This window comes from Taudactylus pleione, unplaced genomic scaffold (genome assembly GCF_031769625.1).
Source record: "Taudactylus pleione unplaced genomic scaffold, aTauple2 ptg000711l, whole genome shotgun sequence".
NCBI classification, from domain to species: Eukaryota; Metazoa; Chordata; class Amphibia; order Anura; family Myobatrachidae; genus Taudactylus; species Taudactylus pleione.
In genome coordinates this window covers 7,199,739-7,271,827 of record NW_028285113.1, presented here as the reverse complement: position 1 = coordinate 7,271,827, position 72,089 = coordinate 7,199,739, and the positions used below count along the sequence as shown (strand labels likewise).

The window sequence follows — 72,089 nt, the reverse complement described above, 5'->3', positions numbered from 1 at the left end:
ACAGCACAGCAGGATGACCTAGAGCTCAGCAATGAAGAAATGGCATTGGTAAGCATGGGCATCTACAGATAACAGATACAGTAACATTATAATGGGGTGTTTTGTTTTATGCTATTCTACTTCAACTATATTTAATGTATTTATAAGTGAGCTATTATTACCATGTATTCAGTTTCAATGTATTTTACTATGGTGGCAACAGATGCTGTATAATAAATAGACATATGCTGTGTTGTATGGGAAACAGAGTAGGAGAATGTGTAGCTGAAAGAAGACATGTTGCTTTTTTTTAAAATGTATTCCGTAAATGATTACAAGACGATCTGCAAAAATGTAAATCACTTTCTGCTGCTGTGTGGTTGGAAACGAGCATCTCTGCCCATCAGCAGTGAGGGTAACTGTATTGCAGCAGTTGCAACATCTGTGCAGCAAATGTAACAGTTTGTAGTTCTGGCAGCTGTGAAACCTATAGATCACATAAATACAACTATAATATGTGCTTATTCTTTCTACCAGACGGTAGCAGAGGGTTGGGGAGTGGCTCTAGACTGCACACCCTAATAGTAAGGAAAGTTGCTATCATGCTGAGGTTTTGAAGTACTATACACAGGAAAAGAAAATGCAGATGCACTATGCGATCATTACTGTTCAGATTTAAATGTATATTGTATTTAAATATTATATCAGAGGTAGTTCGCATATCGTGGGCCAATGATACGGGCCTACCCGCCAATGTCCAGGTCACCTCGTCGAGCAGGTCCCTAACTCTTGACGAGGTGACCTGGACGTTGCTGGGCGGGCAGCTATCTTTGGTCAACGATATGCTAACTACCTCTGATATACTATTTAATTACAATATACATTTAAATCTGAACAGTAATGATCGCATAGAGTGTCTGCAATTTATTTTCCTGTGGATAGCAGAGGGTTAACAGCAATAATTTGCATTTTTTTTTAATTATTATAAATGGGCTGATATGACTAAATGGGGGCAGTGCCTTTACATTTTATTATCACTATGTTTTCTTCTTTGAGTGCATGGTGCAGTTATAGGGGGTAAATTTACTAAAATTAGAGTTTTTAGAAGGGAGTTTTAGAAGAGATGTTCCCCATAGCAACCAATCAAATTCTACTTAACATTTAACTAGCATCTTCTAGCTAGAATATGATTGGTTGCTATGGGCAACATCTCTTCTAAAACTCACATCTAAAAACTCTCACTTTTGTAAATTTACCCCATAAAATCCCCATGTGTGGATGCACCAAAGGTAACTTACAGCATTTTTCAGACACATGACAGTCACAGCCATTATTTATACTGGCCAATTCTCCCAAAATGTCCAGGAGACTCACAGACTCCCAAACAAATGTCATGCTCAATGTTTCCTTTCAGTATCTGTAAAAGGTTACTGTATACATGGTTTGTTTTTGGCTTCTCAGAACTACCTAAAGAAGTTTTACAATCTGAAAACCGGGGGACCGGTTGGCAGAAAAAAGACCAGCAATCCTTATGAGGAAAAGCTTCAACAAATGCAGAAGTTTTTTGGCTTGAAGGTAACAGGGAAACTGGACCACAAGACTGTGGAAATGATGCAGAAACCCCGCTGTGGTGTGAATGACATTGGCGAGTACAATACAGTGCCAAAAAGTGGGGCTTGGCCAAAAACAGATCTGACCTACAGGTAAATATTTCACCGATTCACACAATGAGCTGGTTAATTATTATTATTATTATTATTATTATTATTATTATTACTACTAATATTAAAAGGATACAACATATGCTCGGTAGCCCTCTCACTGTTCCATCCTCCCCCCTCTGTCCCACCCCACTCTCTCTGTCTGCTGTTCTGCTCCATCCCACACCCCACTCTGTAAAGCTCCGCCCCCTCTCTGCCTGCTCCTCCACCACATCCCGCTGTGCTGTCCAGTTCTGCTCCTCTCCCTCAACACCAACTTGTCCCCTCACTCCCGTAGCTGCACACTTACCTCACAGCGGGTCATCCTCCTCTCCTGCTAGGGTCTGTCCTAACTCTTTAGCGTGCATCCTGGCTCACACTGCGCATGCATGTTGGAGGCAGGATAGCCTTTGAGAATAATTATAGAGAGTATTCAGTATTTAGATAGTGCCAACAGTTACATTAACATTAACAAAAACAATCTACTTTAGGAACAATGAACCTGATTCAGACCCGCTCGCTAGGATGCATCCCCTCGTAGATGGCCGATTGTTTGCATTCTGCGCATGCGTACGCATTGCAGCAATGCATGTGCGTGAACCAGTGAGAGCGATCAGGAAGCATAAGCTCGCTGCGCATAGACTGCCCAGCAGAGTGAGTGACCGGAGAAGCCGTTTGTGGGTGGTGACATGGGCTGGCCGCTAGAAATGGGGGAGTGGAGGTGCGAACGCAGGCATTTCAACACCATTTTAGAGGCGTGCATAATTAAGAGGCAGCGTCATAGTACACGTCACTTGGCTGAAATTTACACTGAGGTGCTCGCAGTGCTTGCGGCAGGGTATGGTCAACCACAAGTGCTGCGATCGCATCAGATGTTACCAGATGTACCGATGGTTGCATACACTTCCAGGAGATGACGTGCGCAAGAGGGCGTCTTTAGACAGGCTGGTGGGTGTCTGCATACACAATGCAATTGCACGCTAAGACATAGTGGGCGTGCTAATGCCTTGCCGTGCGATCACCTGCCTTACCAAATTTGCATACGCATTAGCGAGCGAACGCATCTAGCGAGCGGGCCTGAATCAGGTCCTTTGTTCCTTATTTTCAGGCGCTCATAAATAAAACAAAAAACAAATAGTAGCAGTCACTTATGCAGGGTGTGTAGATTTGCTAATTAGAGAACTAACACCTCCAAAAAACAAATTGGTACTGCACTTTAATGAAAAAGACCTACTATAGCAGAAATAGTAGACTCCAAGACACAATGGTGTATATATAAAAAAGGGAACAGTTTTATTCCATCAATCCAAATATATCTAGTGTAAATGCATATGAAACAGTAATTGTACATATATGGTTCTCTAGTAGTCAATTACTATAATTATAAAAACAGCACAATACACATTTTAATATTAATGAAAAAATGATTTCAAGGATATAATTGTCCAGGAGAAAAAGTTTGATATAAAAAATCCTTTTTGTATAAAAATTGAATAAGCTGTGATATTGTAATAACAGCTGAGCCTTCTATAAGCTGGGACTGATCCTTTTCATGTTCACATCACTCTGGCTCCGTTTATCGTGGACTGTGGAAATAATACTATTTGTCCCAGGAGCACCTTTTACATTATCTTAAGGAGAGAATTTGGATGTTGAAACCTATTATAATATCACAGCTTATTGAATTTTGATACAAAAAGAATTTTTTATATCACGCTTTCTTCTGGACAATTATTATCCTTTAAATAATATTTTCATTAATTCCCCGGTGGAATATTAAAATGTGTATTGTGCTGTTTTTATAATTATAGTAATTGACTACTAGAGAACCATATATGTACAATTGCTTTTTATATGCATTTAATACATATGATATATTTGGATTGATGGAATAAAACTGATCCCTTTTTTATATATACACCATTGTGTCTTGGAGTCTACTATTAACAAAAACAAACCATAACAAAACATTGAGGAGGACCCTGCTCGTTACATTTTACAATCTAATGTAAGAAACGGAAGCTAGAGAAACAAAGGTGAAGCTTTATCAAACATTCTAAAGAGGACAAGTAGAGGTTTTGCCCATAGCAACAAATCTTGTTATTTTATAGAATTTACTAGATAAATAAAAGCAGGAAGCTCATTGGTTGCTATAGGCAACACCTACACTTGTACTCTTTAGAAGGTTTGGTAAATTTCCCCGAAAAAGGAACAGGTAGAGAAAACAGTGAAAAATGATTTTCAAATAAGTTGTTAACAAATACAATCATAAAGAAATGATGCATATTTAGAGGAGGAGTATTAGCCTTTTTTATATGACTTTATCAATTAATAAATATATATATATAATATATACACATTTTAGTTCTGAGCACTCACATCACCACATTGTTAATTAGGAAAATGTATGCACAATAAGGAATAATACATTCCCTACTAGAACTATGGATGTCAGATGTTCCTTTGTATTTCAATGACCCATATACAGTATGATCAATGACCTTCGAAGGTGACTTCTATTATCTCTTTACCATTTAAAATATGGTATGTACTATCTCACATAGGAATAAGCATGACAAATGATTCTTGTGTGCAATTATTTTAGTTTAGAAAATATTAGATAAATTCAATAAAATGTACCCGTAAACCCATTCGACAGGCTCCTGAATACAATACAACACATTGAAATGGTTTACAAAAATAATAACATTTTATTATTATCCAATGTATGTCATCTCATTGAAATCAAATCCACAGATTTATATAACTAAAATTCTTTTTATTTCCTCCTAGAATCGTGAACTTCACCCCTGACATGGCTGAGGCTGACGTGGTATATTCCATCCAGAGAGCTTTCAAAGTCTGGAGTGATGTGAGCCCACTGACCTTCTCCAGGGTCTACCAAGGAGATTGTGATATTGAAATCAAATTTGTAACTGGAGGTAACAACTTATACTTATCTGGGTGATTACCAATAAATCACTATCTAGTGGTGTCTCCGATATTAGCGTTTCTCTTGTTATTCTATAGATCACAAAGATAATTCTCCATTTGATGGACCTAATGGACTTTTAGCCCATGCCTTCCAGCCTGGTAATGGGATTGGTGGGGATGCTCATTTTGATGACGATGAGACGTTCACAAAAAACAGCCAACGTAAGATCTAATGATACCGCTATTTGTAATGGCGTCAACATAATTTCAAGCACTACCAATGGTTATTTCCTTATTAGACTGTGTCTCATTGGACTTATTCCAGGTTTTCCAAGATGGTTAGATTAGAACAGAGAGTCTTCCTAGCTGGCGGGAGTTGCTGTAGTACAGGTTGAGTCTCCCATATCCAAATATTCCGAAATACGAATATTCTGAAATACAGATTTTTTTTACTTGACTGAGATAATGAAACCTTTGATTTTTGATGGTTCAATGTACACAAATTTTGTCTAAGGCACACATTATTAAAAATATTGTATGAAATTACCTTCAGGCTGTGTGTATAGGGTGTGTATGAAACATAACTGAATGTTATGCATGTACACAAACTTAGCTTGAGCCACAAAATTAAAGAAAATATTATATAAAATTACCTGCAGGCTGTTTATATAACACATAAATGCATTCCGTGTGTATATTTGGGTCCCATTCCCAAGATATTTCTAATGATATGCAAATATTCCAAAATACGGAATATTCCATTATCCAAAATACCCCTGGTCCCAAGCATTTTGGATATCGGAGACTCAACCTGTACTCTGATTAGACATAAATCTATTTTGTTACCCTTAGTTCAGTTTTTATTTTCTTATGTAATTCCTTCACATAAATGTATTTATTTACTTTTGGCTATATGTTTTTTTTTTTAATCTTGCACGTTTGAAAATATCACAGTTAAATAATTCAGCAAAATATATTCCAATTTAAAATGCTGTTTCTAATCAGTTTATTATTAGACTGTACTCACAGGCTAGGGACTCACTTAATTACAATATAGTTTCTGCCTTGTGTCTTTTTGTAACCTTCTATAATATTATAGCATAAATCCGTGCTTTACTTATGTGACTGTTTGTTTGTAGAATACAATTTGTTTCTGGTGGCTGCACATGAATTTGGACATTCCCTCGGTCTTTTCCATTCAAGTGATCCTGGTGCCTTAATGTATCCCAACTACCCAAACACCGACCCCAACCAATTCCGACTTCCTCAGGATGATATAAATGCCATACAGTCTCTTTATGGTAAGAATGACGATAATTATGTTGCATGCTGATACAGTCGCAGGGAGGGACACATTGGTTACTTCTTCTCTGCTTCTAGATATAGGACACTGAGGACCAATACGCTTGCAGTTTGGATTAATATTCCATATATACCTTTCTTTGTAGGAAAGTCAACAGATGCCGTTCAACCAACAGGACCAAGCACCCCTACTAAGTGTGACCCCAACATCGTCTTTGATGCTGTAACCACCCTTCGTGGAGAATTGTTTTTCTTTGTAAACAGGTAAATGATAAAAGAGAAATTATATATAATGCCAGTACTACTCCCTTAGCGCAAAAAAAAGCAGCCCTAGGTGGAACACACGTGGGATACCTTACAAACCCTTTAAACAGATGAACAAGTAGCAAACATATGTGTGTCCTCCAGATGTCACAGGAAGTCAGTTCTGTGTCTGCCAACCGGACGTAGACGCGACCGGAAGTCCCGCGGTCCGTCACTTCCGGTTCACGATATTTACTGTGGTCTATTAGCAGTGAATCCCTCTATAATATATTTCATTCTGAAGGTGTCCTCCTATATAATCCAGGATGGGAAGCATCTCCTTAGTCCCCACTCATCTGGCCAGATTAAGTTTCAATGACGAAAACCGGAAGTGGTCACGATATAAACATTTGGCTTGGTGCTCTAACAGGAAGTGGATGTGGAAATGCCAAGGAGATCACGTTTTTTCCTCAAATAGGTTCCACAAACAAATATAAATCTATAAATAAAAATAATGATACAAATAAATTCCAGTCCTTTACTTATATCATTATTTTTATTTTTATATTTATATATGTTTGTGGATCCTATTTGAAGAAAATCTGTTTCCTGTGACTGGGGAAGAAAAAAACGTGATCTCCTTGGCATTTCCACATCCACTTCCTGTTAGAGCACCAAGCCGAATGTTTATATCGTGACCACTTCCGGTTTTCGTCATTGAAACTTAATGGTGCCATAATATGGATTACAACAGTAGTCAAATAGTGGTGTCCACTGTGTACTAACCCTACCCCTGCACAACACAACTGATGGTCTCAAACACATTAAGAAGGCAAGTAATTCCACAGATTGACTCTTGACAAGGCACACCTGTTAATTCAAAAAAATTCCAGGAGACTACCTCATAAAGCTGATTGAGAGAATGCCAAGAGTGTGCAAAGCTGTCACCAAAGCAAAAGGGGGCTACTTTGAGGAATAAAAATATATAAAACATATTTTATTTGTTTAACACTTTTTTATTTACAACATAATTCCATATGTGTTCTTTCATTGTTTTGATGTCTTCAGTATTCTTAATCTACTATGTTGAAAATAATTTAAATAAACAAAAAACATTGAATGAGAAGGTGTGTCCAAACTTTTCACTGGTACTGTATATATATGTATTTATATATATATATATATATATATATGTATATATAAACAATGGTAGATGATCGGCACTCCATATAAACCATACCTAAAACCTGGGTGCCCTCCCGGGAATCAATCAGACTACAATAGTACAATACTGTACTTCCAACATAGGGCAGCCCTCCCCGGATTGATGATACAGTTGATGTATATCTGAACTTTCCAAACCCGGGGAGTGCCGCCCTATGTTGGAACTTGGAAGTATTGTGTATATATATAATATATATATATATATATATATATATATACTCTTTTATCCTTACAGAAAATCTGCTATGTTAGTTAGCAGTAGACCCCTGAGTCTAAACACAATAAATAGCCACAAGCAAAGGTGATTCTCAATTAGGAGCAACATAATAAACAGTTTAGAAAGAATAAATTGAAGTCTGACTTTTATTTTTAAATGTCTCTAATGGCTAATCCTACTATTATTTATATAGGTTTATATGGCGCAAGCATCCTGTAGAAGGCGAAGCTGATCTGCTGTTCATACAGGTATTGTGGGAATCTTTACCAAACGACATCAGTGCTGCCTATGAAAACCCACTGACCGGGGAGATTCTGGTCTTTAAAGGTACATGAAATATTTTCATCTATCACCAATGACTGAAACAATATAAATGGTTCAGGTGTATTTACATGTTTGCAAACCTGTACTATATTAGCATGATGTTTTTGTTTTAATGTGGGTGTTCAAGGAAAAATGGAGCCTGTGTACTATAACTACTTTTCTGTCACACTCATAATGTTTTACTTTGGGTTCAGGACCCAGATATTGGACACTTGATGGCTTTGAGGTTACACGAGGAAGCCGAAGCATCGCCAGACTGGGATTTCCCAAAAATGTGAAACAAATTGATGCAGCTGTCCACATCGAGCACCTGGGGAAAACTTTCTTCTTTGTGAAAAACAAGTATTGGAGGTAAGTGTGACACCCACATTCTATCAACATGCACCGGAATGATGAGGAGGTCCGCTTCATTTTCATAATCATACTACGTCTTCAGCCAATACACCAAGCTGGTTTTCTGCCTTCAGGCAACATTACTTTACAGGCCTTTACAAACTATTCAACTGTATAATGTAAAGGCCTTGGTGAAACACACAGCAAGAAGCCAGAACAATAAACCAATCATCAGTAAAAGTTGAAAGCAGGGCATTTCAAAATGAAGGTTATCCTTATTGTGGAAAAACATCTAATTTGTGTCTTCAAGTTATTTAAACTACAGCTATTAGGTATATTTCTTATTGTAACTGAGAAGTATCAACCTATAATCTTGTTTGATACAATTCTTTGCCTAACAATGTTTTTTTGGAACTTGTAGTTCCACAGAAGCTGGGCAGCCGTAGAATTCACAGATCATTTACAGTTCTTAAGGAGCAAACAATTCCTTGCAGAAACTCCCTTGCATGTTACATAAGTATTATGAATGATAACACGTGCATATAATTAGACAGACTGTCATGTACAGTACACCTACAATTAACCACAACGTCTTGTAGGCTTATTTTTGCATGTTATTGTAGGCTGTAGTGCAGAGTGTAATATTGATATAATTTTCCTTCTCAGCTATGATGAAGACAAACAAGCAATGGATGAAGGATTTCCAAAGTTTATTGCCAAAGGGTTTCCGGGAATGAGTCCAAACATTGATGCAGCTGTTTTTTACAGAGGTAAATATATCCACCAGCAGAACTGATGACAGACTGTGCCTGGGCAAACACAATTTCTCAAAAAGTAACTGCCATTCACATGATACTGTGCAAACACACAGTAAGTTTATATTCATATTGACCTAAAACAGTTTACAACTCAGTACAAATGTCTTGAAATGTGTAATTAATTAACAATGTAAACATTTTGGCTGTTCGCTGCCACAGGATGGCCACAAGTGGTTCTGCAGATGCAGATTTTTTTTTGTATTCCTTGCATAATAGGACCTTTTGACAAGCATCATGTAATATTTGTTCTGTTATTACTATCGCCGAGGTAACGGAGTATAGCTCCACTTCAACATTGTTTTTGGTAATTTGAAGCAATAAGTATTTTTTTTTCATTTCCATGATAAACATTGTGGCACGATTAATTTGGTCTGCACTTACTCACAATTAGTAGGACAGTGTGAATACCTAAATATGGCCTTGAATAACTTTTTCGGTCCCCAGTGAATTGTGTGTTGAGCAATCCAAATCATTAAGCAATAGTATTAATCACAATATCTTTTTTATTTCCCAGGTCTACTTTACTTCTTTCAAGGAACAGCACAGTATGAATACAGCATTGAGTCAAAGAGAATCCTGAGAATTCTTAGAACAAACAGCTGGCTGGGATGTTAAAGGTCCCAAAATTGTAAATGAGCCATAAATGAAATCTACGTATTTATTTTGTGAATAATAAACCAGAATAAATGTTTTTTGATACATGGATATATGTAATATTGTTATGTTTTGTATTAACTTAATTATTAATAAAGTTTTTTTTTATTCTCACTGTACTGTGCGTGTGCTCCTACTGTACTGCGCTTGTGTATTCCTACTGTACTACACCAGTGTACCATTCTCACTTCATAATATTTTTCTAAGCTCACTGCATATGAAAATACAAAACAATGTATCATAAAGCAAGTACAGTATACTGTAATTACTGGTGAGGAGAGGGAGAGGGAGAGGGAGAGAGAACATTCAATTCAGCTCTGCTCAAAGATAGAGATAGGGAATGATTTTAGTGCATGGTAGAGGGGCAGGACATCCAGCAAGCATTTGATAAATAATAACATTATGTATATGAATTTCAGTTATAATTAAAATGCAGAGAGACTGGAGGGTGCATAATATGTAATATTCTCAGGGGTCGCAAGCGGTGTGTGGGAGAAGCAGTCGGGAAGGCGACGGACGCAATCCTGACTGCCGACTTCCCAACTGTCTAATCCCTGCAAGGTACAAATGACAGGCGTCGAAATCCCGACGCCTGTCATTTTACCTACACTGGGAGTCCGACACCCGGCTTACTGATCGAAGGTAAGCCGGGCGCAGGGAGCGGACAGCCGCGGGGTGGAGGGTTAGGTTTAGGGCTCCCGGGGGGGGGACTTATGGTTAGGCACCCCCCGGGAGGGATAGGTTTAGACTAGAGAAAGGGGGGGTTAGGGTTAGGCACCCCCGGGGGGAGGTTAGAGTTAGGCACCCTCCCGGGAGACTTAGGTTTAGGCAGCGGGGAAGGGGGGGTTAGGTTTAGGCACTTAGAGGGGGATTAGGGTTAGGCACTGGGAGGGGAGGTTAGGGTTAGGCAGGGTTGGGGGAGGGAAAGATTAGGGTTACTTACCTTTAGCAGCAGTCGGGATTTGGTAATACATACCGATCCCGTGTGGGGGGAGGTGGGTTCTAACTGTCGCCACCCCACGGCCCCTGTTCCTGACTCCAGGGTGTCTGTAACGGCGCCTTGCAGCCTGCATTGTTGCCTGTAGCATACCACAGACGCTACAGAGAGGCACCCTGCCATAATTTCAGCTGCCCGGAGGATCTTGAAGACGATTCGGGCACTGCTTGAGCTTCAGATGCCGGCGCGCCCCACCCTTATGTGCGACATCATGACGTCACGCAAAAGGGGCAGAGCTAGCACAGGGCGCTCAGAGCGCTAGCTACATGGAGCCCATACATCAGATTTCAGTAAAAAAACTGTTCAACGATTTTGCATTTTTCTCCTGATTTTATGATTCTCCAATCCACCAATCTACACCCATGCATTACAGATAGTGTTCAGTCATTTGCAGATCATTTTCAGCAAATAACAGATCTGCCAAATTGTGAAAGGCTCATCACTTTAGTAGTAACGGTCGGCAAATCAGCTGATCGTTATCATGCACTAGTTATCTATAGCCCGATTGGTCAGTGAAATCCAACATATTGGACACCCTAATTTACTGAATTTTAGCACTTTTTGGTCTGAATCGGCGGTTGGTGTGCCCCATACATTGGCAATTTTTTTCACAATCATCTGCAAAATGGGGGAATTGCCCCAATGTATTGTAGCTGCATGGGGCCCCTTAATGGAGACAGGACTGCCAATGAGGCATAGCCACACCCCCAAAACTGAGTAACCATAATCCTTCAAAGATAAACTAAAATCAGGTAACATGTGCCTTCTGACCGCTGCTCAGTCCAAAGCGCTTAGGAGCACCGAACCTTCATCAATATCTAAATATAAATGAGCGGTCCACAAGCGCAGTCTTTAAATGGAATGTATGATCACAATTGGTCATAGGCAAGTAATTTCTGATTTGACTCTCAGATGAAGAGTAGAACAACAGGATGGTAATCAGAAAACATAAGATCCTTTTCATACACCAATTGTGTTTCCACTCACCTAATATAGGTGAAATTTGTGCCCATGAAGGTTTCTTCAATCTTCTGATTAGGATATACAGTACCATTCATCAGTGGCTTAACCTCTTCTCTATAATCCCTCTTAGAGAATGAAACTCCTCTGGGTACCGGTGTAGATGTTCACCAAAAGGTTTATTGTAAGCGGGATCCTCCACACGAGTCTCTGGTTAGGAAAAAGATCTCCCTCTGTCTCCACCAATGCAACTTCAAATGATGGATCTTCCTCAGGGTGTGTGGGAGGGAACTGACCTAATCAGGTTTTTATACCTAGTACACCGGTCACATGAAAACCCTCTAAAAATAATAAAGTGCTTGGAATAACAATTACAATAATCTGAAATTATAAGACACATTCCATATACAAAAAGTCACATATGTCACCATTAAAATCCATCAAAAAACATATATTTCCTGTTAATAAGTATCAGCTGTTAAAAATAAAATTTAAATCCTGGAAATGGGAATTTCTAAGAGAATGACCATAAGTATATACAGAATCTGGCCTAAAGTTCCAATCCATGGTATATCCTTTGGCGTAATTTAGCCTGTAATTTCACATAATGTGCTCAGTGGTGGTAAACATCATTGCGGTCATTTATATCTTGACTTACGGTGTGTGGAACACAATCCTGGAAGTTGCTGGTAACGATTAGCTGCAGAGCCAGAAAGGCTGCCTTGTCATTATCTGGCAGCAGTGAGCTTCATACTAGCTGATGATGACGTCTTCCGGTCTATGGAATACAACCCCGGAAGACACTCTTAATGATGAACAGCACCCCGGAAGTGCCGTCTTGTAGTACAGGACATAAAAACTGGCACCATATAGAAATATCGTAAACAACTGGGATTAATATTATACAGAATACATATTGCAACCTTCTAGCAAATAATGGGGTAGATGTATTATAGCGGCACTTACCGTGCCGCTATAACGCTTCCCGCTTCGCCTCTTTGCCGAGGCGAAGCAGGAAGCACTACCAATGAGATGTATAAACATCTCATCGGCCGGAGAGGGGGAGCGTTAACTCCCCCCTCCGGCGCTACACGCTAGAGCCAGCAGCGCATCAGCCTAGTACTGATGCGCTGTGTCTCTTCCCGGCTGGCTCCACTGAGCATGCGCGGGATCTCGCAAGTATCGCGAGATCCCCGCATGCAGCCTGGAGCCGACAGCAGGGACAGCGCTGTCCCTGCTGTGGAGATAGGGCAGCGCCAGGTTGTAGCTGTCGATAACGTTATGACCGTTCATACATAGCCCTGCCGTCGGCGCTGCTATCTTTTAGATAGCAGCGCCGTTAATGACAGGGGCGCATAGCGCCCCTGTCATTTACTGCCCAGACCCCCAATCATACATCGGGGAGAAGCGGTATCAGTGCACATAACGTGCGCTGATACCGCTTCTGGGCTTCGTACATCTCCACCATTAATCCCAAATTAAAAAAATCTACAAATACATAAAAACATGGATTGAGACAAAACTTTGTCACGCTAACAAACACTAGCATGGGAATCATTAATGTATTCTCTAGTTATCAAATTATCAAAGGAACCTACTGGTTTCAAAGTTTACATTAAGACTCTTAGCTACCAATGTTTTAAGATAATAAATACTCTTCATCTCTGATTGTGCCAATTTTTCTTCTCTATTATTTGTTCTCCAATGGGAATTCATCATCTGTATCCCACCAAATTGCCAATATCACAGTTGTGGACCTGTTAAAAATGTAAAGAGACATAGTGGGTATCTAGACCCTTTTTAATGTTGCAAACATGTTCAGATATTCTTTATTTGAGTGTCCATGTGGTTCTACTGACATACTGTCTCCCACAGGAGCACTCCAATAAGTATATACAATATTTACTGTGGCACATGATAAAATCCTTAATTTCATATGTTATATTAGTTTGAGTCGATCTATAGTGTTTTTGATTTCTTTACTCCCACACGCCGGCCTGACACATAGCACTTGATCCACAATGATAGAATCCTTTTGATATATTCACAAATATGGAAGAAGGAGCTGAAACTACACTTTTAACAAAAAGATATTTGATGTTATGAGCCTTACGATATACAAAAACTGGATTTCTATCTCATTATAGTCTTTTAAAAGAGGGTCACTAGTAAGGACTCCCCAAAGTTTCTTTATAATCCATTCCACCTGGTTATGCTGGTTGTGGTAACATGTAATAAAAGGTAGACCATATTTGTTTGGCTTGATTTCTTTAGCAGAATAAGTAGTTTCAATGGCTCACACCCTATCTAGGTTATGGGATCTAAGCATAGCCTGTTCTACAATTTCCTTATATTAAGCCATTGGAAATTGTCCCTTCATTACAGAGACTTAGCTGTTAGATACATTTAAATCTGTACAGTTTTACCAGATCCTCTGAAATTGGCTAATGGGTATACTCATAAGCCAATTGTAGTGATGATTGCCATAATAGTTAATTACTTAATTACAATAGGTGGGTTTGGTGAAATTTCTCATTTTAATCTGATTGTTCTCAATATATTTGCTTAACTCTAAAAACTCCACAGTGGTTTCAATTATTTGAAAGTCATTCTGATATTAGAGCTGTTGTTATTCAGATATGAACAAAATTATTCCAAGGACCCCTGGTCACCCCTACAGATAAAAAATGCTGTCTATATATCGCGACCATGACACCAGACTGTTGCTAAATGTATGATCTTTCCATACTGAGTGTTCCTCCCAGTAGGACATAAATACATTAGCATAATATAGGGCCAGCCTGGTGCCCTGTTAATTGTAGATGAAATGAGTAATTGAACAAAAAAAATATTATGTAAAGTTAAGGAGATTCCTTTCACAATTAATTTCTTGAGGATTTCTGACATTTCCTCTTTGTCTAAGAAATTTGGTAGTTGTTAGGCCCAGTTGATGATTCACAATTGCATAAACATCTGCAGTTACTAGAAAAAAATCATGGTTTCCAATTCATCATTGTCTTTTAAATATGCCATTTTTTTTTTTTACCAAAGGTTGCAATAAATTATCTAAAAAATTAGACACATTGGACAATTCTGAATTGGTCCCTGCTACAATGTGGCATTCGTCGTTTATATTTATCCTTATGTATTTTTGGTAACATTTATATAACTTGTATTGAAGGTACCTAATTTTTCATATACAGGTGCTCCCTCTCAGATATTTTTATTGTTATATAAAGCCAAAAAGGTGTCCAATTTCTTTGAGATATTTTCCTTTGGTTTGCCTCTTAGGGATACATTTACTAAGAATTGTGTTGGTCTGAATGTGGCTGTATGAGAGTGTTGAGTCATTTTTTCAAACATGGGAATTTACTATTGCAAAAATAGGAGTATTTCCTGTATCTTTAGACTAGTTAACCAAGGGCGAAACCACAGTTAAAATGCAGCCGAAAATACAAATTGAAATTAATACGCCTTCGTCTCAACACGGCAGTACTTTTCCTAGAGAGGAATACAACGCAGGAATTTACCAAAAATCGTGATTATAATCACAGTTGTAATACTAGCAAACTCTGTGTCCAAATAGAAGGGTTGATTATGCTTTTGGGGGGGAACCCCACATAATTTAAAAAAAAATATTTAAGCATTTCAGTCACAATAACAAAGCAGAAACATACACAGATCACACTGATAATAATCTTCTCTTTGTAATCGTCAATATCGAGAATAACCACAGTTTTACTGTTATCAGTTGGTTTTATTACTATTTGCTTATTGTCCTTCGATGTTTTAACAGCCTCCCTCTCCTTTTTCGTTAGATTTACATTGTTTATGTATTTGAATTAGGGGCCTGATTCAGAGCCGGACGCTATTTGCGCTCGCTCGTTCAGAAAAAGGGGCCGGCTCTTTGTGGTCTGTTGACGCCTCTATGTCTGAGCGAGCGAGCGAACGAAACATGCGCTCGCTATTTTGTAAAGACGCCCCCTGGCCGCTCGCATCATACGTCATCTCCACTATTTATTAGATTAATCGAGTACATCGAAAGGCGTCTGAACTGCTCGCAGTGCTTGTGGTTGGATCTTACTACCGCAATCATGCGAACAGTTCAGGCTAAGAAACAACCAAGTGACGTGGCCGATGACGCTGCTTTGTTAATTATGCACACCCTTAAAACACCCGTTTTGACCATTTGGCACGCCTGCGTTCGGATCTCCACTCCCCGTTTTCAAGCATCTTCCCCTGTTACCACCCACAAACGCCTCATCTTGTCACTCAAATTAGCAGGCACTCGCAATTTTGCGAGCACACGTTTTCCGACCGCACTGACTGGTTGGCGCAGGCGCATTGAGACCCATACGCATGCGCAGATGTGCGAACATCGCTCGGAGTGAACGAGCGGCCGCTTACGAGGGGCTCTGAATCAGGCCCTAGGTCCTTTCTAGATCTTCTTTAGCCAGTCATTGAAATGTCTCCACAAAGCAACATTTCTTATGAGCAGGGAAAAAGGTAGATTTTCTTTTAAATATTGATACTGTAGTTTATTCCTGTCTTTGGGGTCTTTTTGCCTTTAGATTCTAAAAACAAACCTCTTTAAAGACAATTTACAGTATAATGAATTTTTGTAAGTCTACAAACATTTCAAATTAATTTATATGACTGGAATATGCACATTTTAAGCCTTTTTCTAATACATCATTTTCATGTTTAGTAAGTGTATATTTACATAAATTATAGATTGTAGTCTTTTGTAATTTTTTTCGCATTTTTTTGTGTGCACTCTCCGAGCAGGTGAAAAGGTAGGAAAAATCTTTATTTTAAGGTAAAAATGTTGGGACACAGTGCAGAACCTATGATGCACCCATCCTAATGCAATAAATAATCGTGCACTTGGAGGAGTTTAACTAGCATAATTTGGCAAATAAAGACATGTCAGTTGTCAGGAGAATTTCTCTAAGAAGCCCAATAAAGGGTTAAATGATGTGGAGGAGTAAATGATGTGGGACAGGTATGTGGAGATGTAAATTATGTGGAACTGGTATGTGGAGGTGTAAATTATATGGGACAGGTATGTGGAGGTGTAAATTATATGGGACGGGTTTGTGAAGGTATAAATGATGTGAGAGAGGTATGTGGAGGATGTAAATTATATGGGCAGGTATGTGGAGGTGTAACTGATGTGGGACAGGTATGTAGAGGTGTAAATGATGTGGGACTTGTATGTTGAGGCTTATATGATGTGGGACAGGTATGTGGAGGTATATATGATGTGGGTCAGGTATGTGGAAGTGTAAATGATGCGGGACAGGTATGTGGAGGCTTATTTGGATGTGGGACAGGTATTTGGAGATATATATAATGTGGGACATGTATGTGGAGGTGTAAATGATGTAGGACATGTATGTGGAGGTGTAAATGATGTAGGACAGGTATGTGGAGGTGTAAATGATGTAGGACAGGTATGTGGAGTTGTAAATTATGTGGGACAGATATGTGGAGGTGTAAATTATGTGGGACAGGTATGTGGAGGTGTAAATGATGTGGGAGAGGTATGTGGAGGATGTAAATAATGTGGGACAGGTATGTGGAGGTGTAAATTATATGGGCAGGTATGTGGAGGTGTAACTGATGTGGGACAGGTATGTGGAGGTGTAAATGATGTGTGACAGGTATGTGGAGGTGTAAATGATGTGGGACAGGTATGTGGAGGTATATATGATGTGGGTCAGGTATGTGGAAGTGTAAATGATGCGGGACAGGTATATGGAGGTGTAAATGATGTGGGACTGGAATGTGGAGGCTTATTTGGATGTGGGACAGGTATTTGGAGATATATATAATGTGGGACATGTATGTGGAGGTGTAAATGATGTAGGACAGGTATGTGGACATGTAAATGATGTAGGACAGGTATGTGGAGATATAAATGATGTAGGACAGGTATGTGGAGGTGTAAATGATGTGGGACAGGTATGTGGAGTTGTAAATGATGTGGGACAGATATGTGGAGGTGTAAATGATGTGGGACAGATATGTTGAGGTGCAAATGATGTTGGACAGGTATGTGGAGGTGTAAATGATGTGGAACAGGTACTGTACAGGAATCGGAGGTTTGATTCCCGGCAGCGCTTGGCCGACCACAGCAGAGTTCCAGGCAGCGGAAACCCGATGGCGCTGGAAATCCCGATCGTCGATAGGTAAGTATTGACTAACCTAACCTAACCCCCTAACCCTAAGCCTCCTTAGGGGTGCCTAACCCTAACCTCCCCCCCAAGTGCCTAACCCTAATGCCAACTCTAGTTGCCTAACCCTAACCCCCCCCTTCCCTGATGCGTAAACCTAAGTCCCCCGGGGGGGTGCCTAACCCTAAGTCCCCCCCGGGTGCCCTAAACCTAACCCTCCCCCCCACGCGACTGTCCACTCGTGGTGCCCGGCATTCAGGCATTCAGCTTCCTCCCGGAAGGAGGGAGCTGAATGTTGGCAAGTATGGACTGATCCCCTCCTTCTCCTAGTCTTCCCACAGTGCACAGACATGTGCCCGCCAGACACTACCCAGACGCACGCAACAGTACTCCTGGGGGCAACAAAAAAAACATTCGCTTACCTAAAAAATTGGGCTTGGGCCGGCCCTGAGTGTATTCCTGTGACAATTAAGCAGAAACTCATCCATTTCTGTCGGTCCTGAGTGAGCTCAGCATTTTTTAACCACCCTCTGCTCACTATGTAAACATCCCTAATCCACAAGCGGTCAAGAGGAGCTAGCCAGTCAAGAGCAAAGAGGTTCTGCAGCAGCATAGCCACACCCAAGAAGATGCAGTGCCAGGTATTGGTGTATGAGCCATGTGCTGGCAGCAACTGGACCTCTTAGGAGTCAGTAGTGCAATACTTACATTTCTACTGCAAATAGGTAATTGAAGTGACCATTGTTTTTCTTTTAAAGGCTTAAGGGCCTGATTCAGACCTGCTCGCAAGTGCATTGCACTCGCAAGCGGGGCGATGGTGGCTCGCGCGTGCGTGAGCCCCGTAGCGAGTGAAACCTTCACTCGCTCCGGAGCTCGCAGCAAAACGGGGCGGCTGTCGATGTTGCCCTGTTTTGTAGGTGGGTAGGGGGGGTGGCTGAACAAATGGAGGCGTTCCTGAAGGACCTGTTCATCACAAACAGATGCAGACCTACACAGAGATGTACATTATATATATATATATATCTGTCAAAGTCTTACCAAATTCTTGTGTCTGAAGGTAGGAAAAAATACACCACATTGTAAAAAACATGCAAGAGACAACAAAGAAGGACTTACAGATAAATAAAGCAGGAGGTGACAATATGGCCGTAATGAGGAAGGAGGTCCTGAGAAAACATTTCTATATTATTTAAGGGACTTGACTTTCCAGATAATTTTATTAAAATATATGCAGTATGGCACATACTCATGTATTAATAATGTTTTGCAGGTGGACTTCACCAGAAAAATCGCCATATTTCATCATACATGAAAGACAGTATGATGTAATGTGAAAATGATTACAATAAAACAACGTGCATGAAATAAATAATAAAAGAAACCTTGCTAAGCTACACTTTCCTCTCAATCTTGAGCAATTGTGTCTATAAGTAATTGCTGTGGTTATACAACACCTGTAGGTTACTCATGCACTAACAAAGCTTTATCTCTGAATGTCAATTACTGTAGTACACATCCCCCATTGTGGAAAATAGTGGTTGATGCTTTACCTGATTATACCCCACAATGGTCACATTTACTGTGCACCCCATGTTCATTCATATGCATGCTAAAGGATTATTCCTCTATGTTTTGGGTTTATTTACTAAGCCTCCTCTTCCATGAATGTTTAAGCCCAAAATGTAGAAGGGCAATACTTTTATTAGCAATGCACACCATGTTTTCCTGTAAAAAGTACTGCCCTTTTAAATGTTGGTCTTAAACACACTGGGTAGCAGTGGCTTAGTAACTAAACCCTTGTGACACCAACTGTAAAACATGTAAGGGGAAGTGTGATGGTCTGGAGCTCTTTTGTTGTATCCAGAGTCCGCAACTTGCACAGAGTGATTGGCAGCTTGAACCAAAATGGCTTCTACACTATTTTGCAGCGCCAATCAATACCCTTTAGTCTACTCCTAGTTGGTCAATGATTCTAACTTCAGCAAGATAATGACACAAACTATACATTAAGGCTATATCCGGACTACTGCTGGGGTAAAGAATGGGACCGTAGGCTACAAGTCATGGAATGGCCAGTAGTGTCTCCAGACTTATACCCCATCGGGCTAGTTTGGGATGAATTGGACAAGAGTGTTAAAGCAAAGCAACCTACAAGTGTAACATGCAGTGTTGGAAATAACTTCCCAAATTATATTTGAAAAGTGTTTTTCAGTGTCTGCAAATATGGCTACTTTGATGAGTCAAAAATGTAGATAAAAGTTTATTAAACAAAATTATTTTATCATTTCTTTTTACCTACAATTGCTTATTTGTTTTATGCTTTAATTTCAGAGAACATGGAGACTATAAACTGCTTAAATTATAGAGATGTGCGCCGACCACCATGTTGGTTTTGGATCTGTATCTCCTTGTGTTTTGGATCTGGATTTGGTTTTTCCGAAACTGCCCCATGCGTGTTTTGGTTTTGGTTTTGGATCTGTATTTTGTTTAAAAAATTGATAAAATCTGCTAAAATCACATAATTAGAGTTTTTTTGTTCCTACGGTACTATTAACCTCAATAAAATTAATTTCCACTCATTTCCAGTAAATTTTGAACACCTCACAATATTGTTTTAATATGGTTTAGGCCCAAAATTAGCACCAAGCTAGGTGGCTGACTAAGCTAAGTGGCAGCAATGGGCGGCACAAACACGTGGCAGTTCAACTTCCAACATGGCACATCAGGAAACAAATGTTTTTATTATTCAAGAGGCCTGAGGGAGTTTGAGTATGTATGTAGTTGAAGGCAAGAACAGGAAGGGTTTATTGGTAGTAAATGTAATTCAATCTTTTGATTTCAAAGTAAATTTATGAGGGAGGAGGGGAGGCATTTGCAAAAAATATTTTACTCATTCACATCAGTCCTTGCCCCAGAAGAATCCTTGAGCACTATGCCTGCTGCTGGGAGTGTATTTTCATCCTATAGTGCTTTCAAAAACAATTAACTGTTATACAATCCTTTGCAAGATTCCACTTCACTAGAAAAGCATTTCCCAACCTATACAGGGACATTAAAAAAACTTAATTAGTGGCCTCCAAAATGCCGTTGTACCCACCGTCCACTTAACCACAGATATGTGGACAAGCCAAACAGAGCAAATGCAAGATTTAAAGTTTAAGTCTTACGTTGTGTCTTTCTGGAGAATCCTTGAGCGCTGTGCCTGCTGCTGCTGCTGGGAGTGGATTTTCATCCCAGAAGGGGACCAGGAAGACTACTAGAATTTCTTTCCAAAACAACTGACTGTTAAATAATCCTTTGCAAAGATTCCATTTCACTAGAAAAGCATTTCCCAACCTGTACAGGGACATTAAAAAAAGCATAATTAGTGGCCTCCAAAATGCCGTTGTATCCACTGTCCACTTATCCACAGACATGTGGACAAGTCAAACAGAGCAAATGCAAGGTATAAGTCTTATGTTGTGTATTTATTGAGAATTATTATTATTATTATTATTATTATTATTATCCTTTATTTATATGGCGCCACAAGGGTTCCGCAGCGCCTTACAATGTACATAAACAAATGAGCACACAAGAAAACAGTTATTAACAGTACAAACAATGCAGGACAGATACAGGATTAATACATTGCTGCATAACACTTAGATAAGCAGCATGGTGTCAGCAACCAAGGGTGTGGTACGGTTGTATATTAAAGTATAATCAAGTGAAGGAGAAGCACATGAGGGAAGAGGGCCCTGCTCATGAGAGCTTACATTCTAAGGGGAGGTGGCAGACAGACTGGGGTGACACAGATGGGCTGGATACAAGGGTGACAGTATTATAACATTTATGTAAAGGTTAGTTTAAACTTAAGAGGAAAGGACAATGAGTTGATCCAAATTTCACCAAGCCTCAAGATTTAGGGCCACAACCAAAGTCCATTAGAGGGGTCAATTTGCTGCGTCGTTCGGTATGGCATAGTTGGGGTGGATAAGCAGATTGCATGAGGAGGTCAGGGTGGATGTGAGCAGCATTGGGAATCCAGGTACAGGCACAATCCATAGGCATGGTGGTAGTGTGGTGGTTTTTAAAAACCAGTCCTAATAACAGGAATAGTTGTTTTGTTAGTTTCTCCTTCTGTTCTCTTCCTGTTTAACTCCTGAATAACTCCGGCTTCAATTTAAAAATTCTAGTTTACACTTTAAATTAAGCATTTAAAATATAAGCACTCTTGCAAACGCAGCCCTGGCTTAGCAGCCCAAAATGTAATAAGTATGGCTGAAACCAGGTGTCCACACTGATTCTACCCCTCCCCAAACAGTAAAGGGTCAGCAAGCAAATAAACAAATGGTGAGAGGACAAACCACAAACACAGATACAGAGTAAATTCCTGCCTTGGTGCAGATTTTAAAACTATATGAAATTCTCTATCCTTGAGTGCTATGCCTGCTGCTGTTGCTGGGAGTGGATTTTCATCCCACAAGGGATGAAGATGTTGTGTCTTTCTTCCCAATGGACATAGATCTGTAGAGATGCAAAGAGCTGTTGGTAAGCAAATTGTCAGCTCAAGTGGCACGTGATGCAGGAATGGCTTCTCCTTCAGTTTCTACAGCAAGTGCATCTGCCGAGAAAAAATTAAACTTTCCCCCAAAAAAACACTGGTGATGCAAATGAGTCAACACAACCAAGTTTTTTTGTCTTGTTCCCAGGCATGACAACAACTGTTTCATCCACTGGTGCCTAATTTACACAAACAACATCCTCATCAACAACATCCTCATTAGTGTCAATTACACAAATATCCTCCTCATCCTGGTGCACTTGCACAGAAGCAGCCTCAATTTCTATGTCAGCATGTTCACTTGTGCTTACATCATCATAAGAGGCAGAACCACCAGTCATAAATAATGGCCAAGGCCTTAGCCTTTCCTTACCACTTCATGTGGTGAAACTGACATATTGCCAATGTTATGTCTTTCTGCTGTTAACTTTCCTTTTATGTTTTCTTCTTTACCACTGTAAAAGATTGGTTCTTGATTTTAGATGCCCTGACTTAAGCCCTGTATTCCCTTGGGCATTGGCTTTAGTAGATGATGTAGATGGACTAGTATCGTCATGAGTGGTGGCACTGCAGCAGTTCCAGCACTAGTATGTGGTTCCTGCTCTCCTCTCAAGTCTCAACTGATTGTTCTCCATATCAACAAACACGAATGAAGTGGGGTACAGCATACTTGTCAATTTGTGCCAATTTTAAATATTACTTTGCAGTATCAATGACCTACAGTGTCACAAGATTTTTTCACAATTGAGGAAAGAAGTGAAAAGTTGAATATTAGACCACTACCACTACAGTGTCACAATATTAATTATTTCTGAAAAAGAATAACACACTGCGCTAACACTTAGGGCCTGATTCAGACCCGCTCGCGAGCGCACAGCGCTCACAAGCGGGTCAATGGTCCCCCACTGCGCATGCGCATGCGGGAGCCAGCTCTGGCGTGCGCATCCACGAGCCCCAGCAAGCGACAGCAGCTCCGTTTCACTCCGGGGCTCACTACAAGACAGGGCGTGTGTCGATATTGATTGACAGCTCGCCCCGTTTTGTAGGCGGGTCGGGGGGGGTGGCTTGCCAAATGGAGGCGTTCCCGAAGGAACGCCTGCCATTTGGGGGTGGCCCCACTAACATCACGAGTGATGTCAGTGATGAGCTTCCGGCTCTTTTAGAGCCGGAAGCTCACTGGGGCTTGCGGCAGACAAGACCCTACCACAAGGGTCTCGTCGCAAGCCCCGATGGTCGCGATGGTCCCGACCAGCTTAGCAAGCAGCCAGAAGGCCGGCTCAAAAAAAAAATGCCGCCCTGATTCAGAGCAAGCGCTCTGAAAGAGCGTCCGGCTCTGAATCAGGGCCTTAGTGTGATAAGATTAATTATTTATGAAAAAGAATAATACACTGCACCACCAATTACAGTGATGTCATTATGTTTTATATATAACGCATGTTATTTAGCACTTTGTGGTGGTCTTGTTGTCGGCGTGTAGAGTGATAATTTATTCATAATTGAGGAAAGAAATGAAAAGTTGAATATTAGACTGCGCTACCACTTACAGTGTCACAAGAATAATTATTTATGAATAAGATTAACACACTGGGCGACGACTTATAGTGTCACAATACATGGATGATAAACTGCGGTCTGGCCGGCAGTGTCACCGAACAATAATAGCACAGCTAAGTTTGCTAACGCACACACACAGAAAAAATATCTTTTTTTTTTGTTTGTGGACTGATATTGATATTATTCATTTCATTTCACTTTGATTTTTTTCACACTGGGGAAGAGCACTCCTGAATGAGGCAGCAGCCCTTTGATGAACAAGACAGACAGCACCCCTTTTTGATGAACAACAAAGCACCCATGCCGAGTGCAAACAGACCACCTGCAGAGTTACAAATACATGGACGATAAACTGCGGCAGTGTCACCGTACAATAACAGCGCACACACACAAAAAAAGTACTTTTATTTTTTTTTACACTGGGGATTAGCACCCCTGAATGAGGTAGCAGCCCCTTGATGAACAACACAGACAGCACCCCTTCTTTATGGACAACAAAGCACCCCTGCCGAGTGCAGGGGTGCTAATCCCCAGACCACCTGCAGAGTCACAAATACGTGGACGATAAACTGCGGTCAAACAATAATAGCGCAGCTAAGTTGCTAACACACACAAAAAAAGTGCACTTTTATTTTTTTTTACACTGGGGAAGAGCACCCCTGATTGACAGAGCACCCCCTGGACAACATAGCACCCCTTTGTGGACTGCAGTCCTAGCCCCTTGATGGACAGGATAATAACAGCAGCCCTTATGCATAATAAGATAACTCAGCAGCAGCCCCTTGATTGACAGGACAAGTGACACAGCACCTGCAGTACCCACTGAAGCCCCCCATTATACTGCAGCCCCTTTATGGACAACACAGCAGCAGCCTTCAGCCCAAGACCTCGACAGGACAAGTTTGTCAACACATGGGCACAGACAGTGACAGCAACACGTCTGTCCAGTTCACCATCCACACACGGAGTGAAAATGGGGCCGATCACCGGGACCCTTATAGAATTCACCAGCAACAACATCTCCAGCCTATGTCTACAGGCAGGGCTATTTTTGAGCTGGAACGACGTTCATGAAGCTCTTTTAAAAAATTATGTAATCAGGAACGGCATTCCTGAACCCTCCTGTTACAGTAGCTCTGCAATCACACACCTAGTATTTATCCAGGGACAGGGGTGTAGAGAGCCTCGCGGGGCCCCGGTAAAGAGGGGGGAGTGGCCTAATTGCAGAAGGCGTGGCCATGCCCCCTTGAAAAAAAAGTATTTTGCAGCGCCGCTTAGCTTAGCTTAGCTCCCCCCTTCAGGCATCGGAGATTGCTGTGGCTGCTGCTTAGCAGCCGCAAGCAATCTCCCAATGCAGCCCAGCACACAGCGCTTGGCTGCTGCAGAGGGAGGGAGGAAGTGAGGGGGGGGCGGCGCCAGACCTGGGCCCCGGCCGGGCCCCTCTGGAAGCCCGGGCCCGGGTAAACTGTACCCGCTCACCCCCCTCTCGGCGCCCCTGTCCGGGGACACTGGATGCGCTGTGCTGTACAAGTGTTATGGCGATGCTTGTATTGCGATAATACCTATTATGTGGAACTGGCTTTTTCAAAGTAGTTTACGGTGTTTGGATTTTGCATTTTCAATGTATTTTATGTGGATCTGGCTTTTTCAAAGTAATTTATGTGGGTCTGGCATTATCAATGTATTTTAGATGGATCTGGCTTTTTCAATGTTTTCATGTGGATCTGTTTTTTAAATGTATTTTAAAGTATGTAGTTCTGGCTCATTAAATGTATTTTACGTGGACCTGTTGTTTTGGCCTTCTCAAAGCATTTTTCCATTGCCTTGACTCTTCTTGAGGAAGCGCTCATGTGTGCTCCAGAGAGGGGTGCTTCTGGTGGAGGAGGTCAAGGATGCTGACCAGGAGCCGGAGGTACCTGTCTCTGAGTGGCCCGAGCACTGGAGGCTGCTAATATAGAGGCAAGTGTTGAAGTCTCTTGGTCACAAGGGACTGACGCAGAGCATGGCCCTGGTGCTGCGGGAAGATGGCTTTCAGTGTTGTATGTGTACGGTTGATGTAATTTGCCAAGTATGCCTGCTGATCCTTTATCTCCTGCAGACTTGCATAGCATTGGTCTTTTTGTGGGTGGTTGGTCTTGCCTCTAGGAGATGCACTGATGGTGAATGAGCCAGGCCAGCAGGCAGGGATGTGGTTATTTTCGGATTACAAATCCTCCAGTGGCGTAAGTTCATCCCAGACGCCCGGAGGCAAGTTATAATTTGGTGCTCTCCCCACGCCACAGCCGCTGACACTGTGATGTAGCAATTTGCATGCAGGCAGGCTATAGATAGACAAAGGCAGCAGCTGATTTTTTGACATGGAGCTCTCCACTAGTGTATGGTGGCTTCTCAGGTGCCGGGAAGAGGTGCCATGTATTGGGCGGCCACAACAGTACACTCCGGGTACATAGTTACAGCCCTAAGTGGGGTGAATATATTGTGGACAATGGAGGAGATGCCCCTTCAGAGCTGGAGACCGGCGGCAGGCGCCTCCATTGTCTCCCAGAGTTCTGCCCCTGAAATCCTCCCTCTACTCTTGCGGCCCTTCCCACTGGACTCCATAAGTGATTGGTTGCTCCATATCAAAGAAAAGGAATAAAAACTTTTTATCAATTCTTTTGCCATTATTATTTGGAATTCTGGGCATGATTAGAGAGAAACAGATTTACACAGCCGCGCAGGAGATAGTCACGATTATCGCGGCCATCGGCATTACGAGCAGACGGCTAATAGAGCCGTAAGTCCACTTCTGACATCACAAGTGATGTCAGTAGGGACGCCCACAAACGACACATACATCGTGTCCTTGCTGACCTGCTTGGCTCTGGATTGGGCCTCCCCACTCTGGGAGCATTCAGACTCGCTGTTGGATAACTATATAGGCTTTGTATCTTCATTCAGGAGGATTTTCGATGAACCTGGACGCACAGTGTCAGCATCGTCCAGCATCATGACCCTGAGACAAGGAACCTGTCCTGTCAGCCAATATGCCGTACAGTTTCAAATCTTGGCATCAGAGCTTAAGTGGAATGAGGAGACCCTCACCTCAGCCTTCTGGCATGGTCTGTCCGACCGATTAAAAGATGATCTGATTACCCGTGAGCTTCCTACCAATTTAAATGATATGATCTCACTCTGCAACAAAATTGACCTACGCTTCAGACAGTGGCAAACGCAGGATTTTGAAAGGGGGGTTTCCAAATACTTGTGGTTACAAAACTAATGACGAAAAATCTAACCACATACATACAACACTTAGGTTTACATCTTTCGTCAAGGCATTCAGCATTTCAGGCCCTACAAGAAATTAAAAGGCAGCCCTCCTCCATTGCAAACATACACAATGACACAGACACACACTAATGCAGACACACACACAGACGCGCACACACTGACAAAACCTTCACACATACACATACACACCGCTCACTTAAAAATATGAATGCAGCCAAATAAATACAGCACTGGCATCATTTATTAAATATTCCCCTGCCAGTACCCCCCAAATGCGATACACACACCTACGGTGCCGCTCCAGGAGACAGCGCTGGGAATACCAGGAATACTGTTACCAGGGGGCAGCTTTAATCCGCTCACAAAGCCGATGCCCCTATGGCAACTCCCCCTACAGCCAGACCAACCTGTATAACTGGCCTCTTTACAAAAAAAAAACCAAAGTAATATTGTTCAGCTCAGGCCCAGCAACAGAAATCTTGGGGCCCGATACACTTTTTTGGGGGGAGGCCCTATTTCAAAGCTGGTGTCCAGGTCCTCATCCTTTGGATCCATGAGGTGTTTGTGTATATATGCACTCTCATTCACAATATACAACTTGCTCCTTTGCCTGTTACACAATATATGCCAATACTAAAGAAAGGGCACTAGGAGACATGTTAAAACACATACTGTATAAATATTGATGCTAAATACTTTCGTGCTAAACTCAATCAACTGTACCTCCCACTCACTGACATAGGAATTGGTAACCCTGCCTCGCACGTGGCAATAAACAATCTGCAAATTTGACCCGTCAGACTGTCACACAACTCACAGTTTGCAGCCTTTTTTCACTCACAGAGAAAGCAGCACTCGGCAAGCGTGGGTATGACCTCTGGGAGAGCTGAGTCTGATTGGCTCAGTCTCCCCAGCTGTCACTGTGTCCTAGCTGTAGTCCAGATGAGTGCCGGAGAAAGCCTCCCCATGGCCTAATAAACGCACAGTTCAGCGAGGAGTATGCAAAGTATTTTTAACAGCTGCAAGGTGCAAATACCCATGCAGCTGATAATTGCAAATGAGTTATGTAACCTATTCTTTACTGGTGCTGCAGACTGCAGCTCCTGCTTTTGTCTTTTTACTGTAAATGGGCAGCTTCGGGACTCAGATCATCTCTGGCAGACAATTGTACTCTCTAGCTGCTCAGCGATGGAGCAACGGGCAGAGGCTGGGGGGGTTTCTAGGTACTCGAAAACCCCCCCTGCGTGTGCGCCTGTCAGAGAACGTCAGGCTGAAAAGCACAGAACTGATCGGCAAAGGTCATTTACGTCTCCCTTGCCTACCCGTCCAACCCATCCTCCTATAGATGAGTAGCCCATGCAGGTGAACCAAACCCATTTGTCCAAAGAGGAACGTCAGAGAAGGATGTTAAAAAACCTCTGTCTGTACTGCGGAGATTCGGGTCACCTGGTGGCCTCCTGCTCCCGCAAGTCGGGAAATGCCCGTTCCTAACTGACCTTGGGGACATCAAATTAGGAGTTATTTGCCCATCCCCAAATACTAAAGATTTCAAGATTTCCTTAGCTTTGGATCTCAAGCCCAACCCTGTCTTCGTCTCTGCTCTATTAGACTCTGGAGCAGCTGGAAACTCCATGACTTCCAGCCTAGTTGATAAACTACAGATTCCTTGTTCACCTCTCAAGCAAGCAATTTCCCTGACTTCTGTAGATGGACGTCCTCTAGCTAAAGGAGTGGTCACCAAGGAAACTCAACCAGCATTAGTTTGTGGTGGGGCACTCCACTCCGAGTCTTTAAAGTTCTTTAAACTTCTTTAAAGTAGTGATACCAGAGGCTTCTCAAGAAATCATTTTAGGACTACCCTGGTTACGCCAACATAATCCCAGGATAGACTGGTGTTCAATGCAGATTCTTTCATGGGGAACTGACTGTCAGAAATCTGTCTTCCCAAAATATGACCTGTAAGAAAGAGAGCTACGTTAACATCTCCAGATATTCCCATGGAGTACCAGATGTTCTCTGATGTTTATTCTGAGCAACAAGCGAACGTCTTACCTCCCCATAGAGAATGGGACTGTCCTATCGAGCTGCTGCCTGACAAGATGCCACCCCGTGGTCGCACCTATCCTCTATCCGTGCCTGAGACTCAAGCCATGTCAGAGTACATCCAGGACAACCTAGCAAAGGGATTTATTCGACCTTCCTCCTCTCCCGCTTTAGCCGGCTTCTTTTTAGTTGGCAAGAAAGACGGAGGCCTAAGACCTTGTATAGATTACCGGGGCCTCAATGATATAACAATTAAGAATCGATATCCTCTTCACCTGATCACAGAATTGTTTGACAGAGTTAAAGGCTCCATCATATTCTCAAAGCTGGATCCGAGAGGGGCTTATAATCTCATCCGCATTCGTGCTGGCGATGAATGGAAGACCGCCTTTAATACTAGACATGGACACTTTGAATACCTTGTGATGCCCTTTGGGTTGTGCAATGCCCCTGCCGTGTTTCAGGGCTTTGTTAATGAGATTTTCCAGGACCTGTTGTACGTCTCGGTTGTAGTTTACCTGGACGAAATATTATTTTTTTTCGTCTTCTGTAACAAAACAACATGACCATGTGAAGGAAGTATTGTCCCGTCTGAGAAAGAACCACCTTTACTGCAAACTGGAGAAATGTGTCTTTGGGGTTCCCAGTGTGCCATTCCTTGGTTATGTCATCTCTGGCTCCAGTCTAGAAATGGACCCCAAGAAGGTGCAGGCGATTTTGGATTGGTTCCGTCCTCAAACTTTGAAAGCCATCCAGAGATTGCTTGGGTTCGCCAACTACTATAGATGTTTTATTAAAGGATTTTCATCATTATTGGCTCCCATTACCGCGTTGACCCGAAAAGATGCTAACCCTGCCCTATGGCCACCTGAGGCAGAGACTGCCTTCCAAATTTTAAAACAGGCGTTTATTTCAGCTACAGTCTTACGACAACCAGATTTGGATAGGTCGTCTTTATTGGAAGTGGATGCGTCTTCAGAGGCAGTGGGTGCAGTTCTTTCCCAGCGTTATGACGATAATCAAGTTCATCCCTGTGGGTTCTTCTCCGAGAAATTTTCTCCTGCCGAGAGAAATTATGCCATTGGTGAGCAAGAACTTTTAGCACTATCGTTAGCATTAAAAGAATGGAGATACCAGCTGGAAGGGGCCGAGTTTCCCTTCACTGTCTTCAGGGACCATATAAATATGCTCTTCCTCAAGAATCTTCAGTGCGTGAGTCCTTGTTTGGCCTGATGGGCGATATTTTTTGCTCGGTTCCAGTTCATCCTGACCTTCCGGTCTGGAGCCCTTAATCAAAAGGCAGATGCCCTGTCCAGATCTTTCCGCTGTGATGACAAATCAGAGAATCAACAAAATACCCCTGTTTTGGAGTCAAGAGTCTTCGCCATCTTACAGCTACAGCCTCCTACAGAGCAGTCCTTTGTGGCCCCGGAGTCAAGGAAGCAGCTCCTCACCTGGGCTCATTCCTCTCACTTTGCAGGTCACTCAGGTACCCGGAAGACCTTGGAATTTTTAAAGAGAGACTATTGGTGGCCATCCATGAAAGCAGATGTGTCGGAATTTATTTATTCATGTTCTTCGTGTGCCCAGCATAAATCTTCACGTCAGGCACCGGCTGGTGAGTTATTGTCACTACTTATTCCATCATGTCCATGGACGCATCTCTCCATGGACTTCGTCATGGATCTGCTGAATTCTCAAGGGTTCACTACCATCTGGGTCGTAGTAGACCGATTCTCTAAAATGGTCCATTACATACCACTAAAGAAATTGCCTTCTGCCCCTGACCTGGCTCACTTGTTCGTTCAACATATTTTCCATCTCCATGTTCTTCCAGCTGAAATAGTCTCTGACCGTGGTGTTCAGTTCATAGCAAAATTTTGGAGAGCCTTATGTTCTGTATTGCAAGTAAAGCTAAATTTTTCTACGGCTTATCACACACAAAGCAATGGTTTCACTGAGAGGGTTAATCAAGACCTTGAGACTTTCCTGAGGATTTTTATGACATCTTCCCAGGACAATTGGTCTGCATTGCTGCCAAGGGCTGAATTTGCTCATAACGCCTCCTACCACTCTTCCATGAACCAAACACCATTCCAAGTGGTCTATGACCTTCATCCTCGGGTCCTTGAATTTCAAAGCCTGCCAATCTTTGATGTCCCAGCTGTAGAAGACACTGTACGGAGATTTGCTTCAATCTGGTCTCGAGTTCGTACTGATCTGGAGAAGGCGTCCTCCCAATTTCAAGCTGATAAGAAGCGTAGGAAAATACCACGTATGCAAGTTGGAGACCAGGTCTGGTTGTCCACCCGACCCCTAAGACTTCAAGTGCCATCCATGAAATTTGCTCTATGCTTCATCAGGCCCTTCTCCATCATAGAAGTCATTAACCATGTGACTTATCGCCTTCAACTACCCCCTTATCTGAAAATTACCAATTCCTTTCATGTCTCCCTGTTGAAACCCCTGGTGCTAAACAAATTTCATGGAGTCCTGCCTGCTTCTCCCTGTGTCCAGACTGAAAGGGGGAGTTTGAAGTCTCCCAGGTCTTGGATTCCCATCTCAGCAGAGGACATTTGCAGTACCTACTAGACTGGAGGGGCAATGGCTCAGAGGAACATTGTTGGACCGATGCCCGAGATGTCCATGCTCCTGCACTCAAGAGGTTCCATGCTGCCCATCCGGAGAAGCCTGGTGAGTGTCCTGAGGCCACCCATTAGGGGGGGTACTGCCACGGCCAGGGTTTCTCTGCATGGTAGTCACCGGGTATTACCTGTGAGATCGTTATGGCAGGGGGTCTCTGGCAGCGGTGCTGGTGTTTGGCGAGGGGCATTGGTTGCGCATGGTTCTGTCACTAGGCCTGGTGAGGTCTGGTGGTGTTTTCATTCCGTTGGCATGGGCGCTGCCATCTTGCCTGCGGCCATGTGATTCCGGCTGTCCAATCCTGGTAGGTCATGTGCTCATTCCAGCCAGTCACAGCATGGTACTGAGTATTTAGGATGGTCCAGAGCCTTCCTTCTTTGCTAGTGCAACGTGTTTCTCAGCTGCGGCTGAGAGAGAGTACTGCCTACTTGTTATATGCTTCTAGCCTGAACCTTGCCTGCTCCAACCTGCTGGATTTACCCTGCACCCTCCACATACCTTTTCACCTGCCTGAGTACCTGAACCTGCTGTTCCCTGCACCTTGCCTCCCTTCACTCCCAGCTGGACTGAATTACCTCAGCCTGCATTTGTTACAACTCACCATACCTGCATTGTTACAGCTCATCATTACTGCATTCAGTTACAGCTCATCATACCTGCATTCTGTTCACAGCTCACCATACTTGTATACTGGACTGTTCCTGCCTGTCACTATCTGGACATTTTCTCATTAACCCCCACTACAGTTATCAAGCGCACTTTAGTGCTATACCTGGACTTTTCTATTTGCCATTCCCATGTCTTCTAAGTCACTTATTAAAAACCCCACTTTTTCATTTAAGTCTGCTTCTGTGTCTGCTCCTATCACCACCCCGGGTCCACAACAAATTCAGAACCTCAAACTAATGGCTTGAGCAGAGATATATGAAATTAATTAGGAATTTTTAAATAAGACAGGAGCTGAAGACGATAGGAGACTGGATTGTTTATCTCTGTAATGGAGTATGGTCCAATAAACTGGGGAGTGAACTTCATAGACAGTACCCTGAGGCGAAGATTGCGGGTGAAAAGCCATAACTGATCCCCGACCCGAATCTGAGGAACTTTTCTTCATTTCCAAGGTCAACAGGTATGAAGGTCGACAGGAACTGAAGGTCGACAGGATCAGAATGTCGACACACTAAAGGCAGACTGGTAACAAGGTCGACAGGTATCAATGTCAACAGGCAGTAGGTTGACAGGGACTGAAGGTTGACACACTAAAGGTCAACTGGTAATAAGGTTGACAGTTATGAAGGTAACAGGCAGTAGCTTGACAGGGACTGAAGGTCACACACTAAAGGCCGACTGGTAACAAGGTCATCATGTACTGAAGGCCGACATGGTCACTAGGTCAACACTCATATTTTCGACATGCAAATGGTCGACACATGGTTTGTTTTGTTTTTTAGCCCTAATCTTTACCCTAATCCTAACCCTAACTTAACCTTAACTGTCGGAGTTAGTGCCTTACTCTAACCATCAGAGTAAGTGCCTAACCCTAAGTTCCTAACCCTAACCCTGACACTAACCTTAATCCTAAAAAAAAAGTGTCGACTATTTGACTATATGAGTGTCGACCTACTGTCTGTTGACCTTCATACCTGTCGAATTGTTACTAGTCGACCCGTCAGAGTAAGTGCCTAATTCTATCCATCGGGGTAAGTGCCTAACCCGAACCGTCGGAGTAAGTGCCTTTCCCTAACTATCGGAGTAAGTGCCTAACCCTAACCCTGAACATGGAGGATAAATGTATAGAATGCATGTGAATGAACATGGAGGAAATGTATAGAATACATGTGGATGAACATGGAGGATAAATGTATAGAATGCATGTGAATGAACATGGAGGATAAATGTATATAATGCATGTGAATGAACATGGAGAATAAATGTATAGAATGCATATGTATGGACATGGAGGATAAATATAAATAATGCATGTGGATAAACATGGAGGATAAATCTATATAATGCATGTGGATGAACATGGAGGATAAATGTATAGAATGCATGTGGATGGACATGGAGGATAAATGTATAGAATGTATGTGGATGGACATGGAGGATAAATGTATAGAATGCATGTGGATGGACATGGAGAGTAACTGTGTAAAATGCATATGAATGAACATGGGGTGCACGGTAAATGTGACCATTGTGGGGTATAACCAGGTAAAGCATCAGCCACTATTTTCCACAATGGTGGATGTGTACGCCAGTATTTGATATTCAGATAGAGCTTTGTTAGTGCATGAGAAACCTACAGGTGCTGTATAACCACAGCAATTACTTGTAAACACAAGTGCTCAAGATTGACAGGAAAGTGTAGATTAGTAATTTCTGTTTTATTATTTATTTCATGCAGATTGTTTTATTGTAATCATTTTCACATTATATCATACTGTCTTTCATGTATGATGAAATCTGTCGGTTTTTCTGGTGAAGTTCACCTGTAATACATTAGTAATACATGATTATGTGCCATACTACATATATTTTCATAAAATTATCTGGAAAATCAAGGCCCTCATTCAGAGGTGGTCGGAGGATGCAAGCGGTCGCTCAGAAACTGGTCGGCCGCTTGCATCCTGACCGGCCGCCTCTGTTACGGTCGTTAGGCTGTGGGTTTACACCCACAGCTCTAACAACCGCTCGGGTTATGGTCACGATGGTCATAGACCATCGCGACCATCGGGGCTTACGACGAGACCCTAGGGTAGGGTCTCACTTGTCGTAAGCCCCGGAGAGCATCTGGCTCTGTCAGAGCCGGAATCTCTCCACTGACATCACTAGTGATGTCAGTGGGGCCTCCCCCAAGCGGCAGGCGTTCCCATGGGAACGCCTCCGTTTGGGCTGCCACCCCCCCGGCCCGCCTTCCAAATGGGGCGAGCTGTCAATCAACATCGACAGCTCGCCCCCTTTGGAAAGAGACCCGCTACGACCGGCGCTGTCGGTCGGAGCGGGTCTCACGCATGCGCACGAAGGAGCCGGCTCCCTCGTGCGCATGCGCACTCGACAAACATCGAGGCGGCCGTGCGGTCGTAGACCATACGGCGACCTCTGAATGAAGCCCCAAGTCCCTTAAAAGAATATAGAAATGTTTTCTCAGGTCCTCCTTCCTCATGACGGCCATCTTGTCAGCTCCTGCCTTATTTATTTGTAAGTCCTTCATTGTTGCCTCTTGCATGTTCTTCACAATATGGTGTCTTTCTTCCCACCTTCAGACACAAGATTTTGATAAGACAATTACAGATATATACGTTCCTATGTAGGTCTGCATCTTTTCTCGATTACATGAATAGGTCCTTACTGTGTTTGGCTGTGCTATGCTGTGCTGCGCATGCTCATGTAAGGGCGCTGGGCCTGCCCCCTGTCAGATTTTACAGAAGCTTACAGAGAGCAATCTTAAGTAGAACAAGAGATCTATGGGGGTGAACACCATAATTCCTTAAGCATGCAAAGAAGGGACTTGAGAAGTATTGATGCAGAATGAACAATGTTTACTAGAACATTCATAACATAAATGAACAGGATTAGAGGAATCAAAACTGAGAAAGGATGAATGAACGGAAACCAGTTGCTTTGGAACTGGCAAGGAAGGATAACTGCTAAGTTGCCCTGAAGTCAGCCATAGACATCAAGCGAACTTGCTGTAACTGCAGACAGGAGCTCTGAAATTATTTATGATCTGTAGGTTGAAGCACTTGCTGCTTCCTTTGAGCTCTTGGAGTGCCTAGAAGCAGAGGAGAGATCAGATATTACTAATAACTGAAGCTGAGAGAGTACAACCAACAGACCTAGCAAGGTATAGGGTGGGTGCTGTTGCTAGTTGTCAATCCTATGCCCGTCAGGAGGCTTGCCATTTAGCAACAGCTGGTGGGAAGACTTCCGCATACCTGGTAGCTACTCCAAGGAACTTTATCCTTCGAGTATTGGAAGGCCTCCATTAATGCTCAACAAAAGTGTGCTTGTAGATGACCAATGCGCGGCTTGTATTATAGACTGTAATGGTTGGCCTATAGCGGCTGCAGACGTAAAATGCTGCCCCACGCAAGGAATGACCCTTGAAGAGAGAAGTGTCTATCCCTGATTCCCTGATCGTAGAAGGTCTGTCCCAGCTTTGATACAGCCATGCCTAATAGCTCCACATCTCCACTCTGACTCTGTGATCATTTTTGGTTTATGAATGATTGCCTCATGACCAAGAAGTTATAGTACTTTTCTGGGAATTTGGCAACCAGTCTCCGGATGAAGAGAGATGCATCACATCCTGTATAGTTTGTTCATAGTCCGAAAAATGGGTTGGGTACGGGATGCCGGCGCTTAGGATCCCGGTGCTCAGGGATGCCAGCATCCTGACTGGGCTACAATCCAGACACAACCATGTATGTATGTATACCTTCCCTGCAGCCTAACCCTATCCTTCCCCCTTCATCCCCCTATGTAGTAGTAGAATGTCGCCCCCTATTGATCTTCTGTGTGTATGTACTATTGGTCTTAGTAGAACTCTGTGGAAAATTTTAGCACAATTCTTTTTTTATTTTTGCAGATATTGAATAACAAACGGAACAATATCACTAAAAGTTGAAAAATGGAGAAAACTGAAAAATGGAGACAACTGAATCTTCAGCTGTCATTAAATATCTGCAAATGAAGAAGATGATGCTACTGACAGTCACACTCAGGCTCAAGGAACACATTCATGGGAAGACTTTTGCGTCTGATGATGATGTCATGACTGCTCTACAGGACTGGTTTGAGGACCAATCACCGAACATTTTCCTGAATGGAATCAAGAGGTTGGAGCATTGATGGGAGAAGTGTATTGAAGTAAATGGAGACCATGTTGAAAAATAAATCCCATTTGAACTTAAAATTCTCTGTTATTCATTGTCAGGACACCAAGTTTTGGATCCACCCTTGTGCACATACTATTTACCGTGAAGGGGCGGGGCTTAATGACGCTAACCGTCAGGCCCCCATCACAACTCACTTGCTTCTCCTCCCCGGACATCTCCCGGGGAGGAGAAATGAAATGTAGGTAACTATGGTCTGTGGGTGAGAGAATTTGCTTTGTGTGTTTTGCATGGAGGGGAGAAAGATGTGGGAAGGCTGATTTGAGTGCAAGACTACTGTGTTAGCCCCACATGCAGGGGTGTATTTATAATGGGTGCAGGGTGTGCGTGCACACGAGACCCTGGGTCCAGGGGGAGCCCGCACCACCCACCCTGCACCCATACTTTTTTTTATACTTACCTCTCCGATGTCACACAGAGTAGCGCTACAGAAAAAGCCTGGAAAATGGCCAGTAGGAAATCACCGGGCAAATGGCTGCCGCAACATTTTCCCGGTGACCTGCACATACTCAATAGACTATGGGCACACTCTAGTGCCCGGGGTCTACCGTTGCTGTCAGTTTGCTGACAGCAGCTGAGGAGAGAGCAGGGGGCCCCGGATGGGGAGGGAACACGGGCCCCCTCCTCTCTTAATAGGCCCATGCCCACATGCCTTATTCAGACCAATGTTGCATGCCTTCACAGTGGCTGAATAGACAGGAAGTAGAGTGTTACAGATGTGTCCTTTCTTATTGTTGATTCAGTTACGTCAAATAACCCATATCGGCAGCACAGATCCCTTGCAACTCGGCCGCGCCAAACGTCTTGGCTCAAAATGTGTGTTTTATTAGCTTAATTAAAATACATAGAAGCATCAAAACTGCATTGCTGGCTTACCCTGATCAATTTGATGTGTGACATTTGTATATCTGTGTGCGGCTAAAAGGTGAAGTGCTAAGAAATCAGGATATGAAGAGTTATAATATTCCTTCTTTTTGATGAATTCCATGTAAACAAATAATAACATTATACTTATATGAACATAAACAAAATTATATATCAATATATTTGTTTTCCCGACTTAACCTTTCTGAGAATCAGTCGTGTAGTTCTCTGTGACTTTGCTATTGTTATCTATTTTTCTTATGCTAACTTATATGTAATTTAGTTCCCTAGGAAAAACACAGATATTTGCTTTATTTCTTTTGGTTGACCAAGTGTGGGTGGATGACAGGAAACAGATTAAGGGGTATATTTACTAAAGTGCGGGTTTTTAGAATGTAGATGTATATATACAGTATATTGTTTTCTATAACGCTTGATGTAACAGTTATCATCCACCAGACTGACATTCTGACTTTAGAATACCACAAACCAGTTGACAGGGACACATACTGTATCTACTTTTCTTCTACTGTATCTGAGGAACATAACCAGAACTAAGCACTTAGGAGGAGAATTAATAAAGATTGGAGAGAGATAATATTGGAGATAAAATAGCACCATCCAATCAGCTCCTAACTGTCACTTTACAGGCTGTGTTTGACAAATGACAGTTAGGAGCTGATTAATTGGTGCTATTTATCTCTAATTTGATCTCTCTCCAAGCTTATCTGGTTCTCCCAGCAAAAGAATTGTACCGCTTGCTGCTGATACAAAATAACACCCGCTCTCTACTCCCTTCACTGGCTACCTGTGGAGATTCTATTTCAAGATTGGCTTATTGACTTTCAAATCCCTACATGACCAGGGCCCAAGGAACCTAAAGCAGCTTCTGATTCCTGCTTGATAACTGCGATCTGTAGATGAAGGACTATTAGCAGTTCCTAGAATCTCCCTGAATTCATCTAAGGGTCAAGCTTTTAACTCTGTGGAACTCACTTCAAGAGACTCTTTGTTTTCCCTGTACAAATATTATATTAGCTGAGGAACACTGGGATATAAAAATTCGGAAGGTAGAATAATTTTTTTTAGGAATCAAAGCATTATGGAGCTGATTCTGAGCCATTGGCGGCTGCTTCTCCCTGTGATGGTGGCAGCCTACTTTCTCATTTATGCCAATGCAAGAAACCGCTTTTGTATACTAAAACCCCGCAGCCATCATCATTAGTATCGGGACTTACATGCTGGTGGTAAAAGATCCATCTGAAACAGACAGCCCATAAACATCTGTTCTCTACAATCGAGCAAGGAAGTCGGCATGCACGCCCATGGCACTCACATGACACATAAGAGTTCCGGCAGATCTCATGGTCGCCGCCCAGTTACCGCCCAAAAACATACATTTGATGGAAAATGTTGTCTATCTACTGACCGAACAATCCGTATGCATACTATTAAAACATCAGGGAAGCACTGGTTGGCTAAGAGCTTGTGAATGGAGCTCTCAGTCAGTCAGCTTATTCACCATTCATTCTTGAGAGTGACCGGCAATAACCTGCCATTACACGTACTATATGTTTGGGCTCAGGATTTTTCATTTTTTTGTTTTCTGAAGACAAGTGGACTACTACACGGACCAAAGAGGAGCAAATATGCCTGATGCTGGTTATTGGAAAATTGGGTTTGACCCCACCTCGATTTTCCCCCCAATTTTCCAGTTCCACAGCAGGCTGTGAGGTACGTTACTGGTTATGATTTTAGGAGAGGACCCCATGCATTTCTTTTTTTAACTTTTAACTATTTCTATCCTTTTACACCTAAGAAGTCTGTACAGATCATACTGATCTCTGCGGTGCTTCTTCCAAACTTGCCTGCCACAGGCAGGTTTATTGTTTGGGTGGGTTTGCTGTTGTTTTGACATAGGGTTTTGATAGTTTTTAAAATCATCCATTGGTAAATCTTTCAATTGTATAATCATATACAGTATGTAAAAGTATTGATTATTGGTTTGATGTTTCAAAGTTGGGTGTTTGGTCTGTTTTCTGTCAGTTTTGCCTTTAGTAATTACACTGAAGTACTAAAAATCATGGGATAGATGAATAGTGTTGTGTAGGACCCCTCTAGCCCTGTGAAGTGCAGCAACTCAATGTAGCTTAGATTCCACAAGTGGACGGAAGAACTCTGGAGAGATGTTTACCCATGCCATCTGGATAGCTTCCTACGGTTCACTGATATTTGAAGGTTCAGAATCGTGGGTACAAATGGACCTTTCCACCACGTATCATAAATGCTTGATCAGGTTAATGACCACACCATTCTTCGGAACTCTCCAGAATGTTCCTCAAACCAATTGTGGACAATATGGGACCAATGACATGGTGCATTATTCTGCTGGAATATGCCATCATTGTGAGGGTACATGAAGTCACATGACAATCACTCACTGGAGCCATGGTTTCTTTATTAATATCTTGATTGAAGGAGGTGTTGGATGGGCTTAACCATTATTGCAAAGTCCCACCATGACCTCTCACCACAGGTCTCCACTCCCAGTCAAGCTCCGTAAAATGTAGTACCAGTCTCCATTGTTTATTTGTCCTGGGAACATCCATGTATTCGCATTGATCAACTGGTGCTTCCAAGGCCATCCAGCTTCTGTGTGGCTCTTTATTGGAAATTTCCATGGAGAGAGCATCACACAGGACCCCTGGAATTACAGTACATGAAGGATTCAGGTAAGGCAAACATTTACAGCTCATTGAGTGAGTGGAGACTATTGGGATCTTAACAAATACAATGGGGTACTTGGTGGTCCTCTATAGTTACTCCATGGGCAGACACTGTCACCCATCTGTTTACAAAACATTAAGGACATGGACCAAATTTCAGTTATGTTGGCACAATAATGACCTGTATCACCCATGTCACACAGGCTTTATTTATGACTGGTAAAAGAGAGGGGTTGCATACGGAATGTCGGCCGCTCGGAATCCTGGCTGTCAAAATCCTGACCCTGGCATCCCAACAGGGTTAGGATACTGACACTTGTCAGTAAGTATCTCAACCATTTTCCTACCCCTAACCCTCCCTCCCCAGTGCCTAAACCTAACCTTCCCCCATAGTGCCTAAACCTAACCTTCGCCTCCCTGCATCCTAAACCTAACCCTCCCACCTAGTGCCTAACCCTAACCCTCCCCCTAATGCTAAACCCTATCCCCTAACCATAGCTACTTACCTTTGGGATGCAGGCGTCGAGATTTTGACAAGTGTCGGGATTCTGGCGCCGGTATTCTAAGCACCAAATTCATCAGGAAATTTGATGAATTTGAGGGTTACCCCAGAGCCACCACTGACCCCTTGTGTAATCTGCCCAATTGGTTTCTACATGCATATTTTTAGATCTGAAGTCCAGCTTACAGTACTTCTTGCATTAGGATGTGACTTTGCAGCCAGATAGTGATTAATCAAAACATTAATTTCTTTCACTGGTTTGTGCCCATCTAAGGTTTTTCCCCAAGTGATGCTCATAGCTAAAGTATCTACATTCAAATCTAAAATCTGCCCAAACATAAAACATACTATAGCTGTACACATGGGTTAGAGTAGAATCAGTTCTACAGCAGTTTGACATAATTACCTGGAAGCCTTGGGGCTCTGTGGTTTTTTTGTTTTTTTTACATGCATATTGTATTTAGAAATTTTGTAGTATTACATAACTCTTGTTGTGTCACATTGTTGGATTACATCCACACTAACCTAAGAACCCTAATGCGACTTACACTTCTTCAAAACATACAAGGACTATATAAAGGCAAGCCTCAATGCCTGGGGATTATCTTACAACCTAGGATACTCAACCAGCAGGAGAATGAAAGGTCTGGCAGTCCTGCTGCTGTCTTGCGCTGCGCTGTCTACTGCCTTCCCAACAGCACCGCAGGGTGACCTAGAGCGCAGCAATGAAGAAATGGCATTGGTAAGCATGGGCATCTACAGATAACAGATACAGTAACATTATAATGGGGTGTTTTGTTTTATATTATTCTACTTCAACTATATTGCTGTGTGGTTGAAAAAGTGCGTTTCAGCCCATCAGCAGCGAGGATAACTGTATTGTAGAAGGTGTCAACATAAGTGCAGCAATGTAACAGACTGCAGTTCTTCTGGCAGCTGTTAATAGGTGCTTATCCTTTATACCAGAGGGCAGGGTTAACAGCCACAATTTTCATTTAGTTTGTAAATTATCAATTGGCTGATCCACACAGCCATATATGGATGCACCTAAGGGAGCTACAGTATTGTTCAGACACTTGACAGTCACAGCTATTATTCATATTTGCCTACTCTCCCAAAATGTCTAGGAGACTCCCAGATTTTGGGGATTTCTCCTGGAATCCTTGGAGATTAGAGCCCTATCCAATATCCCTCCACTTTCCCAGTGAAGTGGCCGGAGCAGGACTGTGATGACGCGTTTCGCAGTGAATAACAGTATGTACAGCAGGGTTGTGGATGTGATGATACCACCATGCTCTCCACACTTGCCATCTAGAACTGGGTGATCTAACAGGGTAATCGTAAAAAGTACAGTAGGTTAGTTTGATGTGATTACATACTTTTAATTATAGTATTGTATTCTTTACAAGAAATTATATTTTTAATTCCAATTAAGTATTTTTGTATATCATTATTTACAGGAACATAATAGTACTTATGCATAAAAAAAAATAAAGAAAAAAAAGAAATGTAGATCTTTCTAAGTATGAGATATTCTGGATATTATATTTGTCATGGAGTAGCTGTAACATAACAATATTCAGCAGATTACGTTTTTCAAATAATTTTAAAGGTAATATTAAGTAAAATAAATAGAATCGACAAAAAAGGTTCAGTATGTAGAAGATATACAATTTTTTTGCTATACTATTATGTTACATTGTTTATTTTTCTATTTTTAAAGAATTTATTAATTTGACCTTTTTTTAAATAAAAATCCCCACAAAAAATCAATACACTACAGTACCAACATTATTATTAGTTAAGCATATTTGCACGAAACTAATCAAACACTTAATTATGTGAAATTTCATGCACTCACCTTCCTGTAAACTGTATCACAACAATCCAGTGGAAATTGTATGCGGGTAGTATCCAAACTACATGCATGGCTTTAAAAAGCTGTAAAAAAATATGCATACAGTGGTTTGCTCTGTAAATAAATGCCATGCTTAGTTTTTTCCTTTCAGTATCTGTAAAATATTATACATTGTTTGTTTTTGGCTTCTCAGAACTACCTAAAGAATTTTTACAATCTGGAAACCACCGGGGGAACATTTGGCAGAAAAAAGACCAGCAATCCTTATGTGGAAAAGCTTCAACAAATGCAGAAGTTTTTCGGCCTGAAGGTAACAGGGAAACTGGACCACAAGACTGTGGAAATGATGCAGAAGCCCCGCTGTGGTGTGAATGACATTGGCGAGTACAATACAGTGCCAAAAAGTGGGGCTTGGCCAAAAACAGATCTGACCTACAGGTAAATATTTCACTAATTCACACAATAAAGCTGGCCACTTACTACTACTACTACTACTAAAAAAGGGATCCGGCACATGCTTGGTCACCATGTCCCACCCCATCTTGACCCCATCCAGCCCCACCCTTCTCACTGTTCCACTCCCCCACTCTGTCCCGCCCTGCTCTCTGTCTGCTGTTCCGCTCCATCCCGCTGTCACTCTGTAGGGCTCCGCCTCCTCTCTGTCTGCTCCTCCACCCCATCCCATTGTGCTCTCCGACTCTGCTCCAGTCCACTCCCCCAGCTCCAACCTGTCCACTCCCGTCCGGGGCTGCATACCTCACGGCGGATCCTCCTCCTCTCCTGTCTACTTAGCAGTGGAAGCCTCTGGAGGGGCGGTATGCACCCCGGCTCGTACTGCACATGCATATAGGAGGCAGAACAGACCTTAGAGATTTATTATAAAGATTATTCAATATCTAGGCAGCGCCAACAATTTCTAACCATAACAAAAGGGTGAGCAGGACCCTGCTCGTTACATTTTACTATCTAATGTAAGAAATGGGAACTAGAGAGACAAGGGGGGAGATTCGTCAAACTTTCTAAAGAGGACAAGTACAGGTTTTTCCGATAGCAACGAATCAGATTCTTGTTATTTTACTAGATAAATAATAACTCGAAGTTCATTAGTTGCTGTAGGCAACACCTACAATTGTCCTCTTTAGAAACTTTGATACAGTACATCTCTCCCAATGGTGAATAGTTTGAGACAACAGTGAAAAGTTATTCTCAAATGAGATGTTAGTAAATATAGTGGTAAAGGAAAGATGCATATTTAGGGGAGTATTAGGCTTTTTATGTGAATTTAACGAGTCATAAATAATATGTAATATATAGTATACAAATGTTAGTTCTGAGCACTCACATCATCACATTGTTAATTATGAAAATGTATGCACTATAAGGAATAATACATTCCCTACTATAACTATGGATGTCAGATGTTCCTTTGTATTTCAATGACACATATATGGTCAGTGACCTTCTCAGTGACTTCTATTAAATCTTTACCATTTAAAGTATGGTATGTACTATCCCACATAGGAATTAGCATTACATAGATCCTCACAGATTCTTGTGTGTAATTATTTTAGTTTAGAAAATATTAGACAAATTTAATAAAATGTACCTACCCATAAACCACATTGTCAACCCATTCAACATACTCCTGTCATCTCTTTGAAATTAAAGCTTCAGATTTATTACTAGCTGTAATGAATTAGGCTCTTAGCATTCCTTTTCAGACTCAGACATTCATGTATTTCAGTTTCCAAAACATCCCAGGGACGCCTCCCTGTGATTGACTTAATGCACCTATGTGCTCACCTGGTCAGCTAGACTAATGGCTACTGAACACCTCCTATTTAAACCCAGGGCCGAATTAACAATGGGGGGGGGGGGGGTTGGAGCTACAGCTCCAGGCCCTCCCATGAAAATAGGCCCACTGGATTCCCTGCAGTGCAGTGTTGACAGGAAAAAAAATATTCACTACCAGCAGTCCAGCACTTTATCTTCCCATCCAATCAACAGCCCTGACCCCCCACCTCCGTACAGACCACTGAGGCCAACTGAAGCTCCGCCCCATACTCACATTAAGCTCCGCCCTGGTCATCCAAACCTGTCATCAATGTGGGAGCCCCCGCTTGCAGTAAACCCCACCCCGCTGCACTATGCTCCGCCCCCAGTCTTCCAAAGCTGTGTCCTCAATGTGTGAGCCTCTTGTAACACTAAGGTCCACCCCCTGCTCGCACTATGCTCCGCCCCCCGATGCTGTGTCTCCAGTGTGGGAGTCTCCTGGTCTCCTTAAGCTCTTTCCCCAGTCACGCTAAGCTCCTCCCCCAGTCACCTGGAATTGTGCCAGCAGTATGGGAACCACTGGTCATGTTAAGCTCTACCTCACAGGCATCCGAAGCATATACATAAGGGCACACCAAGCCATAGGTGCAGGCAGCCCTTTTTTTGATGGTGAAAACCCTCCTAATACCCTTCTGGGAGCAGCAGACATCTCAGTACCTGGCTACCCTGGAGCCTGGGCCATGTACAGCATTGGAACTCTGCAACCCAGAAGGGGTGAATGGTACTTCTGATTTTCCCCTATTTGGTTGTATTCCTTTTAGTTGTCTGTAATGCAGGCAGCATATGGTGATTTAAGAACATCAGAGCCAGAGATGTATGGAATCCCGTTGGTTTAGGTACATCTCCAATGTTTGTGAGTCTGCGCATGTGCAGAACGAGTCCTGCGTAATCACTCACAGTCCCCCCTCATGCTGCGGCTGATTGACATGCTGCTGCGTTTGGGGGACTGAGAGTGGGCGGCGACCTGGACTGTTCTATAAAACGGGGGAGTGTTTCCATCATGTTGTAGGTGTGCCAATGCCAGGATCTGCGTCTTTGGACGCAGATGTCTTGGCCCCAGCAGAGGAGTTTCGGCGGCCAGTCTGGGTAAGCTTCGGCTTACTCAGATGGCCAATGTATGCAACCATTGAAACCAATGATCATGATGGTGACCACGCAGCACTTAGATCAACGCTGCATGGAGGAGGTGTCTTTTTCATACAGACATCTCCTGCTTTATTAGAATATTTGAGCATCACTGCTGCATCCAAAAATGCAGCACTAATGCTCACTGTGTCTATCTCTGAATCCAGCCCTCTGTTCACTATGGAATAGAGCTACAGAGCACTTTAAAAATATTTGAATATAACTCGCCACCAGGATTCTACAGGAGCGTCTTAATACAATCTAACCTTATGGAGTGGTTGAGTGTGTGGACTTTGCCTTTTTTAACTATATTTTTGCATCTTTTATTTGACTATTTTTTTTTTGTATACCAGTATCTGGCAATCACAACATACATTTCTCATTTTTATTTCCCTGTAAGATCTACAATTATGTACTAATTATCAGGTTTCAGACCCAATAATTAGTATTTCTTATCACTGCTATTCGTGGCAATAAGAAATGAACTTTCCCCAAATGTACCAATGTGTCCCATTCAGCAGCTGATCGGCTCTTTGCCGGTCTATGCGTTCCACTGACAAGAAGTGCGGGTGGGTGCCATAGCTAGGAGCGGGCTGTGCGTTCCACTGACAGGATGTGATGTCCTGGTAAAACCCACGGCGCTGATCTGTACCTGGACACTAGCCACACCCGCACATCACTAGTCACACTGACGCGGGGCTTGTCACCCCCTGCAGTGGCACACAATAGGCCCTACATAAATTTCAGCTCCAGGCACATGTGGACATTAATCTGGCACTGTTTAAAGTTTTAAACCAGTTCTTGTGAGCAACCCATTGCCTGAACTATGTGTTCCACTTCCTACCCAGGATAGTTCTAGGCTTCAGGCTCTGCGCCTGTATCCTGTGATCATGTCCCCTGTGACTCTATATGCTACTTCGTGGACTTTCACTATTTACCGTCTGTGCTGAGTATCGTGACCTGCCATCACCGCAGCTTCCATACTCTATACAGACCTGCTTCTTCCACGCCGGTCAGTCAGTGCGTTTACAACTACCAGCTTTCCACCTGCCGCTGTGTAACGTCGCCTGTCAGTGCCCCAGTTTCCACGCTGCATACAGACATGCCTTCCATCTGTCGCTGTGTTCCGTTACCTTTCAGCGCCGCAGTTTCCACGCTGTATACAGACCTGTGAAACCATTTTGTTTCAGCCAGCAAGTATACTGCTTTTCAACTGTATATTGGGCTCCCTGACTGTGTGCTATTGTCTTTAGCTGTTACAGAGAAGAGTGCTGGTTCCAGGGCTGGGGCTCAGTGTGCAGAGTACAGCCTGTGCAATGGAGTCATTTTGTGCCAGCCCTGAAGGGGACACCCGGCTCCATTGTCTCCCGGCCGTTCCGGGCACTGCTGAGGAGCTGCATGGAGGAGGAGTGCCGCTAATCGGCGCTCCACCTCCATTATCTGATACTGCCGGAGTGCCCTATGGTCATGGACGTCACATAGCATGTGACCGCCACGACCTGCCTGAGCACCCGACGCGCAGAAACCCCCCCTGCCCGCCGATCAGTAACAAACACATCGCCGGCGATGTGTTTGTTTTAGCAGCCAATGAGACTCACAGACTCTCATTAGCTGCTTTATCCATGGATGGAGACGGGCGGAGCTCATGAGTGAGCTCCGCCTTCCAGCTCCCGCAGTAGTGATGGAAGAGACGTCATAACATTTCTCCCATAGTGCAGAGCGAGAGGACAGAGGAGCAGACGGTAGCAGGCCCAGGAACTGGGATTCAGGTAAGTAATCTGTGTGTGTTATGTGTTATTATCTGTAATGGGCACTGCATAGGGGGGCCTCTCTACTTGGGGCATTATATAACGGGCACTGCATAGGAGGGACTAACTACTGGGGACATTACATAACGGGGCACTGCATAGGAAGGGCCACTACTGGGGGCACTGTATAAAGGGAACTACTGGGGGCACTGCATAGGGGAACCACAACTGGGTGCACTGTATAAGGGGCACTACTGGAGGCACTGCATAGGGGGACCACTACTGAGGGCATTGTATAAAGGGCACTACTGGAGGCACTGCATAGGAAGGGCCACTACTGAGGACACTGTATAAAGGGCACTACTGGGGGCACTGCATAGGGCAACCACTACTGGGTGCACTGTATAAGGGGCACTACTGGAGGCACTGCATAGGGGGACCACTACTGGGGGCACTGTATAAGGGGCACTACTGGGGGCACTGCATAAGAGGACCACTACTGGAGGCACTGCATAGAGGGACCATTACTGGGGGGCACTACATATGCAGGCACTGTATAAGGGGCACTGCATAGGGGGACCACTATTGGGGGCACTATATGGGGCACTACTGGAGGCACTGCATAGGGGGACCATTACTGGGGGTCACTACAAAGGTGGGCACTGCATAGGGGGACCTCTACTGGGGGCACTACATAGGGGGACCACTACTGGGGGCACTGTATATGAGGCACTACTGGGGGCACTGTATAAGAGGAACTGCATAGGGGGTGGTAGCAGCTGGGGCTGACATAGGTGCTGGGGGGTGGTAAATTTTAATTTGGGGGGGCACCAACATTTATCTTGCCTCCGGGCACCTGGGATGAAGTTACGCCACTGAGCCTGTACACTGAGGTGTCCAGTAAGCTGTATTACTTATCCTGACTCTAAGTTTCTGAGTTCCTCACTGGTTCCAGTTCCCGGTCTTGCCTCCGGGCAGTACCAAGGTTCTAGCTTCCACAAGTTGTACTCTGACTACATAAGACTCCGATTCCTGACCTGAGTTCTGAGTTCCTACCTACCAGTACTATATTGTTCTGAATTCTGGGGGTCACCCTTGTCTATGGAGTCTTCCTTGTCTTACTGGCCTTCACAGGTCACTAGACGAGGGGTTACCCAGTGGACCTGGTCTATTCACTCTGGTTCAAGTTCAGTATCTTTCCATATCACAAGTCTGTGGTTCCTACACTGTCACTAGTCTACCTAAGCTCCTGTTCATACCCATGAGCCATAGTATTATCAATCCACCTAATTTCCTATGCAAGTTAGTCATATCAAAGGAACTTGAACCAGATCTACATAATACCCAGACCGTGGCACTAGAATTGTTTTTATTTCTTCCTAGAATCATTAACGTCACCCCTGACATGGTGGAGGCTGATGTGGTGTATTCCATCCAGAGAGCTTTCAAAGTCTGGAGTGATGTGACCTCACTGACCTTCACCAGGGTCTACCAAGGAGATTGTGATATTAAAATCAAATTTGAAACTGGAGGTAACAACTTATATGAATACCTATCAGGGTGATTACCAATAAATCGCTATATAGTGCTATCTCCAATATTAGCATTTCTCCTGTTATTTTATAGATCACAAGGATAATTCTCCATTTGATGGACCTAATGGACTTTTAGCCCATGCCTTCCAGCCTGGTAATGGGATTGGTGGAGATGCTCATTTTGATGACGATGAGACGTTCACAAAAAACAGCCAAGGTAAGATCTAATGATACCGCTATTTGTAATGGCGTCAACATCATTTCAAGCATTACTAATGGTTATTTCCCTATTAGAATGTGGCCCATTGGACGTATTGCAGATTTTCCAAGATGGTTAGATTAGAACAGAGAGTCTTCCTTACAGGTTTTCTTTTTGGTTTGAGACAGAACTCTGATTAGATTTATAAATCCATTTTGTTACCCTTAGATCTGTTTTGAATTTCTAATGTAATTTCTTCACTTAAATGTATTTATTTACTGTTGGCTATAAGATATTTTTTAATCTGCACATTTGAAAATATCACAGTTGAATAATTCAGCAACATAGATTCCAATTTAAAATGCTGCGTTTAATCAGTTTATTAATAGACTGTACTCACAGGTTAGGAGTCATTGGATTAAAGCAGTGGTCTCCAAAGTAAATTGAGGTGTGAACTACCTTAGAAAAATTAAACCTCCTGAAGAGCTACCAAAATTGTAGGAAAAAAAAATCGGGCTAATAATCGAGCACTGGAAGGTAATTTAATAAAAATGAAAAAAAAAAAACTTTCATAGAAAATAAAAATGCATTTAATTATTAAAGGGATATTGTTGTAGTTTGTAAATAAAGTTTAAGCGCAGGGACATTTCACATTACTGGATCCAAGGAGGTTCGTGCAGTAGAGGAGCAAAAGATATAGGCAGTGCTGCCTTGTGAATTTCTGGCAGGGCTTGGCGGGAGTCACTCGCTCCACCGTAGCGTAGACACCGTTGGAGGAACCACGGGGAAACACGTCAGGTGATTGCTGTAGAGGCTGCATCAATCACCTGACGTGCTTCCATGTGGCTCCACCCATGGTGTCAATGCCACGGAGGAGCACACATTAGAGGTCACTTCCTCCTAGTTGACTCAGCAGTACTGCAGCTAGGTGAGCTACCAAAATTAAGCTACAGGTTGGAGACCACTGGATAAAAGTATAGGTGCTTCCTTGTGTCTTTTTGTGTCCTACATTATTATACTGTAGCATAAATCTGTGCTTTACTTATGTGACTGTTTGTTTGTAGAATACAATTTGTTTCTGGTGGCTGCACATGAATTTGGACATTCCCTCGGTCTTTTCCATTCAAGTGATCCTGGTGCCTTAATGTATCCCAACTACCAAAACACCGACCCCAACCAATTCCGACTTCCTCAGGATGATATAAATGCCATACAGTCTCTTTATGGTAAGAATGACGGTAATTATGTTGTTGCATGCTAATACAGGGCAGGGAGGGACACATTACTTACCTTAACTCTGATTCTAGGACACTGACGACCGATACGCTTGCAGTTTGGATTAATATTCCATATATACCTTTCTTTGTAGGAAAGTCAACTGATGACGTTCAACCAACAGGACCAAGCACTCCTATTAAGTGTGACCCCAACATCGTCTTTGATGCTGTAACCACTCTTCGCGGAGAATTGTTTTTCTTTCTAAACAGGTAAATGATAAAAAAGAAATTGACTCACCTGCTGCCCAAGTCACACCCGAGTTGAAAGTTGCTTTTTATGGTCAGTCTTCTCTAAAAGTCTAACCTGAGAACCTTAGGTGAGATAATTTAAACCTTTTAAAGAAGACAGGTGGAGAAATTGACCATAGCAACCAATCAGATTATCTCTATCATTTATCAAGTACATTCTATAAAATGAGAGCTAGAACCTGGTTAGTGCTAGGGGCAACTTTTCCACTTGTACCCTTTAAAAAGTATCATACATTGCCCTCTAAGTGATGTAACCTCGCCCAATAGATTGCTTTCCAAATCACTCAACCTAAAAGGAATAGTGGGACCTGATTCAGCAGTGGACTGCATTTCAAAACTGCAAGCAACTTTGCAATTCCATCCTTGCAATTATGTTAATGCAGCAGGATGCATGACCTGCATTAATGATCCGAGCTGCATCCATGGACGAAGCATTGCATCATCTCCGTGATCCCTGGCCGGCTGAGTAACCATGGGTTCCTGCATGCCAGCCATCGCAGATGAGAGAAAGAGGCCAGAAAATCTCCATCAGCCGATGGAGATCCTGGCCTTCTCCCTCTCTCCCAAAGGCGGCAACATGCCTCCGTTTTGGTAAATGGATGTCGTCTCCGCCCCCTCTCTGCCCGCAGTAGACTGTCAATCACTGACAGTCTGATGCCGCTCAGCATGCAATTATGCAGGGCCCGTTGGGAATCTGCCTTCAGCGGCTGATTGAGGCCCAGTGTTCCAGAGGGCAGTTGAAGGCTGGCCACAAGCAATAGTGGGCCAATGACACAGCAGCATGACTAGCAGCATAAAGGGCCAACTTGTAGCGCAGACACTAGAGGGAGGCGAAGGACTAGAAATTGCTACCCCTGTCACTTCAACTGGGTGATTCTTCCTTCCGACATAACACAAGGATGCACAGTGGGGTGGGTGTAGGGTTCTGGGCTTGCTGCTGTAGAGCCCATCAGGGATTTCCCAGGTATCCCAGTAGGCCAGTCCACCTTGCTTACACTAACAAACCATTCTGTGGAGTAAGGCAGAAGTAATACTTGAGCTGCGACCGTGTCATCTTAGGGGACAAGCATGGCTATAACTATACTGTATATGCACTTGAATCCTTATAGACAATCATCTGTTTGTGCTGCATACTTGCCGACAATCAGCACCAGCCTTCCGGGAGGGAGCTGATTGCCGGCTAATAGCGGGGGGTGGGGCCGGCCATTGGGGGTGGAGCCGGGGGTGGGGGCGGCCATTTGTTGTCACACTGGGGGCAGAGCCGGGGGCGGGGCCGCAGGGTTGTGTCATTGTGACTCCGCCCCCTCTTCACAATGCCGTTATTTTCGTCATTGTGAAGCAGGGGGCGGGGCCACGATGACGCGATTCTGTGCGAATCGCGTCACCGGGCCCCCCGCTGCGGGTGTTTCTGGTATTTTCAGGGGGGAGGTCAGGAGGGTCGGAGACTTCCGGGAGGCTTGCCTGCCTTTCCGGGGGGCTGGGAGCGGCACCCAAAAATCGGGAGGCTCCCGGCCAAATCGGGAGGGTAGGCAAGCCTGGTGTGCTGAAGTATACCAATGAGACTAAACACCATAAATAGCCAAAAGCAAAGTGATCCTCTGTTAGAAGCAAGAAAATAAACTGTTTAGAAAACAATAAATTGAAGTCTGACTTTTCATTTTTAAATGTCTCTAATGTCTAATCCTGCACTTTATATAGGTTTATATGGCGCAAGCATCCTCGAGGAGGCGAAGCTGATCTACTGTTCATCCAGGAATTGTGGGAATCTTTACCAAACGACATCAATGCTGCCTATGAAAACCCACTGACCGGGGAGATTCTGGTCTTTAAAGGTACATGAAATATTTTCATCTATCACCAATGGCTGAAACAATATAAATATTTGCAAACCTGTACTACTGTATATTAGCATGATGTTATTTGTTTTAATGTGGGTAAACTGGCTACATTTTTCCTTTAACTATTTTTCTGTCACACTCATAATGTTTTATTTTGGGCTCAGGACCCAGATATTGGACACTTGATGGCTTTGCGGTTACACGAGGAAGCCAAAGCATCACCAGACTGGGTTTTCCCAGAAATGTGAAACAAATTGATGCAGCTGTCCACGTCGAGCACCTGGGGAAAACTTTCTTCTTTGTGAACAATAAGTATTGGTGGTAAGTGTGACACCCACAGTCTATCAACATGCACCTGAATGATGAGGAGGTCCGCTTCAATTACATAATCATACTCAGTCTTCAGCCAATACCCCAAGTCAGTTTATACATGCCTTTACATGCCCTCCAGAAACCATTACTAAATATATTACTTCATGTCTAGTTTCCATCTGTGCTTTTTTTCATTAGGGATTTTGGGGTCTAGTTACTAAGCAGTGTTAGGAGACAGAGTGAAAAGTGATAAGGTGCCAGCCAATCAACTCCTAACTGCCATCTCACAGGCTGTGTTTGCAAAATGACAGTTGGGAGCTGATTGGCTGGCACCTTATCACATTTCACTCTGTCTCCTAACAATGCTTAGTAAATAGACCCCTTTGTATTATATATATATATATATATATATATATATACAGTCAGGTCCATAAATATTGGGACATTGACAGAATTTTCAGATTTTGGCCTCTATTCACCACCATAATGGTTTTGAAATGAAACAAACGAGATGTGCTTTAACTGCAGACTTTCAGATTTAATTTGAGGGTAATTACATCCAAATCGGGTGAACGGTGTAGGAATTACAACAGTTTCAATATGTGCCTCCCACTTTTTAAGGGGCCAAAAGTAATGGGACTATCAACTCAAAAGCTTTCATGGACAGGTGTGGGCTATTCCCTCATTATTTCATTATCAATTAAGCAGGTAAAAGGTCTGAAGTTGATTCTAGGTGTGACATTTTCATTTGGAATCAGTTGCTGTCAACTCTCAATATGAGATCCAAAGAGCTGTCACTATCAGTGAAGCAAGCCATCATTAGGCTGACAAATCAAAACAAACCCATCAGAGAGATAGCAAAATGATTAGGTGTTGCCAAATCAACTGTTTGGAACATTCTTAAAAAGAAAGAATACACCGGAGAGCTCAGCAACACCAAAAGACCCGGAATACCACGGAAAACAACTGTGGTGGATGACAAAATAATTATTTCCCTGGTGAAGAAAAACCCCTTCACAACAGTTGGCCAAATCAAGAACACTCTCCAGGAGGTAGATGTATATGTGTCAAAGTCAACAATCAAGAGAAGACTTCACAAGAGTGAATATAGAGGGTTTACCACAAGATGTAAACCATTGGTGAGCCACAAAAACAGGAAGACCAGATTAGAGTTTGCCAAACAACATCTTAAAAAGCCATTACAGTTCTGGACAAATATCCTATGGACAGATGAGACAAAGATCAACTTGTACCAGAGTGATGGCTAGAGAAGAGTATGGAGAAGGAAAGGAACTGCTCATGATCCAAAACATACCGCCTCATCATTGAAGCATGGTGGTGGTAGTGTCATGGCGTGGGCATGTATGGCTGCCAATGGAACTGGTTCCCTTGTATTTATTGATGATGTGACTGCTGACAAAAGCAGCAGAATAAATTCTGAAGTGTTTCAGGCAATATTATATGCTCATATTCAGACAAATGCTTCAGAACTCATTAGACAGTGCTTCACAGTGCAGATGGACAATGACCCGAAGAATACTGCAAAAGCAACCAAAGAGTTTTTTAAGGCTAAAAAGTGGAATGTTATGCAATGGCTAAGTCAATCCCCTGACCTGAATCTGGTTGAGCATGCATTTCACTTGATGAAGACAAAACTGAAGGGAAAATACCCCAAGAACAAGCAGGAACTGAAGACATTTGCAGTAGAGGCCTGGCAGAGCATCACCAGGGATGAAACCCAGCGTCTGGTGATGTCTATGCATTCCAGACTTCAGGCTGTAATTGCCTGCAAAGGATTTGCAACAAAATATTAAAAAGTGAAAGTTAGATTTAGGATTGTTTAGTTTGTCCCATTACTTTTGGCCCCTTAAAAAGTGGGAGGCACATATATAAACCGTTGTAATTCCTACACTGTTCACCTGATTTGGATGTAATTACCCTCAAATTAAATCTGAAAGTCTGCAGTTAAATCACATCTTGTTTGTTTGATTTCAAAGCCATTGTGGTGGTGAATAGAGGCCAAAATATGAAAATTCTGTCAATGTCCCAATATTTATGGACCTGACTGTATATATATATATATATATATATATATAAAACAATAAAATGCTTTATCTTGCCGCTAATGTACAATAGAGGAAGCTGCACCTCTAGACAGATCTCCTCTTAGCAAGGATCACAGTGACATAATACCGAAAGACAAAAAATTAGAGGGCGCTAACAACAATGGCGTATAATTTAGATGTTCATACTGTACATTGATATTAAAAAACAGAAATAAAATCCAATATGACAACTGTACACGTGTCCTTAGCTGTGTTAGTGGTTCTTTGTTCTCTTAGATCCTAAAGATTATTTTATTGAGGACAACAAACATGGCCAAATTAGTATTAGAACAATGTTTTTAATCTCCATAAAAACAATACACATTTTTAAAACTTTTGCTTACAATGGGCCGAATTCAGTTCAGTGCGGTGATGAATAGCAGCAGGAGGGAGCTGCCGCAGTTATTCAGTACACCGCCCTGTTTGGGTGGCTAAAGGATTTCTTCTCGTACCCCCCTGGGGATGCGAGGAGAAATCCGACAGAAGTGTTGGGTATGCAGCTGTTTGCCGGCTTAGCTCGCGCTAACAGCCGCGCGCCCGGCACTTTAGTCAGAGAATGCTGGTTACCGCGCCTTATAACACCCAGGTTAAGTTGCGAGAACCAGCATTCTCTGACTTAACCAATTCCCGACCAGGCACACAGCGCGGTGTATTGAATAGCTTTCAATAGCTCCCTCCCTCGGCTATTCATCATCGCACTGAATTGAATTCGGCCCTATGTAAAAAGTTTACAGAATATCCAGAGAAGGAGATGGTAAGTCCCGCCTGTACCCTACCGGTGAAACAGAACTACACGTTGGAGGTAAACATAAAATCAACAGAGCACACCTGATCAAGAGTAGTGAAACTATGCAACTATGATGTAAAGGCCTTGGTGAAAAACACAGCAAGAAGCCAGAACAATAAATCAATCATCAGTAAAAGTTGAAAGCAGGGCATTTTAATATTAAGGTTATTCTTATTGTGTCTGCAAGTTATTTAACTACAGCTGTTAAGTCTAATTTTTATTGAAACTGAGAAGTATCAACCTATAATCTTGTTTGATACAATTCTTTGCCTTACAATATTTTTTTGGAACTTGTAGTTCCACAGAAGCTGCGCAGCCACAGAATTCACAGCTCATTTACAGTTCTTAAGGAAATTCCATTCCTGTAAACAATTCCTTCCTGGGACTCCCTTGCATGTCACAGTACATAAGTATTATGAACAATAACACGTGCATATAATTAGACAGACTAACTGACAGCATATACGATGATGGATGGACAGACTGTCATGTACAGTCAGTGGCAAACGCAGGATTTCTAGAGGGGGGTTTCCAAATGATCGATTTTAGAGTGAGTGTGGCCAGGCCATGAAGAGGGTAGAATTAGCACTAACAGCTTTAATATGCGTGATACATAGTGTATTGTGTGTCATACTTCCAGCATATACAGGATCAGTGATCACAGTAACCCATTATATGTGTCATACATAGTGTATTGTGTGTCATACTTCTAGCATATACAGGACCAGCGATCACAGTAACCCATTATATGTGTCATACATTGTGTATTGTCTGTCATACTTCCAGCATATACAGGACCAGAGATCACAGTAACCCATTATATGTGTCATACATAGTGTATTGTGTGTCATACTTCCAGCATATACAGGATCAGTGATCACAGTAACCCATTATATGTGTCATACATTGTGTATTGTGTGTCATACTTCCAGCATATACAGGACCAGAGATCACAGTAACCCATTATATGTGTCATACAAAGTGTATTGTGTGTCAGAATTCCAGCATATACAGGATCAGTGATCACAGTAACCCATTATATGTGTCATACATAGTGTATTGTGTGTCATACTTCCAGCATATACAGGACCAGCGATCACAGTAACCCATTATATGTGTCATACATAGTGTATTGTGTGTAATACTTCCAGCATATACAGGACCAGGAATCACAGTAACCCATTATATGTGTCATACATAGTGTATTGTCTGTCATACTTCCAGCATATACAGGACCAGCGATCACAGTATCCCATATATGTGTCATACATAGTGTATTGTGTGTCATACTTCCAGCATATACAGGACCAGCAATCACAGTAACCCATTATATGTGTCATACATAGTGTATTGTGTGTCATACTTCCAGCATATACAGGACCAGCGATCACAGTATCCCATTATATGTGTCATACATAGTGTATTGTCTGTCATACTTCCAGCATATACAGGACCAGCAATCACAGTAACCCATTATATGTGTCATACATAGTGTATTGTCTGTCATACTTCCAGCATATACAGGACCAGCGATCACAGTATCCCATTATATGTGTCATACACAGTGTATTGTGTGTCATACTTCCAGCATATACAGGACCAGCGATCACAGTAACCCATTATATGTGTCATACATAGTGTATTGTGTGTCATACTTCCAGCATATACAGGACCAGCAATCACAGTAACCCATTATATGTGTCATACATAGTGTACTGTGTGTCATACTTCCAGCATATAGAGGACCAGCAATCACAGTAACCCATTATATGTGTCATACATAGTGTATTGTGTGTCATACTTCCAGCATATACAGGACCAGCAATCACAGTAACCCATTATATGTGTCATACATAGTGTACTGTGTGTCATACTTCCAGCATATACAGGACCAGCGATCACAGTATCCCATTATATGTGTCATACACAGTGTATTGTGTGTCATACTTCCAGCATATACAGGACCAGCGATCACAGTAACCCATTATATGTGTCATACATAGTGTATTGTGTGTCATACTTCCAGCATATACAGGACCAGCAATCACAGTAACCCATTATATGTGTCATACATAGTGTACTGTGTGTCATACTTCCAGCATATAGAGGACCAGCAATCACAGTAACCCATTATATGTGTCATACATAGTGTATTGTGTGTCATACTTCCAGCATATACAGGACCAGCAATCACAGTATGCCATTAGGTGCAGCAGTAGGTCCATCCTGCCTGAGCTGAATATTTTTATTTTAGATATGGGCACCATTCCAAGAACATGCAGCAGTAGTAAAATTCTATTATTTTACTATTTCTATTGTGGTAATGGTGTGGGCTGGGGAGGGGGGTTTCCAGGCAGACGGAAACCCCCCTGCGTTTGCCTATGACAGTACACCTACGTTAAACCACAAAGTGTTGTATGCCTATCTTGGCTTCTATATTGTTGGCTGTATTGTAATATTTATATAATTTTCCTTCTCAGCTATGATGAAGTCAAACGATCAATGGATGAAGGATTTATTGCCCAAAAGTTTCCGGGAATGAGGCCAAAGATTGATGCAGCGTTTTATTACAGAGGTAAATATAACCACCAGCAGAACTGATTTGCAGGCTGTGCCTGGGCATACACAATATCTTAAAAAGTAGCTGCCATTCACATAATCTTGTGCAAACACACAGTAAGTTTACATTCATATAAACAGTTTACAACTCAGTACATATGTCTTTTAAATGTGGAATTAATTAATAATGTAAAACATTTTGGCTGTATACTGCCACAGGATGGCCACAAGTGGTACTGCAGATGCTGATTTTTTTTTTTTACCACTATGAGACTGCTCATTTATCCATGGCGATAATTTTTCTTTCATTTCACTGCATACATGTCACTGCCGGTTACAGGATTATTTTTTATTCCTTGCATAATAGGACTGTTTGACAAGAATCATGGAATATTTGTTCTGTTATCACTATTGCCAAGGTAACGTAGCATAGCCCGGCTGCAACAGGTTTTTTATTTTGGTAAATTGAAGCGATGAGTATTTTTTTTTACTTCCACAATAAACATTGTGGCACAATTTATTAGGTCAGTACTTACTCACAATTACAGGGACAGTGTGAATACCTAAATATGGCCTTGACTGACTTTTTCGGTCCCCAATGAATTGTGTGTTGAGCAATCCAAATCATTAAGCAATAGTATTAATCACAATATCACTTATACTTCCTAGATCTACTTTACTTCTTTCAAGGAACAGCACAGTATGAATACAGCATTGAGTCAAAGAGAATCCTGAGAATTCTTAGAACCAACAGCTGGCTGGGATGTTAAAGGCCCAAAACTACATTTGTGTATTGCTACTCTACTGTGCTTGTGTATTGCTATTGTACTGTGCTTGTGTATTGCTATTGTACTGTGCTTGTGTATTTCTACTGTGCTTGTGTATTTCTACTGTGCTTGTGTATTGCTACTCTACTGTGCTTGTGTATTGCTATTGTACTGTGCTTGTGTATTGCTACTCTACTGTGCTTGTGTATTGCTATTGTACTGTGCTTGTGTATTGCTACTCTACTGTGCTTGTGTATTGCTATTGTACTGTGCTTGTGTATTGCTATTGTACTGTGCTTGTGTATTGCTATTGTACTGTGCTTGTGTATTGCTATTGTACTGTGCTTGTGTATTTCTACTGTGCTTGTGTATTGCTATTGTACTGTGCTTGTGTATTGCTATTGTACTGTGCTTGTGTATTTCTACTGTGCTTGTGTATTGCTATTGTACTGTGCTTGTGTATTGCTATTGTACTGTGCTTGTGTATTGCTATTGTACTGTGCTTGTGTATTTCTACTGTGCTTGTGTATTGCTATTGTACTGTGCTTGTGTATTTCTACTGTGCTTGTGTATTGCTATTGTACTGTGCTTGTGTATTTCTACTGTGCTTGTGTATTGCTATTGTACTGTGCTTGTGTATTGCTATTGTACTGTGCTTGTGTATTGCTATTGTACTGTGCTTGTGTATTGCTATTGTACTGTGCTTGTTTATTGCTATTGTACTACACTTGTATACCATTCGCAGTACATAACATTTCTCTAAGCTCGCTGGGTTTGAAAAAACAATATATTTTTCACTTAATAAAGCAAGTATAATATTGTAATTACTGGGCTACAAAAAATTATTTTACAGGGCTGGACCCAACAAGGGAACACGGGGGATGTAAATAAGCCAAATTGATGCACTTGCTTGTACTTATTTGTCATTTGTATTCAGAGTTGTACATAGTGTTCCAATGGCAGAATATATATATATAATGTGTGAAGTCAATGAATTTAGGTAGCGCCAGTAAGGGTGGTATACCCTACCAAAGAACATGTAAAGAAATGTATGTATGTGTGTATAAATATATATATATATATATATATATATATATCAGCTCAATCAGATAGAATGCAAGCCATGGTTAACAACTTTAGAACTAAAATATTGACAATGTAATCAGATCAGTGAGCCAAATAGTGCCATATATGTATAATTCAAGTGCATGTGCAAACAGTAGTGCAAACAATTAATATAGTGAATAAAATTTATATGACTTCAGAAATATGGTGGGCTTATTCCAGGGGAACCCTTGAAGAAGTCCACCATAGGGCGAAACACGTTGGGACCCTGCACCCCCATGCTACTCCATACCTGTACCTCAAATCTGAGATAAGCATGAACTTTATTTAAGACTTTTACGTCCATATCTACCTCTTTTTTTGGAAATATTTTGGCTTTAAATTCTATTTATTGATCTTTGTATGTTTTTTTAATTGTCTATATTTTATATCTTCTATGTATAAATACATTTTATTTTTTTACATACATCAGTGCTCTTGCTATATTATATATTTCTGAAGTTATATCAATTTTATTCACTATATTAATTGTTTGCACATGCACTTTAATTATACATATATGGCACTATTTGGCGCTCTCATCTGATTACATTGTCGATATATATTTTTTTCTTATATACATATATGCAGTTACTAAAAAAAAGACCCGGTTTCCAAATCAATATACAGTACTAAGTTTGGTGTCTCTTAAATATGACAAAGATTTTTTTTTTTTTAAAAGTTGCAATAACTTAGCCATCCAGGGGCATCCAGGAAACATCATTATGTATCTTGGTTAATAGTTATGTAACTGGTATTGAAGGTTTCTCAATTTACATATACAGGCACTCACTCTCACACATATTTATTATATATATAAAGCCAAAAAGGAGTCCAATTTCTTTGAGATAGTTTCCGTTGGGTTGCTTCTTATGTATATAGTTACTAAAGTGCTGGCTTTTAGAAGTGGAGTTGTTGCCAATAGCAACCAATCAGATTCTACATATAATTTATCTAGCACATTCTAGAAGTTAATAGCTAGAATCTGATTGGTTGCTATTGGCAACAACTCCACTTTAAAAAACTTGCTCTTTAATAAATATACCATTTAAGCCGCATACACACTAGACGATTTTTATGAACGATATGGATGATAACGATATCGTACAATGATATCATTCATATCATTCAGTGTGTATACAGTGAATGACCAATAAAGCGCACTCCCGCGGGTCGTTAACAATGTCTTTTGTCATCCGTACATGCAGGTCAATGTGATGATATAATCAAGAAATGCCTTTTCAGAGATGTGGCAGGATGACTTCACTGAAAGATAGCTTTAAAAATATCTTTCAGTATGTACACCCAATATAATTTATCCTGCACTATAGAAAGTTCAAGGGAAATCTTTCAACAATATTGTTCATATAGCACATCGTCTAGTGTGTATGAGCCTTTAGTCTTTTATAAGTCCCTTTATCAGAAAGTGGTTTAATAATCTCCTCGTTGTAATCTTCAATATTCAGAATAACACTTCTACCCTTATCAGCTGGTTTTATTACTATTTGCCTATTGTCCTTCAATACAGCCACAATCTCCTCTTTCATTAGAATTACATTCTTTATGAGCTTGAGTTGGGTTCTTTCTAGATCTTCTTTAACCAGTCATTCAAATGTCTTCACAAAGCATCATTTATATGACTGGAAGGTGCAAATTGAAAGCTTTTTTCTAATACATCATTTTTTAGTTTAGTAAGTGTACATTTACTCAAATTATACATTTTAGTCTTATGTAATTTATTACTCATCAATTGGAGTGGGCACCTCACCTTGGATAGAGTTGGTGCTTTTAACATCCTTATTTTTTGTATCTTTTCCTTTTTTTAAATTTCATTCTGCTCCTCTTATTTATGATACTCTGTTTACCTCCCCTCTTACCTCTCGGTTTACCCCTATGTCCTTTAGGGTTACAGGCCATGGTAGACTCTACTCTAAACAATATTTTGAGTCCCTCAATGGTGGAAATCTATTTTCTTCTGTCATAGGCACCAGGTATTCCCTGGTATAAAACCTTGTTTTTGCTTTTTCCTAGGGTTAAAATGCATATTCGACCTATTTGATGTTTGTGTTCATTGATACTAGTTTTGGAGTAATGAAAAACACATGAATGGCTGTCTTAGCCTGTACTTAGGTTTATATGTGTCTCTATGGGGACCTAAGTGGTCAGTAAAGTTATTGGACTTATTCATATTGGGATCTCCCTGTTTGAATGACAGTGGGTTATCCCCCCTCTGAGCAGGTGAGAAGGTAGAGAAAATCTTTATTTTAAGGTAAAAATGTGAGGACAGCACAGAACCTATGATGCACCCTTCCCAATGAATAATCATGCACTTGGCAGGGTTTAACTAGCATAATTTGGTAAATAAAGTCATGTCAGCTTTCAGGTGAATTTCTCTAAGAAGCTCAATAAACGGTTAAATACTGTAATGTGTGGCAATATGTGGAGGCGTAAATGATGTGGGACAGGTATGTGGAGGTATACATGATGTGGGACAGGTATGTGGAGGTGTAAGTGATGGTGGGACAGGTATGTGGAGGTGTAAGTGATGTGGGACAGGTATGTGGAGGTATACATGATGTGGGACAGGTATGTGGAGGTGTAAGTGATGTGGGACAGTATGTGGAGGTGTAAATGATGTGGGACAGGTACGTGGAGGCGTAAATGATGTGGGACAGGTACTCAGGGGGTGTAAATTATGTGGGACAAGTATGTGGAGGTGTAAATTATGTGGGACAGGTACTCAGGGGGTGTAAATTATGTGGGACAGGTACTCAGGGGGTGTAAATGAAGTGGGACAGGTACTCATGGGGTGTAAATTATGTGGCACAGGTATGTGGTGGTGTAAATTATGTGGGATAGGTCCGTGAAGGTGTAAATGATGAGGGACAGGTACAGTATGTGGAGGTGTAAATGATGTGGGACAGGTATGTGGAGGTGTAAATGATGCGGGACAGGTATGTGGAGGTGTAAATGATGCATGACAGGTATGTGGAGGTGTAAATGATGTGGGACAGATATGTGGAGGTGTAAATGATGTGGGACAGGTATGTTGAGGTGTAGATGATGTGGGACAGGTATGTGGAGATGTAAATAATGTAGGACAGGTATGTGGAGGTGTAAATGATGTAGGAAAGCTATGTGGAGGTGTAAATGATGTAGGACAGGTATGTGGAGGTGTAAATAATGTAGGACAGGTATGTGGAGGTGTAAATGATGCGGGACAGGTATGTGGAGGTGTAAATGATGCTGGACAGGTATGTGGAGGTGTAAATTATGTGGGACAGATATGTGGAGGTGTAAATGATGCGGGACAGGTATGTTGAGGTGTAGATGATGTGGGACAGGTATGTGGAGGTGTAAATGATGTGGGACAGGTATGTGGAGGTGTACATGATGTGGGACAGGTATGTGGAGGTGTAAATTATGTGTGAAAGGTATGTGGAGGTGTAAATGATGTGTGACAGGTATGTGGAAGTGTAAAAGATGTGGGACAGATATGTTGAGATGTAAGTTATGTGGGACAGGTATGTGGAGGTGTAAATCGTGTATGACAGGTATGTGGAGGTGTAAAAGATGTGGGACAGGTATGTTGAGGTGTAAGTGATGTGGGACAGGTATGTGGAGGTGTAAATGATGTGTGACAGGTCTGTGGTGGTAAATGATGTGGGACCTAAGTGATGTGCATCCATGTGCCTAACTTGTCTATTAAATAATGCCGAGGTTCATTGGAGAGGTGTTCAGAGGTCCCAGACACCTTAAAATTTTGCCTGAAGAATAAGTTGTCAACAGAAATCATTGTTGTGACAAAATCAGTTTTTGAGATTTTATATTGTTCGGTTGGAGATTGTACAGAGATAGGATTTTGCGATGATAGAGAAAACTAGGTGATTACTCAACAGCCTGGCGTCCATCTTTGTCAATTTCCCGCAAATGTAAATGTCATACTTAGAAACTCTAAGGATAATACTGTAGGTTGATGTTGATGGCTGAGATTAACTCAAGTGATACAGGTTTAGATATTTTCTTATCTGGCTTGAAGAATTAGATCAACAGGAAATTGTTATTGCTCAATAGGAGTCGGCTTCTCCAGGTCCTTGCTCCTTTGTTAATCTTGAACAAAACTGTGGCCAACCCCATTTTAGTAGTACTTCTGAGTACAGAGACTGTCCTAGGTTGTTAAAAAGAGGCCACATACTGTAACACCATGTCACACAAATTTACTGTCACTTTCCTGTAGCCCATTGCCATATCCTCCCTTGTAGTTGTCCTTCCACCAGCACGGTAATTCAATTGGTTGCTGCTGCGGATGGGTGCCCATGACAGGTGCACCTAGTGACTCTCCCTTTCAGGCTGACAGGGCCCCCTGTAGTGCAGAGCCTTAGGTGCCTGCCTGTGCTGCCTATGCTCGGTTGCCTCTGCCAGTTTACTTCAAGCATACAGCTTAAGGGTTGGTTTTGGGCATCCATGAAGTGCCTGCACCCTGCAGTCATGAGCTAAGTAATAAAGCAATCTGTGTATAACTTATCAAAGTCTAAATTGACATTAGGTCTACTGATAACTAATTGTAAGCTTCCTTTTAAATAAGCAAAACCCATCAATAAAAATGTATTGTTAGGAGATCAGGATAGGAGAACATTCGTATGTTACATCAGTATAGGCTATTTCAAGCTGTGGTTGCCAATTTCCTTTATTGTTTCACATGCATTAAGAGTTGTGTGCATCGAGCATTAAAGGGAAATGATCACATACTTAGCCAGTAGTTTGATTGCATTGTTCTCATACTTACATAATATTAATAAATATTAAGGAAGGATACAATCTGATGAAATGTCCCTTTAGTTTGCTCTTCTAAGCAAAACTGCCATAATATGTGATATCATATCCAGATTAATCAGCTGTCTGTGACTGATGTGTGCGCCAGGCACTATGATGACAAATACCCTGGTGGTTACTGGCGCTATAAATGATGATAATGATGGTGATATAGTGCGGACTCCGTATGGCTCTGTAGCAATGTGAGTCTCAGAGGGCACGTCCATTAACATGGAACATCGTGGAGTAAAGACGCACCTCCGGAATGCAGGGAGTGCATGTCGGAGGTCAGGCCCCCTGCTGAGGTACGGCAGGTCCTAGAGACCACCAGCTCAGCTACCTGGATGCAAATGTGGTGTAGGCAGCGCAGGAGCACTCCTCAGCCAACACCCAGCCTCGCTTAAGAACTGCCTCTTATCACATGACACAACGTGGGCATCTTAGTCATCTGTAATGAGGGTTCTGCAACAGTATCCAGCAAGAGATAGATCAACATTTACTGATGTTCCAGTCCACATTCTGTAGGAAAACATTCAGGACATAATAATAACACTTCTGTCAACATGTCGGCAACACTGTTTTTATAGTACATGAAACATGAAAAACATTAATTGAAGCATCCCCTACCTACATTATTTGGCAGCAATTTAGATAGCCGTATCCAAACTAGAAATGGTCAAGTAAAACTTAGGGGTCTATGTACTAAGCCTTGGAGATAGATAATAATGTGTATATATATATATATATATATATATATATATATTTACAAAAACTGAAACATTTATAAGGAAAGCCTATCTCTGAGTTTTCATTCTAAGATTCCAGGAGTGCTGCACCTCAGCACTGTACATTCTTTATGTGAGGGCACCGGCGGCGGTTAAACATTGTTATTGAGAGTTCCAGACCAAGGACGGATTTTTATATATATATATGTTGCTTGTAGTTTGGCACTAGCGATAACCAGGTATGATAGAGTGGGTGCCTTCATTCAATAAGTATGGAAGACAAGTATTTCCTTAGGAGCACGGCAAGCCCCAGATAGAAAGAAAAAGCGGCACTGCATTGGTAGTTATACTTGTCATATATATATATATATATACACCTATTCCCTTTATAGTTGGCCACACCCATTTGTGGTCCTGTAGTATTGCGTACCCCTGTGGGCCCTTAATGCTCCAGTCCGCCACTGTATGTGACCTACATGAATAGTGAAAACCGACTGAGGATGCCGTCTTCCCAGGGAGGATACATTTCTTCAAAGGTTCCACCATTTTCAGTGGCCACGCCCATATTTTTATAATTTACTGTGTGTGTGTGTTTGTGTGTGTGTGTGTGTGTGTGTGTGTGCGTGTCTGTTTGTCAAGCATCGCTCTCGCCATCATTGCCGGCAATGGAGACCCGGCGGTACCTTTCCGGCTTCAGCGAAGCTTTCCAGGCATTGCCGGTACCTCATGTCATCCACATGCACAGACAGATCATCGCGCATGCGCGTCACACTGGTGCCCAGCGCTGTCAGCAGAAGACCTTGCCGAGGAGGAGGACCTTGCCGGAGGGGTAAGTATTGGCGAATACCAGTGGATTTTTCGTTAGTATCACAATGAAACTAAACAAAAAATTCAGCCGGTATTTGCCTTGGTTGTTAAATAGGGGCCTCAATTTGATTGTTAGCTCCTTTTGGCTAAATAGAACAGGCTCTTCTTTCTACAGCGGGATACTGCTGATTCGTAACAGGTAAAAGAGCCCCGGGCATTTCCAGCATTTTGTCAGCGAATCTGAAGTCTTATTTCTGCACTTTGAATAATATTTGATGGAATAAAGAAAGCATACCGTGAGTTTTCTGCAGCAGCACAAATTCTATGTGAATTAGTCATTATTATTGCAGCAAACATCATGTTTGGGTTGTCTTCAGTTACATACAGCAGTTACTGTGTCTATTCACATGCGCAGGGAGCAAAATATTTTGTTTGGCAATGGGAAGCATGACACTGTGTTTAATAGAGAAAATCCCCACTTTGCTCATAGACAAGTCATTAGTCGTAACTGTATCCATCCCTTGCCTGGAGGTACATATGTAGCTTCTCCAGGAAATCCAGGCTGCCAGTTGAGCAGAAGTGATGTCACAGGGTGCCAGAGGCAATATGTTTTGTTCATGTTACTTTACGTTGCCCAATACAAACACATAAACTGAATACACCAGGTCAAAGAAAGCAACTACAAGGAGGTCATTATCCCAGATCAGAAATGACACGATGAAAAGGGTTGAATTAAAATGTTCCAGAAGTAACTGGTACAGTATATACATTACATTTTAAAAGTTCATTTGAATTTTAGAGTTTCACTAACACCAGAGACGTGTATGCGGATCACTTTATTCCGCTTACTGATCATCGGGATGCCATGTCCCGGCCAGGGGCATCAAGAGCCGCACCAGGCCTGGGGGAAAGGGGCGTGGCCTAATTACGAGATGAGTGGTCAGGTCCACTTAGGATAAAAAATATATATCTTTGTAGCGGCGCTGCATGCTGGGGAGGGGGCACTGTGTGATCGCCCCCCCCCCCCCCACAAGCATAGGAGACTACTGCAGCCCAGCACACAGCACACGTGTGCTGGGCTGCTGTGAGGTACCGGTAAGAGTGAGGGCAAGGTTGACGCCGGACCTGTGCCCCTGCCAGGCCCATCCAGCAGTAATTAGTACCCGCTCCCCCCCCCTCTCGGAGCTCCTGGTCACGGCGACAGATTGTTACATCCCCCCCTCTTCCCGAAAAAAGAATCCTTATTGATCAATTTCGGGAGCTGTGCCTATTTTAGAATAAATATGCCCCTTGTGCTTATTGTTTTGTTTTTCTATTTTGTTTATAGCACATTTATGTTTTTATTTTTGTTTTGTCACACTCTAGCTTTCATTATTTATCGTCTCCTGGTAAGATGCATCCTCTTTTAAATCTATAGGAATGGCACAAACAAAATGTCCATGTTTAAATAAGGGACTTTGGGCCTGATTCTGACCCGCTTGCTAAGATGCATACTGTCATTGCTGCCGATGGTATGCAGTGTGTATGCATTGTGCGCATGTGCATACCTTAGCGAAAGTTCACAATGCCTTCGCTCGCTGCACATAGATAGCCCAGCAGAGTGAGTGACAGGTGAAGCCGTCTGTAGGTGGTAACAGGGGCTGGCCATTAAAAAACGGAGGAGTGGAGGTGCAAACGCAGGCGTGCCTGAGCATCTCAATGGCGTATTAGAGGTGTGCATAATTATAAGACAACATCATAATACACGTCACCTGGCTTGTTTTTACACTGAAGTGCTCGCAGTGCTTGCAGCAGGGTATGGTCAACCTCAAGTGCTGCGACAGCATCCGATGTACCGATGGTTGCATACACTTCCTGGACATGACGTGCACAAGTGGGCGTCTTAAAACAGGCTGGTGGGTGTCTGCATACACTATGTGATCGCTCTCTAAGAAATACTGGGCGTGCTAATGCATTGCTGTGCGGTAGCACTGCTTACGCAATTTACATACACATCGTGTGAGCGATCGCATCTAGCGAGCGGCTCTGAATCAGGCCCTTTGCCAATACATTAGGGTGCCTATGAATTTTAGTTCAGAAAATACAGCAATGCCAACTCTCCCAACACCCAGTCTCCATGTTTTTCACCCTTTTAGTTGCTTAGGATAGCATAGACATAGACTAATTTGCCTTTGCACTCTCTGAGATACAGAAGTGTACCTCCTCCCGCTTTCCACTTTATTCTGTGTTACCTTCTCTGCCACTGTTTGCAGGATTCAACACTAGCTGATTCAGTGAGATTGCAGGCAGCCTGGGGATGTTGTCATAGGAAAGACCCACAAATGTATATTTAGTAGTAATGGATCCATGTGTGTAACGTATGACAGTAGTTGTGGTTTGCTGGTACTATCGTACACTGCGTGCAATTATAGCACCAGTAAACTGCAGTGTTGTCCTTATTTGAGGGGCATTTTAAAACATATGGGGCCCCATTTACAATCGAAAAGTAACCCCTTTAGTGCTTGCTAAAGGGGCTATGCCACTTTTCTGTATTTAGTAAACAGCGTCAATCTTAGATTACTGCTGTTTGTACAGCATCGCTCCCGCCATCTTTTAGATGGCGAGAGCGATGCGGGCACCATCGCCGGCAATGGAGACCCGGCAGTGCCTTTCCGGCTTCAGCGAAGCCTTCCAGGTACTGCCGGGTCTCCCTCTCATGCACATGCGCAGACGGACCGTCACGCATGCGCATAACACTGGAGCCCCATCGCTGGCAGCGTTAGGCTGCCAGCAGCCCAGCTGAGGACCTAGCCGAGGACTCCACTGGACTTGGTGGGACCTCGCCGGAGGGGTAAGTATTACTAAATAAAATACCAGTAGAATTTTCGTTTGTATCACAGTGATACTAAACGAAAATTGTCGCTGGTATTTCCCTTCGTTTGTAAATGGGGCCCATGGAAAATTGTTGCCGGCATTACAGAAGTTCCTTCAAAAGGTATTTCTGGTGTCATTAAAATAAAACAAAAAATATAAAACATCTGGAATTTAGGATTAGCTTTATTACATACTAGCTGCTGCCCGCGGCTTCGCCCACGATAAAATCACTTTTGCCAAAACATTTTTTAATTTGAGGTGTTCTAGTTGTATTGCTTTGCATACTGACCCTGTTGCAGGAGTGGCCCACCTGGCCAGCAGCGCTATACAGACTGGTGGCAGCAGCGCCTTCACCCACCACTCACACCAATGTCACTGTGTGCCCTGTGCACAGACTATGTAACCTATCCTATTCACCCACCTCTCACACCAATGTCACTGTGTGCCCTGTGCTCAGTCTGCTATGTAGACTATCCTATTCACCTACTACTCACACCAATGTCACTGTATGCCCTGTGCACAGACTGCTATGTAGCCTATCCTATTCACCCACCACTCACACCAATGTCACTGTGTGTCCTGTGCACAGACTGCTATGTAGCCTCACCTATTCACCCACCACTCACACCAATGTCACTGTGTGCCCTGTGCACAGACTGCTATGTAGCCTATCCTATTCACCCACCACTCACACCAATTTCACTCTGTGTCCTGTGCACAGACTGCTATGTAGCCTATCCTATTCACCCACCACTCCCACCAATGTCACTGTGTGCCCTGTGCACAGACTGCTATGTAGCCTATCCTATTCACCCACCACTCACAACAAATTCACTCTGTGTCCTGTGCACAGACTGCTATGTAGCCTATCCTATTCACCCACCACTCACAACAAATTCACTGTGTGCCCTGTGCACAGACTGCTATGTAGCCTATCCTATTCACCTACCACTCACACCAATGTCACTGTGTGCCCTGTGCACAGACTGCTATGTAGCCTATCCTATTCACCCACCACTCACACCAATGTCACTGTGTGCCCTGTGCACAGACTGCTATGTAGCCTATCCTATTCACCCACCTCTCACACCAATGTCACTGTGTGCCCTGAGCACAGACTGCTATGTAGCCTCCTATTCCCCCGCCACTCCCACCAATGTCACTGTATGTCCTGTGCACAGACTGCTATGTAGCTTATTGTATTCACCCACCACTCCCACCAATGTCACTGTGTGCCCTGTGCACAGACTGCTATGTAGCCTATCCTATTCACCCATCACTCACACCAATTTCACTCTGTGTCCTGTGCACAGACTGCTATGTAGTCTATCCTATTCACCCACCACTCACACCTATGTCACTGTGTGCCCTGTGCACAGACTGCTATGTAGCCTATTCTATTCACCCACCACTCACACCAATGTCACTGTGTGCCCTGTGCACAGACTGCTATGTAGCCTATCCTATTCACCCATCACTCACACCAATTTCACTCTGTATCCTGTGCACAGACTGCTATGTAGCCTATTCTATTCACCCACCACTCACACCTATGTCACTGTGTGCCCTGTGCACAGACTGCTATGTAGCCTATTCTATTCACCCACCACTCACACCAATGTCACTGTGTGCCCTGTGCACAGACTGCTATGTAGCCTATTCTATTCACCCACCACTCACACCTATGTCACTGTGTGCCCTGTGCACAGACTGCTATGTAGCCTATTCTATTCACCCACCACTCACACCTATGTCACTGTGTGCCCTGTGCACAGACTGCTATGTAGCCTATCCTATTCAAGTGAATGCGGGCCCAAAGCTCCTCCCCCCCACCCCATACTGGCAGCGCGCATGGTGCAGCACCTATCTCCTGCATAGATGATGTCAATAAAGGTTGTTTTTGTTATCGGTCAGCTATAACTTGACGGATCGAGATGAAACAAAGTATGGGTTGGTTCTAGGAGTTTCTACCACAAAATGAAGCAGTTTTCAAGAAAATCGGTTCAGTAGTATTTACGCCAACTTTGAACAAACAGACACAACGTTCTTATAATATTAGTGTAGATATTATGTTAATAAATGTATCTTCTAAGACTTTTGCTGGTGTTTTCTTTGGGTTTAGCCTGCTGAATATCATTGAGAAATGTTATTATTCAAAAAATATTCTGATTTCCTTTTTAACTTTATTTTTATATAAACCCTTTAACAGTTTAATAATCATTGCAAGAAACATAAGTTTAGCCAACACTAACACTGTAATGTCGTTAATTCCACCCTCTGCCTGTCCACGGTCTATAACCTCTCCTTTCATTACACTGCAATATTTGCATACTAGTTCATGAGCAAACTTGGAACTACTCACAGGGAAATCACCGGCTAGTTCTATGTACAGAAGTCTCCTCTCCTCACTTAAATCTTTTAGGTTGCTTAGTGTAACCCTTCATATGCTACTATACTGTTTACTTTGTGCCTCCTTATTGTCACGGTCTTATGGGCTGACCCTCCAGATACGCCAATCTGAGAATTGCCACCTGTGACTCTTACAGGTTACCTCAGCAGGTGTGATTAACTAAACCGGGTAACTGCCACCCGTAGAAGAAAACTGTAATGCTAAAGCATAAGGTGAACTTCTGCTCTCCCTTGCACACACAATTGCCAATACTTAGAAAAATAGGTAACATGA

General features: G+C 42.4%; 2 protein-coding genes across 2 annotated transcripts in view; both read left to right on the top strand.

Annotated features, from left to right (window-relative positions):
- The window catches only part of LOC148477472 (matrix metalloproteinase-18-like), a 9,924-nt gene extending 77 nt beyond the window's left edge, over positions 1–9,847 (top strand). The window contains exons 1-10 of the mRNA XM_088456723.1: positions 1–48; positions 1,441–1,682; positions 4,473–4,621; positions 4,710–4,835; positions 5,753–5,914; positions 6,062–6,179; positions 7,793–7,926; positions 8,118–8,274; positions 8,923–9,026; positions 9,589–9,847. The exon at positions 1–48 is cut by the window's left edge and continues 77 nt beyond it. Coding sequence (XP_088312849.1) covers positions 1–48; positions 1,441–1,682; positions 4,473–4,621; positions 4,710–4,835; positions 5,753–5,914; positions 6,062–6,179; positions 7,793–7,926; positions 8,118–8,274; positions 8,923–9,026; positions 9,589–9,689 — 1,341 coding nt within the window. The 3' untranslated portion in view covers positions 9,690–9,847. The remainder of the gene's footprint in view (positions 49–1,440; positions 1,683–4,472; positions 4,622–4,709; positions 4,836–5,752; positions 5,915–6,061; positions 6,180–7,792; positions 7,927–8,117; positions 8,275–8,922; positions 9,027–9,588) is intronic.
- Positions 9,848–41,534: 31,687 nt separating this feature from the next.
- Positions 41,535–59,908, top strand: LOC148477471 (matrix metalloproteinase-18-like). The gene is made up of 10 exons (XM_088456724.1): positions 41,535–41,655; positions 42,965–43,209; positions 48,861–49,009; positions 49,104–49,229; positions 50,276–50,437; positions 50,581–50,698; positions 52,436–52,569; positions 52,740–52,896; positions 58,260–58,354; positions 59,008–59,908. Exons 1-10 carry the CDS (start codon positions 41,551–41,553, stop codon positions 59,106–59,108), a joined length of 1,392 nt encoding a protein of 463 aa, XP_088312850.1. The 5' UTR covers positions 41,535–41,550; the 3' UTR covers positions 59,109–59,908.
- Positions 59,909–72,089: the final 12,181 nt, after the last annotated feature.

Coding starts and splice junctions, on each gene's coding strand:
- LOC148477471 (XM_088456724.1), top strand. CDS start 41,551: ATGAAAGGTCTGGCAGTCCTGCTGCTGTCTTGCGCTGCGCTGTCTACT. Junction 43,210..48,860: donor AAAACAGATCTGACCTACAG/GTAAATATTTCA, acceptor ATTTCTTCCTAG/AATCATTAACGTCACCCCTG. Junction 50,699..52,435: donor TTGTTTTTCTTTCTAAACAG/GTAAATGATAAA, acceptor CACTTTATATAG/GTTTATATGGCGCAAGCATC.